Genomic DNA, 72,089 nt, shown 5'->3' on the forward strand with positions numbered 1-72,089 from the left:
GTAACAATATTGATTTTCAAAATTTGTTTAACTTTGTGACGATTTGTGCAAATGTGAGAAAGGAAATGAAGGCAAGAGAACTGCATGAAGCTGCAATTCAAGTGCAAAATGCAACCTCATGCTTCGGAAAGCTAACAAGCCAAAAAATGCAAATTACTAATCAAAAAAAGTATCTCCAGAATTGTCAAGGATGTAGACATTAATATGTAAACAGTTAGGGGGTGTATTTAAGATCTTGATTGTTGTTAAATCTATTGTTTTCTTGTAGTCTGGGGCATTGCTTCTGAGAACATTTTCCATTACATGTGAAAAAACAATTTTTTGCCACTTTTGCTGTGAGAAGGCAAGCGTCTAACATACGCTGAAGTAGTGTTTCCTGTAGAAAGGGAATGATGGCATGGGATTAGCCCTGGGCTTTCTGTACAAAACTGAGGAACAGAGATGTGTAGATATTCAAAACTGCTCGTTGCTCTTAGTCTTGTCTTCACTTATAATATCTTGTCATAGTGTAGAAGACCTAAGTGCATTCATGAAACCGCTATCAAAAATCTACATATTCCTGTACATTTTTATTATTTTGCTTAACTTAGAATAGTTAGGTTCAGTATTTCTTTAATAAGAGATAAGTAAGATATTTAGTTAGTTGTAGGTCAGTTTCTTCTTTACATTGTCTGTTTGTCTGTATATCAGTAGTTTTGATATTCCTTGGGCACTTTCTTACTCTTCTGCATATTTAATCTGTATCTGTAGTGTTTGACTTTGTTTAAGGAAAGTTTTATTCATTAACTTTTAAGACAATATTGTTGGTATACATTATTAATATATGTATTATTGCTTTTTATTACAAGAGAATGGATATTAAGCACTGTGGGGTACAAGCTATGACTTCCATAAGCATTTATATGGATCATGTGAGGATACAACCGGCGAAATATATTACTCTTTACATAGTTGTGTTTAGCTAAGTTGAGAGTAGTCTAGTAGCTTGGGTGTCTGCGTCTCTAGAATGGTAACATTGGAGAATTATACCTCCTTCCCTGGGATCATGTGTATGTGCTTAAATATGCAACATAATACATTGATAACTGCATACTGAACATAAAATGTAATCCATCAAGAGCATGTGTTATGGGAAGGGCTTACAAAACATAATAACCTATAACAGAGCTATTTGTAGCGATAAAATAGCTCAGAAAACGGGTGGTGATGTTTCACAAAATGTTTATTTAAAATACTATAAATGCAAATGCACATTGCTGATCGGCAAATCGAACATGTTTTCATTTCTAACACTGACTTGAAATCGTTGCTCGCCTAATTGTTAATATCAGTTCTGATGTTTATTGTTCAAGTAAAATGCACTACAATGAGAGAGCAAAGAAGATGTAACAGTCAAACTGTCATTTCCATTTCTTTTCTGCAAAACTATTTTCAGGCTAATTATCATTCTGTTTACTGGGGTAGGTATGTTTATTTGCTAAGTAATGTTGAATAGGTCATTTCTGTTTGCTTGTTTTTCTGCAGTGATTATCATGACCCGTCTTAAAATGAACATGTCTGCAGAGGACATCATATGACCTATTGTGGCTGTTAACAGCTAGCTGTCATTGCTCCATGTGTTATGATTTGTGTCCTAAAACTAAGAATAGTATTTTTGCCAAGGATACCAAGCAGTGATTTATGTAATTCAGTGCAATCAGAAATAATTATTTCTAACTTGAAATTCTCCCATTACTGATTTAGGTTAACATTTCTGCCTCTTTGTGGTACCTGACATGATAAAGTGGCATTATGTAAAAATATTTGATGTGTACTTTGATCATCTTCAGAAAGCTGCACTCAGTGAGTCTGAACTGATTTATGAACTAAGTTAAAATTCTTGAGCTATGTATAGCAAGAATGTGCAAGTACTGATAACAGATGGTACTGCATATAATGTTGTGCTTAATGACTATGACTGACTCCATTATTGCCAGCTTCTGGCGGCATTCTTATTTGCTGAAGAAAAAAATGTTACTCTTTTGTGAATGAAACTGACATCTGCTACAAGTGCTGACACGGTATTCTGAATCTGTGGAGAGTAACTTGATTCCAGGACATTGCAAAATGTCGCCATCAGAATGCAGTAGAAATATTTATTCTGGCAATGTCCCTGCAAGATGTTACACATGTCATACACGTCATTTGATCTGCTATACTTACACCAGTATGTAACCACTTTAATACTTAACTGAAGTTTTTCTCAGATACAAAAGTTTATTTATGTATTTATTTATTTATTTATTTATTTATTCATTCATTTATTTTTTATTATTCCTTTTTATTTAGATTTGTTAGCCAGGTAAAGTTGTAATGCTCTCCTGGGCTGCAAACCTAGTGACAACCTATGATCTAAAGGATATGATAAAATGTATCCCATTCACTGGATAACATAACACCACAAGGAAGTAAAATTAATTTTTTTCCTGGGATACACCATCTTATTGGGAGCACTATATGTGACTCAAACAGTACATCATTTACAAAATCCATACTCTTCTCTCGCTCATTTGCAGCCTTATAACTTAACTGCATACCTCGAATGTTTACTTTATTCATTTACATACTTTGGGCCACTATGTTTTCAGGAATAAAATTGGTGTCATTCAGTTTGGTTTTGCTTTTTGATTACTGGGAAAGCACTTTTGTGGTTTGAGAACCAATGACATACAGATGTGTTTCTCATGTTGATCTCACTGCCCTCTGTATTTTGTCAGTATTGTACTGGAGCTGTAGCTCCAGCAGAATAAACATGTATGATTTTTTTTTCTTTTAGGGTTGTGTTTCCACAAAAAATATTGTATGAAATCAATCTGTGTTCATGATGTTGTATCGTCTTTGTATGATGTCATACATATGCCTTTCTTGTAAATGTTATTTCCTTATCAGTGTGTTGCAAAATGAATGTTCCTTACTAAATCTTAATTTATTATTGCATGAAATGTAATCTCGGTCCATGATGTTTTAGCCTCTCTGTATGATGCTACACTTATGTCAGTCTTGTAAACATTATTTCCTCATCAGTGTGTCATGAAATTAATGTTCATTTCTATGCCACATTCTGTAGGTAAAACATTGACAAAATGCAGCATTTCTGCTCAAATTTTTAAAAAGAAAGTTCTAGAAGAAACATGCGCACCCCTCTCCCATCTCCAAAATCTCTTTTTTTTTCTCCACTTAGATTTTATATTAAAGCATAATAACCTTCTTTAAAAAATAAATTAAGTTAATTTGTATAATAAGCTGTCACAGTTTATTTATACATCCAATGACTCTTCAGAAAAGTTCACAATTTGAACTGTGACCAGGCGGAGCAAAACAGAAATGTACTTATTTGTGTTGTCTATCTACAGCATCTTAGAGGTTGCTGCCCTATGACAGAAACTCTGGTTTATACACCACATGAACAAATGCTGTCAAAAATGTTGGGACACTGTTAAATAATGTTTGTATGAAAAGAAGACTAGATTATATGTGCTGGATAATACATAAACCATGATGCTACACAGCACCAGGTATGCAAAACATATAAAACTATTCACAAGGTTTGTTTAAGCATACACTGTGCACCATGGTACATTTACTATGCTTAGAGTGTTGCAGTGGCAAACTGCCAGTTATAATCACAAGATACATGTTTTACGAGGATCTTCTCCTACAGTAGGAACCTAGCTATGCATATAGGGTGTGTCATGTTATATGTACAGATGGTAGCAATAAAAGTATCACACAAGACAAATTATAATAAAGGAGGAGATGTGGATGTATATTTTCCATGACACACCCCACATCTATACAGTTCTATAGGTTCATAGTTGAGTACCAGACTAGCTGCCCTTGTGGGCCATTTAAAGCCTAGCCAATTTCCCCTTCACCAAAACTATTATACCTTCTCCCTTTTTAAATCTCTCCAAGTCTTTTTTGTTTCTAATAACACTACATGAGTGGACCTATTCCTAAGTCAAAGTATGATTAAAATTCATGAAATTAGTATTGTTTAAATCTTTGATGTTAGCCAGAGTGCTCTTCACAGCACTCACAATGTGCCCAGTAATGACACTTCGACAATTCATATGGAGTTACATGTATCTGTAACGTATCTGAGTATGACTGAAATTCTTTTTTTATAAGATCCATTGCTCCTACTACTATTCGAACTGTCTAGTTATCCTTCTTTCAAATTGCCCTCTCATATTTTATGACTGTGTCTCTCTCTACATAAGACACTATAGTCACAGGATGTAGCAAATTCAATGATTAATGCTACTTTTGTATTCTTTTCATGGACTACTATATCTGGTTTTCTTGCATCCTTTTTTTGAACTGTTGATAATGGGTGATCCCATGTGATATAAACTTCATGATTTTCTATAATGCTCTGTGGCTCAATTTTCCAATGTTTTTTAGCTAGTTCAACATTATAATGTTTGCACAATCCCAAATATAACAGTCTTGCCACATTACTATGCCTTTTGGCATTCAGTCCTTTTGCCATTAGGATATCATAACCAGCAACAAGATGTGTCTTCTGTTTCCAGTTCTCTTTTATAAAACCTACATTTCTCTGTTTCTCCCATATGTTCAATGGACTTTGTAAACCAAAGTGTACATAGTCCACTATCTTGGGCCACCAATATTAACCTTTCATCTTTTGGTTTAAATTCACCTCTCCTTAACCATACCTGTGTTTGACACTGATCAACATGAGGTTGTTCCAAGAGTTTTCTAAACTTGCAACTATAGTTATGCATTTTCCACATTTCTTGCCTTCACATCTGATCCTTCACCTTATATTCTTTCTTTTGTTTTTTTGTCACAATCAATTGCTGCCTGATCTTTATCTACTTCTGGTTTAATTTCATTTCCTGCATTGTTTCTGCTAAACTATGCATGGATGTCATCTTAGACTTATTTTCCTCATATTTTAAAACTTTTACTACATTTGGGTCTTTTGATGTCAGCAGACATGTATGCTTTCCCTATGATTACAGATCTATACATGTAATCAATTTTGAGGAGGTCCATACCTCTTTCAGAATGGGGAATATATAGTCTTAGTATGCACTGATTTTATAAATCATTTGATAAGCATGAAGCATCCTTCTTGTTTTCCTCCCCAACTGATCCATCACCTTTTGGGACCAGTCAGTCACTACAAAACTTTAAGTTATGTCAGGATGTCAGGAAGAGCAAATTGGCTTATAGTTTGGACTTTGTTCCTAGATGTCAGTGCTGTTTTTAGCATTAATTTTAGTCTTCTAAAATATTCCTTACTAAGTTTTATTTGTATTTGTTCATGTTTTATTGTTGATCCTTCATCAATTCCCAAATATTTATATACTTGCTCAAGTCCTTTTATATTACATTCCTATCCCAGGCTAATGTTTTCATGGTGCTGCAGCTTTCCTGTTTTAAATGTTGCTTTTTCACATTTATCAAGACCAAATGACATTCTTATATGATCTGAAAACGTTTTGACTACTTGCAGTTTTGCTTTCAGCTCCTTAGTTGATGAACTATACAGTTTTATCATCCACAAAAAGAAAATCATAAGTCTTTACACTTTGTTGTTTTCTAGGAGCCAAATTGTAGCCATGACCTAAAATGTTAAATACACAGCTTAATGGGTAAAGGGCAAAACAAAAGAGCAGTGGTGCCAAAGAGTCACACTGGAATATCCCCCTTTGAATTTTTATCTCTGGAATAATAATTTGTACTTTATCATGGCTTAACTGCAATGTAGTTTGCCACTGTTTCTGTTCATGGTCGCTGTAATGTAATTGGTCAGTGTAGGGTGTATCCTGTACATTTTAAGCATTCTTTTATCCATGAATGAGGAATACTATCAAAGGCTGTTTTGTAGTCTATCCATGCCGTGCTTAGATTCCTACCCTTTTTATAATTTTCAATTTTGTCTTTCCCTGGGATTCAGCAAGCAGCCGTGCAAGAATAAGTTATTCCTGTATGGCAGAGACTGTTCCTATTCAGCATGGCAGCGCGCCATGCATATTTATGAAGGCGTGCTGCCATGCTCTAAAACGGACATGGTTCCATGTACGAGCACAGGGGGTGTGTCTGAGAGCAGAGCTCTCACAATACACACACCCCCTGCACTCCAGAATTACCTTTCAGCAATAAAAAATGAGCAAGAATGCTCGTAACATCCCCAACCCATCAGGATAACAAATCTGTGGTCAAAGGCATAAGGGACAATGTCCAGATTTTTGCCTCATATTTTTGGTGTGTTCCCCCCTAAAATCTGTACCTTTCTGGCAAATAGCTGAGGATTGAAGTCATTAAATGATGACAAACATTTGAGTTTAAGACTCCACATCCTTCAGAAAATTCATGCTAATGTAAAACCTATTATTCAATTAACTTTTTAAGTTTGCAAGCTACCAAGCCAAAAGCTGTTAGGATAACACAGGTAGCATAAGCACATAGTGCACACCTCCCAACCCATCAGAATAAGGAATGTAGACAAAGCCAAAAGGGACAATTGTCCCACAAAGCAGAAAGTTGATAAAATAACAGGTTCAGCATTAGCAGGGATATTCTGAAGGGTATAGATAAAATAACACACCAAAACTTTTTTTTTTTTATAAATGTTTTAATGTTTAAGCATAACTGAGCTGGTGTGTTTGTTGCTTAGCTACGCTTAGTCCAGCTTAAACAGCACAAGAAGTTAAACAGCAAGAGACATCCAACATAAGCAGTAGTGTAATAGTGTAGTGGTTGGTGTATATGCTTTGTAAGTAGTCATTCCTGGTTTGATCCCTCCAGTAACCAATTTGCATTTTACATGTGAAAGAAGTACATAAACATTTTTTTATTATTATTAGCTATTAAATAACATATATTTGTTAACTGGAGTACTGCATTAGGTCCAGATGTAAGGTACTAAACAGAGCTGGGGATCCCGAAAAGTACGCTGTAAAAGCCAGGTCCATAGAAAAGCTTTATTTAGTACACTTTTTTAAAAATATAAAACAAGAAAGTCAATGGATTAAGCACTTTCATCTCTGCTTATTCAGAGACTTCTACAGAATGCCATGCCAAACCATGCAAGTGTTTTTATATCATCATTGTTGAATAAAATACAAGCCCCCTAATCACTGCACCAGACCAACCAAAAAGCACAATCAATTATATATATATATATATATATATATATATATATATATATATATATATATATATACATGTACTAAATGCATCCCTCATAAATCTCATAAAACACATCAAATAAGATAATAGAGCATATAAATATCTCTTAAATAACATTTAAATATTTAAATATTTACAATTCCACGGCTTTACATATTAATCTAAAGGGCATATTTAAAACCATAAATAAAAGAGCTAATCTAGCAGCAAGACATAAAAGGACAATGACTAATACAGGAGATAAAATAAAATAAAAGACGTGATAAAATTTTGTGTTTTACCCTCATTTTTAAGAGTCCCAAACCTAGGGCCAATTTAGAGTGATCAATGCACCTGCAGCATGTCTTTGGGATGTGGGAGGAAACCGGAGCACCTGGAAACTCACTCGACCACAGGGAGGACATGCAGACTCCGCACAGAAGGCACCCCAGCCGAGGATTGAACCGGAGAACTTCTTGCTGTGAGATGATAATGCTAACCACTGCACCACCATGGCCACCCCAATGGCAAAGTTAAAACTATGGTCCACAAATTCAATACAATGTTTAGCTAATGCATTTTTATCATTTTTCTTTTTTATATCCCTCAGATGTTCATAAATACATTTTTTTAATTTCCTCTCTGTTTTTCTAATATAGAAACAGAGGCATTTTAAACAAAATACCCAGTATACTACTTTCTCAGTATTACACAAACATCTTTTGTTTAATTTTATATTAATGTTATTCACATTAAAAATACAGCCTTCCTTAATATAAGGACAATAATTACAGGCACCACACTTACTCATATTACCATTCATTGCCCCTTGGAGGTTGTTTCTAAAATATTTTTCAAACATTTACCCCTTCTATAAGCAATAATGGGTCTCTCACCTACAGATTCCCTAATTTTGTTATCACTTGTCATTACCATCCAGTTCTTTGAGAGTATACCCACAATACACTTGCTTGAACTATTAAATGTTGTAACAAATGCAGTATTAAAATTGTCTTGTCTCACGGGACACCCTCTGTCCAAATCACTAGGTCTGTCAGAATTCAAGCTATCAATATTACCTACAGCATCATAATTAGGGATAGTATCAGTATAATTTTCTTGCTGGTTCAGGAGGGGCAAAAAATTCCCCTTTCACATTTTACTACTTCAAGCATAACATCATTCACTAGATTAGAGGGATATCCCCTACTTAGAATCATTTCTTTCAGTGTCACACTCATTTAAGAATCTATCAAAGAATGTGACCATTCGTGTCACCCTCACAAACTGCCCTTTCACCACCTCTTTCTTCTGTTTATAGGGATGGGAACTCTCATAGTGTAAAAACTGTTGGAGTATGTGGCTTTCCTAACAATCTCTCATTTAAAAATGTTTTGTTGTCTGTCTTTTATTAATTTAACATCTAAATAAGAAATGTCCTCAATACCAATAGTATGTGTGAATTTTAAAAATGTGGTTGAATTGTTTACATACTCTAAAAACTCATGCATCATTTCAGTTGGTCCAGTCCAATAAATAAAAATGGCATCCAAAAACCACATTAACACTTACAATATGAAAAATAAGGTGATCCTAACAAGAACTTTTTCTCCCATTGGAGCATGACTACATTAGCATAGAGACCCCCACAGGCTGAGCCAATTGAGACCCCTTCCACTTGCAGATAGAACTCATTGTCAAATAAGATAAAGTTATTGTATAGAACAATTTCAAGTAAATGTTCATATACTTTAACCTCCCTTTGTTTTATCCCTTTATCATGCAGGTAATCACAAAACCATTCAATACCTAACTTATGTGGTATGATAGTGTATAAACCTTTAACTTCAATGGTTATAAATATCCCACTGTCAAAAAAAATCCAGTTTATTTATTCTTTTGTCAAAAAATCCCAGGAATCTTTACACAAGTAAATTTCATTTGTAGCAAACCTTTTCAATTTAATATCTAAGAATTTTGCGACTGGCTGTGTGATGGACCTTTGCCCATCCACAATGGGTCTCATTGGGAGTTTATTTAAATCTTTATGGATCTTGGGCTACCCAAACATAATTGGTATTTTAGGGTGAGTCACATTCATGTAATTAAATTCATAAATGTTTATACTTCCTTTGATAAATAAATCATTCAGTTCACCCCTAACTTTTCTGTATGTGCCATTTACCTCATTAAGTGAAACCTTTTGGTAAGTTGTACCATTCAATATCTTTTTCATTTTTTCATTATATAAATTTATGTCCATAATCACAATATCTCCACCTTTGTCAGGCTTGACAATTCTTACCTCTTCATTATTTTTCAACATCTATAGGCAATTATTCTCTTATTTAGATATATTATATACATTATTATTATTACACTTCTTTTTACCTAAATTACGAAAATTAATTTCACACAGATTTTTCAAAAAGCTGTAATAAAGAGTGGAGTGGGGGGTTATAGGCACTTGATATATACAGTGGATTACTTATATAGTGAACATTATGAAACAGAACATTTAAATTCAGTTTCCTAACAAGCTGTTTTAAATCCACTATGGTATTAGCCAAGTCCATTGATTTTGCTGGCACAAAAGACATACCTATTGCTAGTAAATCACAAATAGCCTGATCAATGCTCACACTAGAAAAATTAAATACTTTAAAGTCACCTTTAAAGTTCAAATGAATGGTGGGGTAGCAAGGTGGGGGTTCACATTCAATTACCTCCGGACTTGTGCATTGTAGCTCAGGCCCCTCTCATGTTCCCCTTCGAGTTGGGGTATTTGCCCCCTCTCCCCCATTGCATCTGTAAATCCATTGGTTGAATACTCTCCTGGCTGTTCCTTTGCCTGCGGCTTTCTGATCACCTCAGGGGTAGAAATTCCTCCAGGAAAGGTATGTGCCTAATATTAACTGGAATCTAGGAATATGTGTAGAAACAGTCAGGTAATGTTAACAAACATTCCCTCCACAGGTCTGTTAGATAAGAAAACTGTGCCTGCCAATAAAGATTTAAATCCTGGAGTGGTAGCGTTTACTCTGGTATAGTATGGCCTGACATGTAGCATTCAGTAACATCTGATATCAGAATAGTACTGTTGTGTCAACCACTCTTTCTCACACTGTGCTACATAAAAATATGTGTAGGAATGTCTGTATAAGATGGTTGTAATCACAAGGTCAGATTGTACAAACAAGAGAGACTAAGATAGAAAACACTGAACAGATAGACAGCAATATCCAAATAGCACACTCTGCTATGACTTTAATTGTTGTATTTTTAGCATACATAGCCATGGTTTGAATCCTGGGAGTGGTAGTAAGCAGTATGCATAATCATACCTCTCAACTGTACAGATTTTTCAGAATGTCCAGATAATTGGCTCATATTTTCTGCCTGTTTCTCTGTCCCCCTGGCAAATCAGAGGGATGATCTCCAAATTGTAGTTACAAAATAATGACATACATTTGATATTCAGACTTCAAAACCTTCAGAAAATGTATATTAAAACAAATCCTGTCACTCTAGAAGCTCTCCAAGTTTATGACAGCAATATTCAAAACATGTCCCTATTTGTACCCCCATGTTGTCAAGCTTTGCCCAGAGTGTGTGCATTAAGAGGTTGAGAGGTATGTGTATAATATTAATTTGGAATCTGGGAATATGTGTAGAAACAGACAGGTAGTGTTTCCAAACATTCCTGCCACAGGTCTACCAGGTAAGAGATGTAGAACTTAGCTATAAGACAGTTGAAGTATACACTGTGTACAAACATAACACTGCCCAAACCAAGGCCATAGGGTATTGTAATAATACCTGTACCTTAATGATTAGAGCAATGATCATTAAAGTTGTGAGTACTACAAGGATATATAAGTTGTTAATTGACATCTCTCTCTCCCCCACCATATCTGCAACAATAATCTAAGTATCCAAATCAATGGGTATGTTTACACCAAACCTACTGTTGGGACATATGTCCTAGTGTTCAATAAATATTGAAATGTGTTTCTATTAATGTTCCATGTTGAAATACTATCATTGGTGGCCTGTTGCTATCAATGTAACCCACATGCCATTGCAATGGCCACTGTGGTTCCATATATGCATGTGACTGTTTGCTATGCAACTGTTCCAAATCTGGTGTTTTGGGTTAATGGGAATATCTATGCATGCTGTTATAACTAATCCAGGATTGTGTTGCTTACTAACCCACATATGTTTTAAAACTGCAACACCATAACACGTATGGGAAGGCAGGTCTCAGCGGACCCACCTCTTCCACCTCAACTGGCCATGGTACCAGGCTGCAGCATGCCTGGGACCCACCCCAGGACCTCCTCATCTGCTGGACCTGCTCCACCTTCAGGTGGAACCACCTCAGGGTATGGGACTCATCCCCCCTGGGATCGGGCGCAGACAGGATCCTGTCACCCAAAGTCAGGTTCGGGGATTGGTGCGTAGCTAGCTCTGAAGGGAGTTTGTAGATTTGCTACACCATCTTGAGGGCCACGTGGTACATTTACAGAGTCAGCCTGCCCCTCCTGCTCAGCCCCAAGCACAAACAGCTTCGGGGCCATGAAGGTACAGTGGTGATTGCCCATGGTTGGGGACCTTAGTCCCACTGTTTCCATTTGTGTCTCATGGGCTTCTGATTTGCAAACACCCCTCCCCATCCAAGGTGTGTACCCCCACATGTGTCATATACCGCCAATGTATGCTGTCATGTCTGTCTTGTCTGTCTTCCTACCTAACCTGCCTCCCCAAATATACCTACTATCCTTCCACAACATCCCACTCTCACCTTAAAAAAAAGGGCAAGCTGTTCCCCCAAAAAAATACATAGCTGTCCATTTTGCACATGTGTCCACTGGACACATATAATCTGGTCTAATTGGCTTCACAACACATTATTGTTGTCCACACCCCTCTCTTAGGGGTTTGAGTGTTCAACTCTACCTCCAAATTCAGTACATATGCACAGCTGGTGCTGTAGAAGAAATAGACAGCTATGTACCTTCCCTACATCCATCCTGCACATCCCTAGCTACTTTCCCTATTGTTTTTCCCTCTGCATGCTCCCTTTTTTACCACTTTCCTATCACCCCTTTTTTCTTTTCTTTTAAAGAAATTAGCGTAGGGGTAAGCAGGAGTAAGCACTTTTAAGCAGTAGTAAGTGGGTTTAAGCCATTATCCCTTCCTCGACAGCTGAACTGATCTACCTCGAATTAACCAGCAATTGCAAGTCTTGAACCCAGGACCCTGCACAACATAGCCACAACAAGTTAACAGTAAGCCATCTCAGCTGTAAGATGTCAGGATGATTTCTTTAACATATCATGCAGAACAGTCAGTCTACCATAGGGAATGTACAATGTGAAAGCAGTATTTATTTATTATTTATTTATTTTACATTTATTAACCGGGAGAGTCCAACTGGATACATGTCCATTTTCAGCGGGCCGGGGAGGGGAAAAAAAAAACAGACATACATAACAGACATATGATGCAAAAAAGGAAAAAAAAAAGGAGTTCAGTTTCTAAATAAATACAATATAAAGATACATCAACAGAAAAATAAAAAAAAAAATATAACAGTAAACATTGATATGTATAAAAAGAGTATATACAGAGGGTGCACAGCATATCAGACAGCCATTATTCCTACAGTTGCCACCTTTCAAAAATTTCAGCGTTTGATTTTTTCCTACAAATGAGAATTATTGCATGAAACATATACTGACACACAATGCAAAGGACATGACACCACACACAAGTTTGCATATATAGAAACGTTTATTTGTGTACTATTTCAGTTGTTTATGCCATTTCTTATAGCAGTTAGGTGTTTGAAATACATAATAACTGATTTATGCAACTCTCAAACAAAACATATGAATCAGTAATCTGCAAAACATAACATACTTTGCTGTCTAGGCTAAAGCCTTCAAGTAGTACAACAGTAAAAAACACACTTGCCTTGAAGATAAGAATCAATCAACACATAATTACAGATGTAGTTCAGCAGCCTCCAATTACACTCTGTACTCAACCCCTAGGGGGAAAAGTATTAGTTGTCACTGTGTTTCTGTGTATCTGTTACATAATGCTTAACTTAAAATGTCACTATCACACTGACAAACAGAACTGTGTGTAAGACAGTAAGCTCTAGCTCACCACTGTTCCCATGGTGAAACCTATGAAAATGTGCAGCCATATACCTTAATGTTTCTTACTACTGATATCCAGCACATGTTGCAACAGCCTAGGTTAAAAACATTTAATACCCCTCCCCCATAAAATGTCTTACAAGGGCATATAACAGTGTTCTCCATACACTGACCTCTGGACTGTACAAGGTCATACATGTTTTGTCCAGCTGTAGCCCTCATATATATGGACCCTACCCCACAATTTGTGTGGGAGTACACAACATCACTGGAAGGATAGCAGGAATACCAGCACTAAATAATGATAGGCCATTACCTAACAACCTCATACTGCATGACATCTGGACAAAGCCTGGTATATAGGTAGAGGACAGAGGCTGAAACACTGGGCCATATTTGAAATATCGCTGTTATACACTGTGAACGTTGCTGGTGTTACAGGATTGGTTGCAACATACCCTTACTCAGGAATATGAAGTCAGAAACAAATGGATGTTGCCATGTACAGATAGCAATCAACGGCGAAAATGGAACTAATATGTCAGGGACAAGACCTGTGTGGTGAACAGATAAAACATAACAGCCAATCCTCTGGCCATGGTGTGGATAGGCCCACAGTTGAGATCTATGCAGACAGACTGCATTCCTTTGAAAAACTAGCATGTACGCACAAACCCTGTGAAACTAGCAGTATTCAATGCATATAACAGCAATACTCAAACACTGTCCCTAGGTCTGGAACCTTATATAAACATGTAGTTGGCCTGTGTTCACAAGTCCTGTTAAGAGGTATTGCTACCTGCTGTCTGTAACACTGCTGCCCATACACAGGAAGAATGTCTTCCATACAGGAAAGGTAAAGGGACAATGTCCACATGATGTAGTCATTTATATTACCGGTTGCTATGATATTGGCTATTCAAAGTACTACACAGCTGGCTGCATGCAATTAGCAAGTGGGGAACACCAATTCGTGCAGAGGCCACCACCTGATCATGAGCATCACTTACAAAAGCCATGCTGCAACCTAGTCAAACCAGCTGGATCCCTCCTGTAGTGGGGAGAAAGCGAGAGAGAGAGAGAGAGAGAGAGAGATAAATAAATAAAATAATACTAAAAAACAAAAACACTACAAAAAAAATAGCAAACCAAACAAGGAAGACATTCAAGTGGTACACAGAAGAGAGCACACTAATAAAACAGGTACGTGAAACATGTCAGCATGTAATTGAATGTAGTACTTGGCCTATAATAATGGGATAGATGATGTTGAAAGATTTATATGTGCCATCAAGACTTGCTGTAATGATGTCCTGCTTAACAACTGCTATGGACATAGCATCTGGCCCTGTGGGCAGTGGACCATACCTGTCAACTGTGCAGATCTGCACAGAATATCAACATTTAAGCCATCATAGTGTTTGTCCTGGTCCTCCAAACATGTAAATTAGTCTGACAAATAGCTGAAGGTGGAAGTAATAAAGTCATGATAGACACATGAGTTTCAGACCACCACCACCTTCAGAACTGTCATGGTAATGTGAAATGTATCATGCACAAACTTCATAGGTTTGTAATAGGCATATCTACGATTTGTTCCTATATATCCCCCCTAATGTTAGGCTGTGTCCACATGTGATGTTCTGTTTCATAGCAACTGAAAAATAACAAAAAAATAGGCAGGCAACAGTAATTCTTAAACATTTATGGTTAGCACTTTCATCAAGTATTCTTGCACTCAACTTCATCAGACACTAGTTAAAAGAATGGTAGCCATATTTAAAACCAGATTCGTAGTCACATGTTCAGTCACCTCACATGACACCATGTCACCCGATACAATTCTCATTTCTGCAACACATGTACATAAAAATTGTATAAACAATTGTGTAAAAAATGTATATACACTTTCCTATTGACTTAATACTCAAAATCATATGTACATATACAAAGAGCAAGCTAAAACATCCAAAAAATAATATTTGTTATTGTGTACATAAAAATTGTTATATGTCACTAATAAACCTGAATATATTTCAGTTGGATGTCATAAATGAGTGTACTTGTGCATAAGGGAGGGACAGAGAAGTTTGTATGTATATAACAAACACAAAGAGTGCCCCAAATTTTATGTCTATTCACCTATTAGCCTTGTGTTAACGTTTTAAACTCCTCAGTTTCAAGACACATGCCACAGAGCATACATCATTAAATCCTAGTGTCACATAGGCCCTGGTTTTAAGCTGCCAAATCAGCTCCTTCACCTCAAGTTTTAAGCCTAATGGACCGCCTCTGATGTCAATTTCAGTTTGGTCGATCACCCTGAATGTGAAGGAATGGCCAGGGTTTTCTACCACATGTTTTGCGAGAGTGTTGTCTGTTTTAGCTTTCATAATGTGGTAAATACATTTGTACACTCTTTCACTTAGTTTACGTTCAGTCTTGCCAATGTAAAAACCTGTACAAGACTGTCAGGAAGCAAGGTTAACAGCCATAGTGGAATTGCAATTAAATCTCTCCTTACAAGTGAATTTTTCATCCAAGATGTTAAACCGGTTACCTGTTTGCATAAACCTGCAATAAGAGCAGACTTTGCATTTGTACATACCTGGAATACATATCATCTTTGGGGGTGGCAGTTCAAAGAGGGTTTTCAAATTAATCCCCCTCCTGTGAACTACATTTGGTGCAGGTCCAAATTTAATAAACTCTTTGCCCATTTGGAAAATATTCCAATTCTTCTGCAAAATCTGTCTAATGTTGTCACCATCTGAACTAAACATAGTAATGGAAGGCATACCTATAATCAACCTTTAGGTTACTTTCACCTCCAACAGGTACCCTATCATCAATACTCATCCCCTGATTGCTGTTATCTAAAATGGCTTTAAAATGGCCATTTGGCCTTTTATTTTGAACTACCTCAAATAGGTTGCTCAACATGTCTACAGGGTACCCTCTGATCGTGAACATTTGCAATAACAATCTACACTCCTCCTCAAAGTCCATGACAGTAGTAAACATTCTTGCAGCCCTGACCAGTTGTCCCTTTACTATGGACCTTTTCTGATGTTGGGGGTGGGCACTACTGTAGTGGAGGAAGGAGTTACAATAAGTGTCCTTCCGATGTATTTTGGCTAAATACTGTTTGTTAGCATTATCCTTCATTAATTCAGTGTCAAGAAAAGCTATTCTTTCAGTATGAAATACGTGGGTGAACACCAGAAATTCCGTTGTGTTGTTGCCGTATATCATAAATTCCTTAAACATACTTTCTTCTCCCTTCAAGATCAAAGAAATATCATCCAAAAATCTGGTAGAGGAATAAATCTCACCCTTAAATCATTTTATGGTATTATGCACAAATTGGTCCTCCCAAAAGGCCATTACTAGGTTAGAAAAACTGCCCCACTGGGGACACCATTGCCACTCCACTGTTCTGTAAATAAAACTGGCCATTGAACAAAAAGAAATTGTTGGACAAAATTATGTCCAACAGTTCTGTTATTAGGCCAATTTCATATGCAGGTGCCCCTCTTTTTACTAATAGTAACTCCAGCCATTCAATACCCACATCACGTGGGATGACGGTGTGAAAATCTTTGACGTCAATTGTGGCAAAGTTAAAATCAGGGTGAAAGACCTGGTTGTTTATTGCTTCCAAAAAAGACCAGGAGTCCTTGCAAATAAAGGGTTCCCTTGATACGTATTTTTTCAACAAACTGTCCACAAATGTTGCCAATGGATATGTCATTGAATCCCTTCCATCCACAATTCGGGGCATGGGAGGGTCCATCAAGCATTTGTGGATTTTCGGAATCCCGAAAATCACAGGGGTTTTAGGGGAAACCATAGTTAAGTAATTTACCAAATTTAGATCAATCCTGTTCTCCATGACCAAGTTGTTAACAAACACCTTAATACGGCTGTATGCTTGGTTCACCTCGTTTAGAGAAACCTGTGTATATGTAGCCAAATTAAGCATATTCTCCATTCTCTGTATGTAGTTTTTATGATCAAACAACACCAAACCACCACCCTTGTCAGCCTTAACAATTCTTACATCAGCATTCCTCAAGGTGTCTATGAAAACCCATTCATCCCTTGACATGTTAAAGGCTTCACTCCCTAGATTATTCACATTGTTGAACCTATTCCTTTTGGTACCCAATAAACACCTAAGGTCAGTGTCACACATCCTTTCAAATATGTCCAACAATGGATGTAAGGGTGGGTTGTAAACACTGGGTACTTTAAGCTCTGCATTTACACTCAACTCATTATTGAACAACTGGTTTAAATTGAGTTTCCGTACGTACAACTTTAAGTCAATCAAAACACCACAAATGCCCATTCTTTTAGTTGGTACAAATGTCAAGCCTTTAGAAAGGACATTAACTAATTCTGGTTGAACAATATATTCCGAGTAGTTAAAAATCTTAAAGTCACCTCCAGAGTCAACTATTACATGTGGTAAATGTACCAACTCGGGCTGTCCTAAGTTGGGTTGCAAATTACAGTTGAAAACAGGATTTTGAAAATTAGTATTTGCTTCCAACACCATATTAGATGTTACCTTTTGCGGCCTCAACACTTGTTGTTGGTCATCCACCCATTGTGTCCACTGTTCTGGGTTGCCCGATCTTGCTTCTGTTCCTGGTGAAAATTTGGATAATAAGCTGCTGACCTCGCATTTGTGTTTGCCTGGGAGTGAACAGCTTCAGTTCAATTTTGAAGCCTTTCGCTTCTTCTTAGTTCCTGTGTATCCTGTAGGGTTATTCCTCCATTTCCCTCACTTGTACGAACCAAGTCCTGTTGGTCTAAGCAGGAGAAGCAGTTGTTTTTTCCTATATTTGATGGTTCATTGTCACTGTTAGCCCAGGTGTTCAGAAAATTATTTACTTCCGCTCCAGCGTTCCATTGTTTTGAGTGGGGAGGCTCCGGATAAGCCATCCCTCTTTTGTACTCTCCTCATCTCACTTCAATTTTTTGATTTTAAAAGATTTTAGTTTCTCCATTTGCTTGTTGATACTAGCAAAAACTTGCTGGTAATTGAATTGGTACCAGGGGAAATCATGGTCTGTCCTGGTAGCATTATCCACATCCTTGATCTCCTGCACTAGGGTGTCCACCATGAATTGGTAGTGCTTAACCAGCACCTCCAGAAATTTGAGCCCTTGTTGCTCAAACAGTTTCAAGAGCTCAATGTGGAAGGCTGAATTGGAAATCAATCCTGTCAGATAACGCCAGGTACAAAGCCCTTTCAGCACCTGGTGCCACTTGATGCATTCCTTGAAATAGATTTCAAGTTGTAACTTCTTTAGCTTGAAAGATTTATAATCCAAAGTCTTGAGGTTGTTCACAATGCTGATGCTGTTGTTGGAAAAGCTGGCACTAACATCAGCTTGATTAACCTCATTCTGCAAACCAATGCCTGGTTGCAGCCAGTCACTAAGTATTAAAGATGTTGAATTAGTAAGAGTAATAACATTTGGATTCCCAATATTCCTTTGAGGTGACATTGAAACTATTGAACTGGCTGGTGAGGTCAAATCAGCCCAGTTCAAAGTGTTACACTGTACTGTAACCTTCTCCCGGTTGTTGGGAGACAATCGCGGTTCACAAGGTCAGTCACATTATCCACTTTTTTAGTTAGGTTGTTGATAAAAAACATTAACCGACTTATTTCAGATCCTCCAGCCCCCTGGTCATTCTCCCTTTCTAAGGGGGACGATGAACCACAGGGGATTGTTGAAGACTCACCAGTTGCCATACCCAAAAAGAAACCAGCGTAGAGTCAAACTGCAAACAAACTACTGAAATACAACAAAAAATAGGCAGGCAACAGTAATTCTTAAACTTTTATGGTTAGCGCTTTCATCACATATTCTTACGCACATGCCATTGTAATAGCCACTGTGGTTCCATATATGCATGTGTTCTGTTTGCTATGCAACTGTTCCATATCTGGTGTTGTGGGTTAATGGGAATATCTGTGCATATTGTTATAACGAATCTTGGATTGTGTTGACTATTACTAACCCACATATGTTCTAAAACTGCAAAACAATAGCATGTTTGGGAAGGCTTTTCCCAGCAGAATCACCTCTCACCTCATCTGGCCATGGCACCAGGCCACAGCACAACTGGGACCCACCCTGGGACCTGTTCATCCGCTGGTCCTGCACTACATTACAATGGCATGCAGGTTACATTTATAGCAACAGGCCATCAATGATAGTGTTTCAACATGGAACATGAATAGAAACACATTTCAATATTTGATGCACAATAGGTTATATGTCTCAACAGTAGGTTTGGTGTAAACATAACCATTGATTTGTGTGTTCAGATTATTGTTGCAAATATGGTGGGGGGGAGCAATGTCAATTAACAACTATAATATCCTTGTAGTATGAGGTCCTCAGACCTTTTTTTCCTGTTTATGGATTCCAGGTACCATGTCCTGGGAGTGTCTCCCTGCTTATACTCCCCAGAAGAATGCCATAATAATAAACTTCCTTGTGCAACACCACAGAACCCTCTTTGGATGTATGGCCCATGATCTGCAGGAGAGGACTGCCTTGTGGAACGAGCTCATCCACAGGCTAAATGATGTCAGCCTGCATAACTGCAGTTATGAGCAGGTACGACATCATTGCACTGATCTCATCTGCCATGCCCATCAGTGTACTGCTGCAGTTAGGAGGGACCAGCTAGCTACAGGTGGGGTTCATACCATCCAGCCCCCACTGACACATGCTGAGGAGCTCCTCGCCAGCCTTGGGGCACCCGCCCACCAGCCAAGCCAGGAACCTGATGATAGCATTGTGGAGGTGGGTGCTACCCACACAATGGACGAAGAGCATGCAGGTAAGGCCACAGGGCATATTAGTAGACCACTGTGGCTTATCTATTTTTATCTGTAAAGTATTATCATGCATATATCAGATAACATAGTCTGTTGCTGCAATGTAGTGATGAACAGATGTGCATAATCTCTAGTATTGTGGGTTTGTACTGTTGATGTACTGAAATGCTGATCCCAGACTGTACCAATGCCACAGATGTGGCTACTGACATTATATCTCTCCCACAATTATGTAGGTCTCTCTGGTATACAACTGGGGCAGCAACCCATAGCTGGTGACTATGGAGTTGTTTTGTTCAGGTTTGCCAATACACTGGGCATGTTATGGCCATGGTAATTGCCATGCATGCATTTAACACACCTACCCATAATGCATGCTGTACATGTTCACTTATTGTTGCTGTTAACTGCACTGCATCACAATGGTCACCATGGTGGCATATCTGAAGGGTATGTAAGAGTCCTGCAGTATACCTAACAACCTGTCAGTGCAAGATGTGTGGATAGAGATGAAAATAATGGTGGCATAAATGGCCTACAGTATGGACATGTCTGCATGCAAAATCTGAAGGTAATGCTACTCAATGCTAGAAGTCTGAACCTCAAAATGCCCATTCGAGGCACTTGTAAAAATGGAGAACATCGATATCTGTGCAGTAACTGAGACCTGGTTCAAGGATCCAGAGAGCACCCCTGCAATACCAGGCTACAACTCTTACCACACTTTTCACCCACCAAACTACGACTGAAACACTAAAGGTGGAGGAGAGTCCATATTCACCAAGAATATTCACACCTCCAGGCTAGTTGCCCAGCACAATGCATCTGAAATTTTCCAGGTGCAACTAACACTAGCTAAGACTGCAATCCAAATTGTAGCTTGCTACAGATCCCCCACCATGCCCCAAGATTCTCACTACACCTTTCTAAACATACTGGAAAATATTAAGATAAAACCAAACACCCTAATACTGGGTGATTTCAACTACCCTGCCATTAATTGTGAAAACTACTTGGGTACCAACACCTTTTCCCAACGGTTCTTGGAATTCATAAATTGCAATGCCCTGGATCAAATAATCCATTGTCTCACCAGGGGCTCCAATATTTTAGACCTGGTCATTACCAACATGGGAGATAGATGCTCCACACCAGTGGTCACCCCCTCATTGGTCAGGTTTGACCATAAGCAAATCACCCTTGACATCCACATCCCACCCCCACCCCTCAGTAAGGAAACCTCCATAAAAAAAAACTTCTCCAAAGCCAAATTCATGCTACTCAAGTCAGAAGTGACAAACTTCATGACACCCATGCAGACGGGAGCTAAATGTTTGACTGCTGAGTCCTACACTAAGGCACCATATGAGCACATCCACACATGCTTGAATCGTGCCATCACAAATAGAACCAAGATGCTCTCCTCCAAAAAAGGAAGCCATTCTGCTGGTCTCCTGCCATAAATAAACTAGACAACAGAAGAAAGAAACTGTTGCAGAAAAGCAGAAAACACCAGGATGCAAAAATCTCCCTTACCAGCCTCAGTAAGAAGCTGAGATCTCTCATAAAATCCTCCAAAGCTAGTTACGAAAATAAAATTGCCAAATAGTCCAAAGACAACCACAAGGCATTCTATAGTTATGTCTAAATGGCAATGTTCAGATATGCTCTGAGCTACAACAGAATGGCATTAAATATACTGATCCCAAGGATATTGCCAATATCCTGGCAGATCGATTTAGTGCCAACTTCACCCCCCTTTCACCCCCTAAAGTGCCCATCTCAATAACAAAAGATTGTCAGATTCTGGTAATCACGGCCACACAGGAAGAAATTGCACTCTCCAAAGCTAAGAATACAGCATCCATGGGACCAGATGACATGTTGGGCTGTGTACTACATGAACTACAAAATGAACTGGCACCTCACCTACGTGTCATGTTTAATTATAGCCTCGCCTCAGGCTTCATGCCCACTGAGTGGTGTACAACTACAGTTATCCCACTCCACAAGGGGGGATCCACCTTGGATCTCGGGAACTACTGTCCCATCAGTCAGACAAGCCTGATATGCAAGGGTATGGAATGCATTCTCATGAAACTTATAAACAAAGACATTGGCAACCTTCAAACACTGGACCCTACCCAGTTTGGGTTCATGAAGGGCAGATCTTGTCTCCTGAACCTGATTGACTTCTTCAAATCAGTCTCCAGAGCTGTGTACGAGGGTAAGGTGGTCCACACAGCCTATCTGGACCTCACCAAGGCTTTGACAACATCCCCCACTATGGAATCATAGATAAACTTACTAAGCTGGGCATAAAGCCCTACGTCACTCGATGGGTTGCCAACTGGCTTACTGACAAAACCCAGACTGTAAAAGCAGCCAACTCCAAATCCAGCTCCAGACAAGTGACACGTGGAGTGCCTCAGGGTTCAGTCCTGGGACCGCTCTTGTTTGGCATCTACTTCTCTGAAGTACAGGCTAACACTAAGGGGCTCTGGCTAACAACGTTCACAGATGACTGCAAACTGGGAGCCATTATTGTAACCCCAAATGATGTGGATATTCTACCAAAGGGCCTTACAGAAACAGATGCTTGGTGCCAGAGCCATGGGCTCAAGCTTAATGCCAAGAAATGTATAGTTATCCCCTTTGGGAAAAAACATGTACCCATGAATTACCACATAGGTGGCAGTACACTAAACATCAAAAGTGTGATGAGAGACTTAGGGACACAGGTGGACAGTGGTCTCACCTTCGATAACCACATCACCACAACAGTCAGGAAATCCTTCTATGTGGCACACCTTATCACTAAGGGATTTTCATCCAGAAAAAAGGAGGTCATTGTCCCACTGTACTCATACCTCATTAGACCCAGTATAGAGTACAGCACCCTGTTTGGTATGTACCTCACAAGACAACTGCAACAACTGTAAAGGCCACAGAAATACCTCACTAATAGAATCACATGCCTAAAGCAGATACCCTATGTTGACCATCTAAAAAAATTCCAGCTATACTCTGTGGTATATCGTCTACTCAGAGGTGATCTCTGCTTAACATACAACTCCATGCCAAACTTTGAGCTGCTGGACATGCTCCACTTAAAGAAATCCCAATCCCTGAAAGCCACACGCTCCAGGGATCTAAACCTTGTCATCACAATGAACAAAACATGCTGCAGGGATAGGTTCCTGACCCAGAGACTCACCATACTCTGGAATAGGCTACCCATGCATGTCAAGCAGAGTGCCTCCTTGGCCCTCTGCAAAAAGAAACCAATACGAAAGATGTATGCAAGTCTAAAGAAGACCAAAACCAAAAAACAGGACTTGCAAGAGTGCCCAAATGAAGGTCAAAAACCAAACTTCTTAGATGAACACAAGCACTTTATTTCCTTAACGCTGCAACACAAAAGAATACGTTTTCGACAGAGAATCCAAGTCTTCATCAGAGATGAACAAATCACAGTAGACCTTACATCAATTTATACCATCCAACTAGAGATGCTACACTTGGAGGGCTTTCACAGTAAGCTTTGAAGGTTGTCAGTGTAATTGGATTTTATTGCTCATACATGCACTGCTGAAGATAAGATCTGCAAATCAGAAGTCAGGCATCCACTATTGACATCTGTCTTCATATCATCCCAGGTATGTGTCAAACAAACACATAGGGGCTGTGAGCAACAGATCAAACATAACTGCCACAAATATACACATTCAGCAATGATGTGTACACTTGTGAGGTATGGTGCACAGTACATGCCAGGGTGCTGAACAGGTGCTCACCAATACTGTGTACATGGGTGCAATGTGTTCCAGGGAAAGGAGCATCACCTACTAACATATCTCATGCATCACAGAGATGTATAATATTAGTAATAAGGAATGAGTATAGCTGCAGTGCATGCTGTTGAATGCCATATGTCATACGTGTTGACTGTTGGGTAATAAGAGGTCTGTGTAATATCTTTTTATCAAATCACCTGTAAGTGTGTGTGTGTGTGTGTGTGTGTGTGTGTGTGTGTGTGTGTGTGTGTGTGTGTGTGTGTGTGTGTGTGTGTGATGTGGGTCAGGGTCCATCTTGCAGGCAAACTGATGTTAGTGTCCATACAAATTCTGACAATGATGATATGAATAGTGAGGCACAGGCAGGGTTGCCAGGTGCTGAAGCTGTGCCATCGGTTGACATCCCACATTTTTTCACCCCATCCCTGCACACAGTCACAATGCCTATAGATACCCCATCACCAGTGGCCGTAGATGAGCGACAGTTGGCAGGTGGTGGCATGAGGCAGGACAGTGTGGTTACTATGGCAAGTGTGTCTGTATACAGCAGCCATAGCTGGATGACCGGTGAGGTACCAGACAGACAGATGTACAGGGGTGCCTGTAGGAGGGTTGCTGGCTATCATGCCCCTGGCAGAAGTGCCACAGCAGGTGTCAGGATACACATGTTTTGAGCCATCATCGAGGCACAGGCACATACGGAACATTATACCAGACTGAGTCTGAGGCTCCAGAGAGCTACTCATTCTGCTGTACTTGATAACATCCGTGATCTTGCAGGTGTCTACCGTTATTTTGCAGAGGTCCTGGATAGACGGTTGGGTGAGATGGTGGGAATCCTCGACCATGCAATGTCTGTGTTAGACCATATGGTGGGAGTAGGCTGACAGCCAAGTGAGTGTAGGTCATCACCACCAACAGGTGCAGGTCTACGTGGACATGCAACAAGTCACAGCCGCTCCCACAGTGGCAGTACCAGCACTGCAGGGGGAGGGTGGTGTCCACACCACAACACAGCAGGCCATGTGCATGTGGTCCTGGCCGGTCCCAACAGGGACCTGGATCCAGCGGACATTTGTCATCATCAGAGGAGAGTACCATATCTGGGCTTGTACCTGGTAGTGCCCGTGGAATCCCTGGCAGGCAAAGTTCTTGTGTCCATGGCCAGACACAGTGAACTGTTCACCCTACCATGTATGGACTGCAGCTGTCCAACAAACTCCTGTATAGGGCAGCCTCATGGCAGAACTGTGTGCATACACACACACACACACACACACACACACACACACACACACACACACACACACACACATCTAGGGCACCTCCATACCTACGCACACCACATCTGCACAGCCCAATTAATAACAAACCCCCCTAACACACACACAATGTCAACCAAATGGGTCAGCCTAGGTCTCTGGCAAACCCACATCACACCCTGTGCATATAATGATACCTGTGCCACATCCCTGTCATCCATAGCATTGATGCAGGGACATGCTAATATGGTTCTGATGCACAGGGTGAATGTACTAAGGATTAGCAATGTAATGCTGTGTGACATGTTTTCATCTGGAAAGTTTAATGCTTACATGTCAGGATGTGTAGCTGTCCAGCCATGATGCATTACAGCTGTTATTAACACTGACTGATTGTGGTCTCCATGATGTATTCAGTTTGAGTTGTAGGTGTCTATGTGTCAGCAGGATGTTGGTCTGCTGTTGTTTCCTACACGAGGTTTGACACTGTGGTGACACATTGACTGTGTCATATCCTGGGTGCAGCTAAACACAAGAAACAGGTCTATATAACAGTTACTGCATGTGCCACATGGCTGATAGGCCTGAGGTGTGAATACAGGTGAGTGCATGGTGACTGATGTCAGCAGCCCTTCTACAGTGGAAACTAGTAAGTGTACTGGATGACACACACCAAATGCTTGTGAATAACACACACACACACACAAAGGCATTGGTGTTGATGCAATACACAGAGAATACTGTACATTTGGATGTACTTAATTTTGCAGTGATCTCATTTTAGCCTATGTAATTCCACTAAGACAAAACAGGCAAAACATCACATCAGTAAATAATCATTCTGCCAGTTTAATGTCATTGACTATGGTAATGGCAGGGTATATGTCCTCTTCCCCAGTGTAGTGCAATCCTTGAGTTGGTAAACATAGGTGTGCTGGTGTGCATGGCAAAGCCCTCCACTTTGGAGGGTGTGGGTTGGCGTAGAATCACACATAGTGTGATTGACTACTAAATAACCTGTTAACATAAACTGTAGAGTATTAAGGCAGACTAAGCAGGGGGATACACACAACAATAACCCCAATGAGGGTGGCCGTGCCCAAAGCATCCATACCCAACTATATATGCCAACTCCAGTATCGCTGTACAGCTGTACAGTGGGGAAGAGGGCATTTACACATCTACTACTAGTTTTGATGCAATGAATTTCCACAAGATGATTCCTTTGAATTGTTAGCGTTTAACAGTCAGTTGTCGGACAGATGACCTCCTGGGACATGTATTTTCTGCAAACTGAAGTAGATCCTGCACATACACACACAATCTTACTTGGAAACACTGGGAGTAGAACCCCTACCTAGGTACTTATTGCTACTAATGTGTCTGGCCTTAATTGTACACACCACACAGCTTTTAGGATCAGGTGTTTCCAGAGTTTCTTGTTAAGTGAAGAACATCACCAGGCCTTGTAAGGTATGGTAATGGGGGATGTATTGGGTGTTAATGAACAATACATAGTATGACATACTATCAAATACACATTGACAAACACATAACAGTCATAGACACATCTGAGAGACCTGGGCTTATCAGTGCTAACTACCTTGTCAGTGAGTCCATTCTGTTACAGATAATTTGCACACAGCACATGCATCATTGGGCTGGATAGTGTAATCAGTTACCTGTATGGTTAATGGTGACAGTGGTCCTCATACAGTGGACCCTGGGACATGTACTAGGGGTACCATGGCGTAAGGACAGTATACCCAGCACCCACACCCGACATTATATATTTTACTCACTGAAACCCATGATAATGCTCTGATATACCCACAATCACACATTTACCAGGACAGAAATACAATCACTTGTCTGTCTAATCAGTGCTACTACAGGGATATGCATTTATTGCACATGCCACAGGGATAGTAGGGTGAGAGTTTGTCATGGCTGTCCTAATGTCATCAACATCACTTTCTCTTATAATGTATGGCAAGGTGTACTGTATTTGGTGAATGTGCCTCAGAATGCTGTATCCTACAAATATACACACCTGTACACACACACACACACTTGCCAGGATGAAGAGGGTAACCCATGCCTATCTACCCATATACTGGTACTGTGAGCTCCAGGTAGCCCATAGGGTGAGGAGTGTAACAAGGTACATTTAATGTCCATTACAGCAGCAGCCATTTCTAACTATGGCAATGTGGATGTAGTGGGTGAGAAGGCCCTCAGGGTGTTATCAACTACAAGTTTACAAACACACAGACACTGTTATTCTCAGTAATGCACACTGACACAATTGTTAGTACTGGGGTCCATAGGTGCAGGTGTTCATAGGTGTGTACAAGGATAATGTCCATGGAGAGATGAGAAGAGTAGGGGATGTGGGCACAGTGGTATCATGCCACCTGGCATTTGTCAGCAGGCCATCTATCAACTGATGCCACTTGAGTGATCCCCAGGGAGACAGTAAATCCAACATCCAGTCATCTGGTTTTCTCTTGCAGAGGGCTAATGAGGTGCTCCAATTGACATGTATGCAACATATGTTACATGATAGGGCCAGTGTCTGGGTTAGAGACTTGTACCCAAGCATGTTCTGTTGACAGTGGTAGTCTAGTTGAGGTATCCATGGCATGTGATGTATACAGGGTAGGTTTCCTTGCTGTGGCATTCATAACACAGTTGGGCAGACATGTCAGTATCAGTCACGCATAGAATGCCTGTAATCAGCCAAGATGGATACCTGACATCTGCACATTTGTACAGAGGACAGACAGAAATCAGTTAGCCAACAGGTTATGCATTAGGATGAATGTTTTGATAGACAGACATCTGACACTGATAGGTATGCCATTACTACATGACAGCAGCCCTCAATGACATGTCCTATACATAGGTTCATAGGTTCATAGGTATGTACTAGGCTATTGGCCCTGGGGCCTATACAATCCCAGCCAAAAAAGTACCCTGGCTTTTGCCACCCAAGAAAATTATTTTCCTGTGCCACTGTCGAGCAGAGCCACAGAGGTGATCCCCGGGGTGAATTTCCTATTTCCCATCCAATCATCAAGATTTTTCTTGAAGAGTGCTAATGAGGAGCTTTGTTTGATATAGATAAGTAGTTTATTCCACAATATGGGAAGTCTCTGGGACAGGAATCTATCCCTCCGGCATGTTCTGTTTATTGTAGTGACAAGGTTTAGGTCCCTAGAGCGTGTAGCTTGGAGGGTATTGGGATTTCTTTAAGTCCAACAGCTCTGGGTTTGACATAGCTTTGCATGTTAGGCAGAGATAACCTCTGAGAAGGCGATATGTGATGGAGTAAAGCTGGAGTTTTTTGAGATGGTCTGCATAGGGCATTTGTTTGAGGCCGGTAATCCTCTTTGTGAGGTATTTCTGTGGTCTTTCCAGTTGTTGTAGATGTCTTGTAAGGTACATACCAAAAGGGGCGTTGTACTCTATAATGGGTCTAATGAGTGATGAGTAGAGGGGAACAATGACCTCTTTTTTTTCTGGATGAGAAACCTTTTGTGATGAGGTGTGCCAAGTAGAAGGATTTCCTGACTACTGTGGCAGTGTGATTATCAAAGGAGAGACTACTGTCCACCTGTGTCCCAAGGTCTCTTATCACACTTTCAGTGTTAAGTATACTACTGTCTATGTTGTAGTTCATGGGTACACAGTTTTTACCAAAGGGGATGACAATGCACATTTTGGCATTGAGCTTGAGGCAATGACCTTGACACCAGCCATCTGTCTCAGTGAGGCCCTTTTGTAGGATGTCCACATCGTTAGGAGTTTCGATTATGGCTCCTAGTTTGCAGTCATCTGTGAATTTTGTTAGCCAAAGACCTTCTGTGTTAGCCTGTACTTCAGAGAAGTAGATACCAAACAGGAGAGGATCCAGGACTGAACCCTGTGGTACTCCACTTGTCACTGGTCTGAAGTCAGATTTGGAGTCTGCTACTTTCACAGTGTGGGTTCTATCAGTGAGCCAGTTGGCAACCCATCTTGTGCCATAGGGATTTATACCTAGTTTAGTGAGTTTATCTATAATTTCAGAGTGGGGGATGGTGTTGAAAGCCTTGGCAAGATCTAGATAGGCTGTGTGAACCACCTTACCCTTGTCTACAGATTTGGTGACTGCTTCAAAAAAGTCTATCAGGATTAGGAGACATGATCTACCCTTTACAAACCCGAACTTGGTGGGATCCAGAGTTTGGAGATTACCAATGTCTTTGTTTATAAGTTCCATGATGATACGTTCTATGACCTTGCAGACCAGGCTTGTCAGGCTAATGGGGCAATAGTTCCTGGGGTCCATGGTGGCTCCCCCCTTGTGCAGTGGGATAACCATTTCTGTGTGCCATTCAGCAGGCACAAAGCCTGAGGTGAGGCTATGATTGAGCATGGTACTTAGGTGGGGTGCCAGTTCATTCTGTAGTTCATGTAGAATGCAGCCTGGGATGGTGACTGGTCCCATGGATGCTGTGTTCTTGGCTTTGGAGAGTGTGTTTTTTACCTGTGCAGCCGTGATTACAGGAACTTTGCGTTCTTCCGGTTATAGAGATGGGCTCTTTAGGGGGTGAGAGGAGGGTAAAGTTAGCACTGAACCTATCTGCCAGAATGTTGGCAATATCAGTTGGGTTTGTATATTTAGTGTCATTGTGCTGTAACTCAGAGCAGATCTGAGTGTTGCCATTGAGATTATTGACATAGCTATAGAATGCTTTGTGGTTATCTTTAGAATCAGTGGCAATTTTGTTTTTGTAACTAGCTTTGGAGGATTTTATAAGGGATCACAGCTTCTTACTGAGGCTGACCAGGGAGCTCCTCCACTCATGGGATTTTACTCTCTTTTGCAAGAGTTTCTTCCTTCTGTTGTACAGTTTGTTTATGGCAGGGGACCACCAGATTGGCTTCCTTTTTTTGGAGGATAGCATCTTGGTTCTGTTTGGGATAGCAGGATCCATGCACTCATGTAAGTGCTTATAAAGTGCAATTGTGTAGGATTCAGTAGTCGTAACTGTATTGTCCATCTGCATGGGTGTTATGAAGTTCACCACTTCTGTCTTAAGAAGCATGAAGTTGGCTTTGGAGAAATTTTTTACCATGATTTCCTTAATGGGGGGTGGAGGCAGGATGTGGATATCTAGTGTAATTAGCTTATGGTTGGATCGGACCAATGAGGCATTGACTTCAGGTGTGGAACACCGGTCACTCATACTGGTAATGACTAGATCTAGGAGAGTGTTGCCCCTGGTGGGGGTGTGGATAAGTTGATCCAGGGCATTGGAGTTTTTGAATTTGAGCAAAGGAGTTGATACATGAGTGGTTTTCCCAGTTAATGGTGGGGTAGTTGAAATTGCCCATTATTAGGGTGTTTGGTTGAACCCTAATATTTTCCAGTACATCAAGAAAAAAGGAGTGTGAATCCTGGGGCATGGTGGGTGATACACATAGTAGTCTACAGTTAATATCCACATATCAGATCAATATCTAGTAGCAAATACTTTATGACACACATCTCACACACCAAGAACTTGATAGTCAGTACGCAGAGTCCAGCTTTGTATGCAGGGGTATTTGGTTCCAGTACTACAATCTGCTATCTACTCTTACTTTGGAAAGCACTGTTAACAGTAGTAATATAATGATACAATACATGCAAGTGTGACTGCATATAACCTGGGATACTACCCATGTATGAAACACATACAAAGAGAAAAGATTGTTGAACTAGCCATATATACTCAGGTCCCATACAGTATACTCAAATCCCTTGCTACAGTAATGACATCATATAGAAGCATGTTATATACATGGAATTAAATACACTTATTAAAGATGTCATTACTCTGCTATTTTATAAGTCTGGAATATGATCACTGGTTTCCAAGGCTAAGCTATGATTAGCAGGAGTAAGCACTGAATAAATGTAAATGCTAAGCAGATTTGCGCATTGGTAAGTGAAGCCTACACAGTGTAAGTGCCTTTTCATTTATCCGTATGTTAGCACTGCTTACTTTCGCGCAAACCCACACAAACCCACTTAACGCTGCTCAAAACTGCCTTAACCACTCTGTATCCAACAGTCCATGTTCTGCCTAGAAACAAAACAAACACACCTTGCAGGCCTTTAACCCAGGAACCTGTACACTATAGTCACAGCAGTTAACCACTAAACCATGTTTGCTACTTTTTTCAAATATCTCTGTCAGTACACATACTGAATGGCAGTGAACAACTGCTTTGACTTCTATAGTTGTTTAGTATTTGTTAGTGAAAATAGTGTTAAATCATTATATCTAAATATACATATATCAGATAAATTTGGTGGGATACATCTGAGAAGGTATATACAACACCCTTATTTACACATACGGATATGGATATATATATATATATATATATATATATATATATATATATATATATATATATATATATATATATATATATATATATATATATACATATGTAAATATATGTATACATGTACATACATATATAGTTATATATATATATATATATATATATATATATATATATATATATATATATATATATATACATATATATATATGTATATAAGTATATATATATATATATATATATATATATATATATATATATATATATGTATACCGCATTTCTATCTAAATAAGACCTAACCAGAGAATAAGGCCTAGCATGGATATTCCAGGGTGGTCATTATATAAGCCCTACCCCAAAAATAAGCCCCAGTTAATATCATCAAAAACATGACGGACTTGTTGAATTATAAAATATTATTTTTGACACCCATTGACTGAGGTTATCATACTCTGCTCTCCATTTTCAGACCATTCAGACACCCAACTTCATCTCTTTGCAGAAAGTCACAATACTCTTTCACTGGGAGTCCTCCACGATTCTTACTGTAACCCTAATCATCAATCACACTTGACGGTTAAGATCCTTGGCCCATAAACCCACGCAGGTGTACTTTGATCGGTCGAAGTACAGACAACACACGTAAAGCGTTCACTCATGATAATGAGCAGCTGTGGTAGTGTCTTCTTTTCATAACTGGCGCCATTTTGTGTTGTCACTCTGGTCGCGTAAGTCTTCAATTAACCCCCCCCAGACAAGATGAGTGCAAAAAGAAAGAGCTATTCAGTCGAGTACAAGAAAGGAATTGTGGAGGACTCTCAGGGAAAGAATCTGATGGCTTTCTGTAAAGAGAACAAGTAAGATCTCCGAATGGTCTGAAAATGGCAAGCAGCATACGTTAACCTCAGTCAATAGGCCGGCAAGGGAAACGCTAAGAAGTTTAAGTGTGGATCAAATTGGCAACCATTATTTCCTGTGCTTGAAGACATCATCTGTGAGTGAATTGCTAACAGGAGAGCAAAGGCTTTGGTTGTGCGCAGGGCTGATATTCAAGCATTTGCCCTTGCAATTGCACCACAGTTAGAAATATCCCCAGAAGAATTCAAAGCATCACAACATTGGCTGGATGGTTTCCTTCAGCGATATGAACTGTCTCTAAGAAGATGAACAACACTGTTTAAGCTGGAAGATACTGAAGTTATTAAATGTGCACTTGCGTTCAAGTCCTTTGTTGATGGCATTGACTTTTCTAAATGCCAACTCTCCAACATGATTGCTATGGATGAAACTGCAGTGTTTATGGGCCAAGGATCTCAAACAACAATTGATCAGAGGGGTGCCTCCTCAATCTACATTCCCTCCACTTGTTACGAGAGTACACGTGTTACCCGTATTTTGGCAATTAGTCTAGATGGAAAGAAAACCCCACCTCTAATCATTAGTAAGGGCAAGAAAGATAAGACTGAACATGTTTCAGGCATTTACATTCTTGAAACCAAAAAAGCCTGGTGCACACAAGCAGTTATAAGGAAGTGGGTCGATGTAATGCTGTCACTTGTTTCGTGAGGTGGTGAAAGCGGTCTGCTAGTCTAGGATTCAGCCAGCAATCACTGTGCTAAAAAATGAAGAAATTCCTAGCACAGAGGAGAATAGATCAAATAATGATTCCCGCAGGAATGACTGCCTATCTCCAGACTCATGATATTGCAATAAACAAGCCATTCAAGGACCATTTGCTCAGGGAACTCAATGACTACATTGAAAATAGAATGGAGAGAAATCAGCATGGAAACGTTGTGAAGCCTAGCCTGCAAGAGATCGTGACTTGGGTAAAAAATTCATGGGATAAAATCACTGACAGCTATGTTGCCAATGCACTATGAGAAGGCTACTTGGACAAACAGTGCTCATTTAAGGAGCTAGGCATGACAGATTGGGGCCATTAGTGCTACAGGAAATGGAATCGCAAGAAATTCAGGCAGCAATTCGGGGGTTGGACACTTATCACAATGTTCCAGAAGAAGATGACATGACTGTATTTGAATAACTGTGAAAACCAAAGTGCAGATATTCTGAAGTTGAAATGTTTGTTGCACTGTTTATCTGTTTATGTAGAATTCTCACACAACTGTCAACTTATTAGAACTGTTGTCCAATAATAGAAAATTACGGAATAAATGTCAATTTGTGTACATGAATAAATGTTGATTTTTGTATATGAATAAATGTCGATTTGTGTTCATTAATGAATGTCAATTTTTGTACATGAATAAATGAATAGAGGTAGATTGTTGTACGGTGCGGGTAAATAAGGCATCCCCTGATAATAAGCCCTAATGCATATTTCGGCTGGGGAAAGAATATAAGACCCAGTCTTATTTTCGAAATACAGTACATATATATATATATATATATATATATATATACATATATATATATATATATATATATATATATATATATATATATATATATATATATATATATACATATATATATATATATATTTATATATATATATATATATATATATATATATATGCATGTATATATATATGACAAAAGTATTCAAGGCAAAAACCTGGGTTTTGCCCCCCTCCCCACTGTTGTGCGACTGTGGAGTTGTTATATATACTTGGCGCTGTGTCGGGGGCACAGTCCCCCTCATTGGCGGGGTGGGGGTGCAGCCCCCCACCTAGAGTGTTTGTCAATGAAATGAGCTGTCAACGAAATGGGTTTCAGTGAAATGGGCTGTCAGCGAATAGAAGTAGACCCATATATATATATATATATATATATATATATATATATATATATATATATATATATATATATATATAGTTTATATATATATATATATATATATATATATATATATATATATATATATATATATCTAGAGCAGAGCAACCATTTTAGCATTGTTTAAATAAATTATTTTGAGCTGTTTATTTAAATTACCAACCCAGTTCTAAAAATGTATCCCAGTATGTCGACCACATTCTCAACCCAATTGTTCAAAGCAGCAAATACTACACTAAGGACTCTTGGGCATTCTTGAATGATACCTCGAAACTCAGACTGGTCAGTGGGGAATATTTGTTGGTCACCTTGAATGTCAAAGCTCTCTACATGAATATCCCCGACACCAGAGGACTTACCCTCACCAGACAGTACCTGACCAGACACTCCAACCTGAGTGAGACTAAGATTAATACTGTATGCAGACTCACAAAAGCTGTACTAAAGAATAACTTATTTCAGTTCAACGGGAAAATTTACCACCAGCAGAAAGGGGGTAGCCATGGGGTCCAAGATGGCCCCTGCCTATGCAAACTTAGTCCTCACCACCTGGGAAATGGATAAGGTTGAGACGCTTCCAGGTTTCAACAACACCATAATGTATAGACATTATATTGATGATGACTTTTTTGCCTAGAGGGGAGACAGATCTTCGCTTAACAGCTTCCTGGAATCTGTCTTCCTCAGTCTGGATTCCCTGACCCGCACAATAGAACATATTGGTACGTCAACCCAGTTTCTTGACATCCACCTTACAGTGGACCCACAGAGTGGTAGTTTCGACTCCAATATACACTGCAAGCCCACCTTCAGAAATAATTATCTGGAGTACGGCAGTCAGCATCTACAATTCATGAAAAAGAATATTGTGAAGGGACAATTTATCTGGTTATCCAGACTCATCTAGAACAACAAAGTTTTCTTAACAAAAGGATTTTACCTCAGTGATTGCCACAACACTGACCCACATTTCCTATGGGGGAATACACATGTACTTGCAAATATAGAAGGCACTACAGGCATGTAATAGCATGGAGTAACAGACACCAGTGGTAATGTGCATACCCACAACCAATCAATCTGAACACAGTCACAGTCACATTATGTAAGCCTAATTAATAGTACAGTATATGGACTGTGTGAACACAACCATCCTCATATGTGCCACTCACACATATACTCGGCCAATACACAGTGTAGTATGATGCCTGACTGTGGTATGGGACATGTGTCAATCTGGCCCTACAAACATGTACGCTGATAGGATACCATAAACTGGAGCAGCATGCATCATCAAATAGAACAGGACCAAGAACAATGCCATCTACCACAGTCTGTACACAGGCCAAGTAACATATTCACAATACACCCTCTGTCAACAATCACCATAAGTACACATATCTCACTACTGTACAGACTACAACAGAATGTCCAGGTTTTGTCCTCAAATATAAGGCCTACTATACATAACATGTCTAGCAGTCTGATATCTCACTGGCTTGTTATCAGGTATGATGTCAGTAAATAATGATGTACTGTACATATACACCTCTTACTGCATGACATATGGACAAAGGGTGACAGACTTGGGGGATGGAGGCACAAACACAGGGCCAATATTGACTTATTGCTGTGATAAACTGAGAAATTTCCTGGTGTAACAGGGTTTGTTGTGACATATCTCTTCTGAGTGATATGAAGTCAGTAACTGACATGGATGTCACCATATACTGACTGCAATCATCAAGAGTATGCTACTGCCTTTCTAAAGATAGGAAATGTGTGAGTAACACACCACATGTAAGACTCAAAACTCTGGCCAGTCTGCAGCTAGCCCTACAGGTGAGTTTCCTTAACCACATAACACTGTCATGCCAGACATGTAGAACAGCCATATCCACACAAACCCTGTTAATCCAACATTACTTCAAATGTAGAACAACAGTACTTACATTCTGTCCCCATGTCTGGAACATCCCCCTCCTGTTTGTTGGCCTATCTCCACAGTGTATGTTGTAAGAGTTTTTCCAACTACCCTCTGTGATGCTGTTTGTCAATCACCCACATGAAGTCCTGCTCACAGTGAAGGAAAAGGGCTAACACCCACATGAAGTGCTTAGTTATAGGAGTGTGTTTCCACGCAATTGGCTATAGGAATGATACCATAACTGTTCCGCATGCAATTAGCAAGTGGGGGACTGCAATTTGTGCACAGGCCATCAGCTGATCATGAACATTACTTACAAAACTCAAGCTGCTGCCTATGAAAAACAGATGTACTTTTCCACATGCACCAGAGAGGGAGAGGGAGAGAGAGAGAGAGAGAGAGACAGAGAGAGACAGAGAGAGACAAAGTAAGAAAGGAAGGGAGTAAGAGAGTAAGAGCCAAGTGTGTTTGTGTATGATCCATGGGTGTAGAGTGGTATCTGGGTATTATAACAGTTGCCTATCATGTTTACTAATCCATACAGTCACATAGGTTCATAGGTTCATACTAGGCTCTCTGCCCTAGGGCATTTATAAGCCTAGCCAGAGTGTGTTTGGCTTTCGCCACCCATTTTAAATTAATTTTGCTATGCCCTTTTTCGAGGTTAGTATATTGTGCCTCTGTCTAACAGTGACACAGAAGTGATACCCAGGGTAAACCTATGATCTCTCATCCACTCATCAAGATTCCTCTTGAAGAGAGTCAATGAGGGACTCTGCCTAACCTGGACTGGGATTTTATTCCAGAGTGAAGGAAGCCTCTGGGTTATGAATCTGTCCCTCCAGCATGTCCTATTTATTTCAGTGCTGAGGTTCAAGTCTCTCGAGCCTGTAAGCCTGTAGCTCAATGGGATTTGGATTTTCTGAAGTGCAGCATGTCCATTAATTCCGGGTTGGACATGGCTTTATACGTCAGGCACAGATCGCCTCTGAGCAGGTGGTATGCCACTGAGTAGAGCTGGAGTTTCTTTAACCGGGCAGCATATGGCATCTGTTTGAGCCCTTTGATCCTCTTGGTGAGGTACTTTTGGAGTCTTTTCAGCTGCTGCAGGTGTCTGGTAAGGTACATCCCAAAAGGGGCATTGTACTCAATTATGGGCCTGATGAGGGATGAGTAAAGAGGCACGATGATCTCCCCTGATCTAGATGTGAATCCCTTCATGATTAGGTGGGCTATATAAAATGTTTTTCTAACCACTTTAGCCACGTGGTTGTCAAATGAGAGATTGCTATCAACTTGGGTCCCCAGGTCCCTAATTACTTCTTCTGTACTTAATGGATTACCACCTATGTGGTAATTTGTGGGCACTGTTTTTGCCAAAGGGATGACTATACACTTTTGGCATTTAGCTTGAGGCCATGGCTCTGGCACCAGTTGTCTGTTTCTATGAGGCCCTTTTGGAGGATGCTTGTGTCGGCTGTAGAGTCAATTATGGCGCCCAGTTTGCAGTCATCTGCGAACTTGGTCAGCCACAGTCCTTCTGTGTTGGCGTGTACCTCCAAGAAATATATACCGAACAAGAGAGGTCCCAGGACTGAGCCTTGTGGGATGCCACTTGTAACTGGTTTGGAGTCTGACATGGCTCCAGCAATTCTAACCATGTGGGTTCTGTCCTTGAGCCAGTTTGCAACCCATCTAGTGACATAGGGGTTTATATTTAAGCTGGTGAGCTTATCTATAATGCCAGAGTGGGGTATTGTATCGAAGGCTTTTTCGAGGTCCAGGTAGGCTGTGTGGACCATCTTCCTCTCGTCAATGGCCTTGGTGACTGTTTCAAAGAAATCAACCAGGTTTAAGAGGCAGGATCTGCCCTTAACAAAGCTGAACTGGGTAGGATCCAGTGTCTGTAGTTCCCTAATATCTTTATTTATAAGGTCCATGATGATCCTTTCCATAGCTTTGCAGACCAAGCTAGTCAGGCTTATGGGGCGATAGTTTCCAGGATCCGTTGAGGCACCACCTTTGTGGAGAGGGACCACTGTTGCTGTACGCCACTCTTTGGGTACATATCCTGTAGTAAGGCTGAGATTGAACAGTAGTTTTATGTTTGGGTTTAGCTCTTCTTGGAGTTCGGGACACCGTCTGGTCCCATTGATGCTGTGTTTTTTGCTTTGGAGAGGGCAGCTCTTACCTGAGCATCTGAGATGTCAGGGAGGCAGCACTCTGCTGAGATAGATATTTGCCCTTTTGGTAGGGATGGGGGGGGGGGGTTTGCGCTGAACCTGTCAGCTAGGATGTTGGCAATGTCTGTGGGTACGGTGTATTTTTTCTCATTTTGAGAATGAGCATATCTGGCAATTCCCACCCAGGTTCCTAACATAACTAAAGAAAGCCTTGTAATTATCCTTAGTGTCCTGTGCAATTTTTCTCTCAAAGCTGACCTTAGACGATTTTATGAATGCCCGTAGTTTTTTGCTAATACTGATCAGAGATGCCTTCCCTTTTTGGGATTTCGCTCTATCATGTAGTAGCTTCCTCCTTCTATTGTATAGTTTGTTTATGGCTGGGGTCCACCAGACAGGACATCTGCCTTTGGAGGATTGTGACTTGGTTTTATTTGGGATTGCATGATCCATGCATTCCTGAAGGTGTTCATAGAATGCATTTATAAAGGATTCTGCGGTCTGGACCGTATTTTCCACAGGCCCGGGGGCTTTGAAGGATTCCACCTCGGTTTTGAGGAGTGTGAAATTTGCATTAGAGAAGTTTTTCACTGTGGTTTTCAGGGCAGGGGGTGGAGTTGGGATGTGAATATCCAGTGAGATTAGTTTATGGTCTGATCTTACCAATGAGGGATACACTTCTGGTCTGGAGCATAGAGTCCCCATTTTGGTGATGATCAGGTCCAGTATGTTTTCCCCTCTTGTGGGATTGGTAACAAGTTGTTCCATAGCATTTGAGTTTATAAATTCTTGGAACCTCTGGGCTAGGGTGTTGGAGCTAGAGTAATGCTCCCAGTCTATGTTTGGGTAGTTGAAGTCGCCCAATATAATGGTGTTTGGAGAGACCTGGTAGTGCTGGGGTGCTCTCGGGAGCCTTGAACCAGGTTTATGTTACTGCACAGAAATCGATGTTCTCCATGCTAAGGAGAGTTTCGAGTGTGTGCATCTTGAGGTTTAGACTTCTGGCATTGAGTAGCATTACTCTTAGTTTCTTGTCCCTTGTGATACGTATGGAGGTGGGTTTGTCTTTTGAGACTTGCCTAAAAAAGGCACTATCAGGGTAGCAAGAGCCTTTGCCAATATCCGAAAGCCCAGGGGTAACAGGTGCAAGCCGTCCCTAGCGAAGCATCGTGGCTTGTCAAGCATGTCATCCCAGGCTGACAGGCATTGGATCCCCTTTGAATGACACCAATACTTAAGCCAATTGTTAAAATTGATCATCTTGTCTTCATATTGTGGCATCATTCTTGGTGAGGGTAAGATGCTACAAAAGGTCAGAGTCATACCGGCCTGGGCTACATGCTCAGAGAGCTCCTCTATGTCTCTTTTCATGTAGTCCAGGGAGGTACATCTCAGGTCATTCACACCAGCATGGACAATGACTGAGTCATATTTGCACTTGCCTTGGAGTGACCTGAGTGCTTGTGTTATGTGGCGGATCCTAGCGCCTGACAGACAGCTCACCATGACCTTCTCCTTGTTCAGCCTGGTGAGCGGGACGTCTGACGATAGAGTCACCTATTACAAGTGTATCAGGTGTGTTGTTTAGTCTTAAGGGCTGTGATTGTTCAGCACACTGGCTTTGTGAGCTATGTGTTGCACGTGTTTTGTTTTGGGGTAGCAGTTGCTTGGGTGTCTGCTTTGGAGGTCTCTGCCGCTTAGGCAGATTTTTATTTAGAGCCTCCGAGTATGTTTTTGTGTGATTATGTTTTTGGTTTGCTGTTGTGGTAGGTCTATGTGAGACTGGAATTGTAGTGAGTGTGGTTTCCTTCTTCTCCTGACTGGTTTCAGCAGTACTGAGTTAAGAGAGCTTAGCCTCCAGTATGGCTATATGGTTGCATCTCTCACATGTGTTGGAATTTGTTGGGAGGAGGAGAGGGTTGTCTGTGTACATGAGTCAGTTGTAACATTGCCAGATTCACCAGCTGGACCGGAGAGGAGATTGACAACTGACCTTTGGACATGCTAGAATAGTATTGGGAATTCCTTTATAATTGAAAAAAAAGGGCTAATGGGGAACAAGGTACTCAAGGAGAGTTTGTGAGGGTGTAGTGCTTTTAATTTTTTACTGCTGACTTATATAATTGCTTTAGTGAGCAAGTGCCAGGTAACTTAAATGCAATATGTTACAGGTAACTTAAATGCAAAAATGACAAACAGTAACTTTCTTTCAAGTGAAACTAGGAAATAAGTACAGTAAGCAATGCAGATATCACTAGGGATCCACAGAAGCACTGAAAAGCTGCATTTTAGGTGGAATTAGTGTTTCAGGGAAATAACAAGCAAACAAACAACAAGCATACAAACAAAGCTAGATTCAGCAGACCTGGATCTAGTCTATGCTACAGCAAACAAGGTGTACCAATTTCAGTAAGAAACAGTTCAAATATGCAGGCACTATAAGCCTTTAACCAGAAATTCCCAGCTCAGAAGGGCAGAGTCCAGCCTCTCCTCCCACAAGAGTGCAGACCACGAACCTTCTTAATGTAAAATAACTGGCCTGAAGCCCAAGTGCTTAAACCAGAACTAATATACTTTTAGAATAACAGACACTGAGCCCTCAATCAGCAGTTCCCAACTTAGAAGGATGTAAGCTACCTGTCCTGCCACCACAGTGCAGGCCACAAACCTTCCTAATGTAAAACAACTGGTCTGAAGCCCAAGTGCTTAAACTAAAAGGCTTAGAATGAGATACACCAAGCAGTAATAAATACAATTGAGTACTTTTAAGATGACACAAAAGCAAAATAAAGTAGGAAGAAACACAAATTCAGTAAAAGCAGATAATTTTTTTTCAGAAAAGTAGCTAAAACAGTAGTAAAAACAATTCATATGCAGTGTAGTAATTGCACATGCCTGTACACATTTATGACTGAGGATTGTCTACAACCTCTACAGTGTTTGAAAACTGTTGGCCTTGTAATGTGGACAATGGGACATATAGTCCTCAATATAATGATGTAGGAAAACCCACACTGCAATGGATCCTGTCATTACACACTCACCCCAACACACACACAGGATACTGATGACGGACACACACTTACTAGTACTGAGTTTCAAACCCCTACCTGACAAAGTATTGTTATTCCAATGCTACACAGTTATTGCACATGCTATGGAGCTTACATATTGGAGCACTCACCAAAGGTATCTTTGAAGGTGAGTGACATCAAAAACAGTGCTAAATGATGGGTAAGGGAAGTGTAGTAAGTGTGAATGTCTACAAAAGCAGGTGTCAATGAAAACACACACGCTCTCTCAGGGAAACACACACATTATCACAGTTGGCAGGCTCATGATTAGAACTCCTACATAACTAGTTTTCTACAATACAGTATTATGCAGTTATTACAACTGCCACAGAGCTTATATGGCTGAAACATGACCACCATGACCAAAGGGTTATTTCAAGGTGAATGACATCAGCAGGTGTGCTAAAGTAGGGCAAAGGGAGGTGTAGTAAATGTGAATGGCTTCAAAATCATTAATCTCCACACACACACACACACACACACACACACACACACACACACACACACACACACACACACACACACACACACACTTGCCAGTACTGAGATGTATAGGTTCATTGCTTTACAGGTATGTAGTGGGTGAATGGCCCTGAAGGCTGTGCAAGGCTAGACAAAGGGAATACCTTGGCATCAGATCACATGACAATAGTCTTTAGTGTGGAGCAGGGGTTTAGTCCATGGAGTGGTCCCCACAAGTGGGTATTGTATCCACCATCCACTTATCTGGGTTTCTATTGTGGGTGGCCAGTGATGTGCACTGCTTCCCATGTATGTGATCTATATTCCATAACATGGACAGTGTCTGGGTTGTGCACATGTCCCACACATGTTCTTTGATGTGTGGAAGTGTACGTTTAGTTTCTGGGGCATGTTGTGTGGACAGATTGTTATCTTCTGATATAGCGTTCATAACCTTATTTGGTGAGACCTGGCTATGGAACTGATGTTGTGCTTACACCTACATTGACAGCATGATACAGGTAGTCAGTGGACTTAGTGGTGTCTGTCCATACAGGGCATGTGTATAAGGCATGTTATTCCCTTTGTGGGTTACCTTTGCAGACTCTACAGTCATTGCAGATGTCCAGTGGGGAACATAGCAAAAGGGCCACCGTAAGCATTTATTTGCCTACTGCTCGGATGGAACAGGGTGCCATGTCCTTTTACTTGCTGGATAACACACACTCAGTCAGGAGATGTAACACATCACAGTACTTTCTGATGTCAGTGGCACTTTTGTGGTCAACAGACATGTAGTCCAATGCAATTACACCTTGGATACTATCTGTGAGGCAATATGCAGGGAACTACCAATATAGTGGTTGTTTCCTAGCCAATTGTGTTTGTGTATGATACTTGGATGGAGAGTGTTCTCTGAGTAATAGAAGGGTTGCCTATATTGTTCATCAATCCATAATGTCACATGTAGGGCTAGGGATTGTCTACACCAGTCTCTCTGGTGTTTGACATCTGTTGTCCTTGTAAGGTGGGCATTGTGACAAATACTAGGTCCTCAGCATAATAATTTAGCAAAACTCACACCACAATACATCCTGTCATTACACAATTACAGCAACCTCCACACAGGATACTGATAACAGACAAACACACTTGCCAGTACTGAAATTCAGACCCCCTATCTAGCTATGCATTGCAACTACCATGTACCGCATTTATCACATGTGCCATGGAGCTTATAGGATGGATGCTGCCCCAAGGTATTTCTACGGTGAGGAACATCACCAACCCTTATAAATACTTGCATTGGGTGATGTAGTGGGTGAGAGATTCCAAAAATAATTTTACCCTAAACACACATTTACATTTGCCAGGGGTGAGGTTCAAACTTCTATCTAACAATCTTTACGGACCATTATGTGACACATTTACCACATGCACCACTGACCTGACATGGTTTAGCTTTTGCAACAGGCACTTCTAAGGTGGAGGATATCTGGAGACCTGCTAAAGTCAGGCTCTGATATGTGTACTGGGTGTAAATAGGGCCAAAATCTTTGAGGCACACACACACATATGTACACACACACAAACACTTGCCACAGATGAGATTCAGACCCATACCTGTGTATTTACTGCTACTACATTGTTCTACATTTCTGGAATGCTCCATGGAGCTTACATGCTGGAGAGCTCTCCGTAGGTATCTTTGAAGGTGACTAACATCAGCAGCAGTGCTAAAGGAGGTATAAGGGGAGAGTACTAAGTGTGAATGTCCATAATGCCAGGTATTACCAAGGACACACACACTCTCTTTCACACACACACACACACACACACACACACACACACACACACACACACACACACACACACACACTTGCCATGTCTGGGATTAGAACTCATACCTAACTAGTATGTTACAGTATACATTACAAAGTTATTGCACATGCCACAGAGCTTATAGGGCTGGCCCTTATCCAAAGGGCTATTTCAAGGTGGCTGACATGAGCAGGCTTGCAAAGTAGGGCAATGGGAGGTGTAGTGACTGTGAATTGCCTCAGCATCATTAATCTCTACACAAACAGACACACACACACACACACACACACACACACACACACACACACACACACACACACACACACACACACACACACACATAGTTTCACAGTTGCCATATTTGGGATTAGAACTCCTACCTACTTAGTATGTTATACTATAGCATTATACTATAGCATTATACAGTTATCGCAAGCTCCACAGAGGTTATGGGCTGAGACTTGACCAGAGGGTTATTTCAAGGTCACTGACATCAGCATGGGCAATGGGAAGTGGATTGTGTGTGAATGGGCCATAAACCATTCCTCTGAAAACACATACACAACACTCAATTACACACAACTTTACATTTGACAGGACTGTGTATAAAAATGCTAGATAAATACTGATTTGTACTGTCATGTTACACAGGTATCACAAGCACCACAGACACTATAGGGCTGAGGGATACCAAAAGCAAATGTCTACAATGATTGACATCGGCTCATCGTGTGATATTGGCCAATTGGATGTGTGGTGGGTGGGACAGGCCACATGATGAAAATCTCTCTGTCACTGTCTGTCTCTCTCTTCCCCACATCTCTGTGTGTGTATGTTTGACCTATTATAGTGTGTTGGCCTTGGATATATCTGAGTATTCCTATCCAATGTGTGTGCAAAGCATGAATGGTGTGCAATGTGATGTGTGTGCACAGACATCTGCGACTGACAGATATGTATAGTTCACTGTTATTGTCAGACATGGGCTTCATTTAAGTGTAGGAGTATGCCCAGTATGACCTTCTGCATTGAGTGTGTGAATCCATTCCAGGTAGGTTGTACTCCAGTACAGGAGTTTGTGTTCTACACCTAGAGCTAGCAACCTGTTTATACAGGATATGTGTAAATAAGTTGACAATATGGAGTCACAATGGGCGAAAGTGGGATACTGTAACTATTGTGTCTGTGCTGCTTGTGTTACATTGTTGGTGTTAGCAGGGATATTCAGACATGTACTGTTTTATACTGTGATGTATTATGTCATCAACTACTGACAGATATACTTATTTGCTCACAGTTATTTCGTGGAAAATACAAGATGAAAGAATCTGTGTCCAGTATTGTGGTCTGCAGCCTACATATTCTTGCACACTCATGCCATTCTGGAGGTGTAGCTGCAGACACTTGCTGATGGGTCTGTGTAAATGGTCCAGCACTTTGGTACTGTGTTGGCTGAGGATCACCTGCTTGTACATCTATTGACATAACAGAATTGGCCATATCCTACTGTGACCATACAACTCAGCTGTACAGATTCACCCAGGTTACCCAGAGAGAGGGCTCATATATGTGGTCAGTTCCTCTTCACATTGGTGGTTTACAAGCAGGTTCCTTGCCACCCATTACTGGGTTTGCAGGGAGGGGTAGTATGGGCACACATCAGAGTTTCAGACTTCATACACTCCATGGCGTCCATGCTTCTACACCCCCTACTCTGTTATTCTGTCCTCTTCCTAACATTATGTGAGTGATATCAGAGAAGTATCTCTATAGTTGTCCCTTCATCCCAGCAGTATTTAGGGATTGGTCCACAGTTCATGCAGTAGGACATGGTGGGCATGCTACTGGGATGTGTCGACATGACCTTGCATTTGTGTTCTGTGGACTGTGTTATGTTGATAGTTGGGACCCCATGAGATAACATACACTGGCAGTACGGATGAGGCAGAGGCCTTTCACAGAGGACAGTAGGGCATTTGGTAGTGATGCAGACCATCTGTAGCAGGCCAATGCATTCTGTCACTCCTACAGTCCAGGCTGCGAGCCACTGGATTCTCCTGGGGTGACAGGATAAGTATGCATGGTGTTAATTTCAATAGTTCCTGTCCATATTAATCCATTGTTCTGGTTGCTGGCAGGGTGCTGCTTACAGCTAGGGACACACCTGCATGGGACACCTTTTCAGCATGCTGCATTCTGTGGGTATTCCCATACAGAAGTGGGTCATACTGTACTCATTCCCAACAGCAGGGATATGACTTGTGATAAACCTGTGGTTGATGGTGTGGTGAGCTGAGTGCATGTGTGATATGGAAACTTCTTGCAGCTGACTCACAGATATACCTGGGACATTCCCCTTATGCTGCCTTCTGTGGGGACATAGGCAGTCTCTTATTACTTCATAACTGTGCTTTTTGTGGTCTGCCACTGACTGGCCAGACTACATCAGTATTCCATACTACACAGACAATTAATGTGGTGCTAACCTGTATATACAATTCCAAAGTGTGTGCAGTTGATAGTTAAATTTTATGTACTCTGTCTTACAGTACTTCCACCTGTGTATTGTGTGTATGTTGGGGTCCACATTCATGGCAGGTCCGTCTTTCAGATGATGACAGATATTGACATCTGAACAGTGAGTATGGATGACTGCTGAATTTGGTCTTGCTGGGATGCACTGTGCTTGGCACTACAATTGCCAGAACATGGCCCTGTCATCAACAGTACTGGCCATAGGCCACCGAGACACAACCCTCCATGCCTACATGCTGACCACTTCCACACAATATACAATACACAACAACCTAACACACAGACCCCTGCATATTGTACACATGCAACAATCTATCCTGTAAATTGGGCCAGCTCAGGTAATCTGTGCTCCACTGTTATTAAACCCACATGTACATGTCACTGCATTTCTACATAGCTTTGTGGGGGGAGGGCACACCTGACAACTGTAAACATTTGCTATGACTGTACTGGTATTTCAGGTAATCTGTTGGCTTCCATTTCATTTTGTATTCTCACCTATCACACAGACTAGAGGCATATCAGTAGAGTACAGCTCTTAGGCTTTATTGACCTACATTTGAGTTTCAGACTTCTTACCCTTCAGAACTAACATACAACTGCCAGACCTGTTGTAGTGTATCTGAGTAGATCTGCAGAGGGGCTGTTCTCCATTGCCATCAATTGGAGACCTTAGCACAGCCTTTCCTTATGGTCATCTACACCTGTCCTGCTGGCTGAGGCTGTTGTTGGGTATATGAGCCTCACTGACATGCATGTGTGTGTCCTATGGACACACATTTGGGCCACCACATATACTGCAGTGGGATTTGTCACCTTGTCTACTACTGCCTACTTTGTTCACACCAGTATTTCTTATGGCTTTCATGCTGCCCAAATAGGTGTCCACTATCTGCTGCCATCCCATTCAGCCACCTATTCCCTTGCATGCTCACATCCATACCATAGATGCAACTAGCAGAACATACTACTTCATTAAGCAATTGATAGGAAGAGTGACTTACCTTGTGGCTGTGCCACTACTGAGGATGGTGCTGGAGGGCTGACTATGTCAGATGCATATAGTACACTCCCTATACATGGTAAAGCACAAGTAGTGTCATGTTTGGCATCCCTTTTACTGTATGTGCGAGTCAGAGAGAGGTGTCATTCTCTGAGTCCCTACCATGTCATGTTCCTCCTCCGAGTCACTCTGTGCCTGTGCTGGTCTTGGAAATGGTGGGGTGCTGTGTGGCTCTGCCCCGTGCTGTTCCTGCTGCAGCTGTTTCCACAAGATCATATTATGTAGCATGGCACATACAATGAAAATTTGTGTACATGTAGCTAGAGAGTACTGCAAGGCTCCACCAGATATGTCCAGGCACCAGAACCATGACTTGAGCATCCCAAACACATGCTGTATTAGGATTTTGATTTGTGTGTGTGCCGCATTATGGAGTTCTTGTTTGGGTGTCTGCGCATTTCTGATGGATGTCATCAGTCACTGCTACAGTGCATAACCAGCATTGCCCACTAGGTGGCCATATGGGATGTCCCCACTGGCACAGCTGTGTCATATGCCAGATGTGGGAGTCGTGATAGCTTCCAGTGGCTGCCAACACACACATTCATGATAATGCCCTGGGCATTGCATACGACCGGTCAGTTGATGGAGGGGAAGCCCTTGCAGTTTATGTAGACCCTACCCTGCTCACCAGGTGGTGCTTTTATGTATATGTGCATGCAGGCTATAGCACCCTCTACCTCAGGGTATTCTGCTATTTGGTTGAAGAGACACATATTGCTGGTCAACACCTCACGGTTGTTGAGGAAATATATGTGCTCACCGGCATTTGCTGACATGGCATCTAGGAACTGGTAGAGTACCCCGGATGCTGATGCCTGTGAGATCCCCATGATATCCCCAGTTGGCCTATGGAAGATACCTGTGGCTAGTATTTTTAAGCCTACACATACCTTGGTATCCACTGGGATGGGTTCTACTCTGTTGGTTCTGTGTGTGAGGCGTGATCGGCATAGCTCAACAATTTGCTGTAGGATGTCCCTGTCCACCCTATAGCATTCCACTATCTCCTGATCATGTAGCCCCTGGTAGGTTACCCTGGGTCTGTACGCTCTTCTCCTTCTCCTCACTGTGGGTTGGTCATCATCATTCTCGTCCTCATCACCCTCAGCCTCTTCCACATAATGATGTATGAGATCGACAGCAGCCCCTATCATTTTGCTAGTTTTGTCAGGTAAAATTTCCATGTTTGTGTACACCAGTGGTGTAGAGTTTGTGGGAAAAACCAGAGTGAAAGGTGTGCATAGTTTATAGTAGTGTGCTGGGCTGGACTGCTGCCTGTGTAATTGGCTGATTCTGTTACATTTCACCTGCCAGCTATGCTAGTTCTCCTTGATTACGTTTCTACTGCTGTTTTCCCTTCCCATTGCCTTCCCGTTTAAGCCCCAAGGTGCACCATGCATACCCAGTGCTCAGATGTGAACAGAGCTGCTATTTCCTGTGTTTTTTTTGTTTAAAACCCAGTAAGCAGTGCACACACCTGTTTAGGCAATGTAAACACTGCTAGGCAGCCTCAGACACCCCCCTTCCTTAGCTGTGCTTAGCTAAGGGCAAACATGGGCCACAGAGCTCCAATAAGCTTACAGCATGACACTACCCCTTATGAGGTCATCTACCTCTTATGCTTATACCATTGTGTTGCTGCACCTACATGGTTGGATGCAAGCTAACACTGAGGGGGAATCTGTGATTCAGTATCATTTCCCTCATTTGAATAAAACTGACTGCTAATGCATGGTTACAAAACTGACACTCAGCCTTCCCCCTTAGCAACCACTATTCCATGGTATTGTTGTCTTATGCATGCCATTAACTATTGTGGCAGAAGACTGATTTTGGTTTAAAAGCTTATTTCCAACTTTTTTCATTATTTTTGGGCCGATCCCGTTTGCGCACTGCTGCCCTAAGCTTAAACGGCCGAAATCGGCCAAACAAAATGAAAGTTATATTTATAATTTTGCAACTATTTCCCATGCCAATGGCCATATATTTGGCAATAGGCATGCCTACTACATTGAATACATGCTTTCTTTGGAGCTGTCATGTCTCCGTTTTGTAATTTGAAAAAATGTATTCGGTTAGTAGTCGAATACATTTCTGCAGATTACACTATTCCTGCACAGATGCCTGTCTGCTTCCTGGATCACTAATTCACCTCATTTGCATGGTTTTCACCAGCAAATGGGGTAATTAGCAAACAGGAGCTGTATCCGTGCAGGAATAGTGTACGACCACTCGTGCACGTCCCCAGAACTTGTTCCTCGATCGCTCATTGACTATATTGCGTGCAGCAGCTCTTGCACTATTCCTACACGCCATGCAGAGCTTGCTGAATCTTGGGGTTTATTTAACAACAAATAATCTTTTGTTACCCTTTTTTTCTATTGCCATGATTAAGTTTTCTTCTAAATGACTATAAACTCCATTGGCGTCAATTCCAGTGTATAGTTCATACATCGCTGGAAGGCAAGTTATTGGTCTATAGTTTTTAGTATAGTTTGCTCTTAAGTAGAAGTATTGTTTTTCTTGCTGTTAACCAGTTTGGTGTCTAGGATGTGCATATAAATAGTACTTACTCACGGCTAAATCTTCATGTAAAGATGTTAATACTTTCAGCCAGAAATTAGGTACTGCATCTGAGCATGGGGTTTTCCAGTTAACTTTATTTCAATATCTCTGGCCATTACTTCACCCTATTTCATATCTTACACATTTGAAATTTTTATTCTTTCTTTTACTTCTTCTATCCATTAAGCATCTTTGTTATGTTCCACAGGAGCTGCATAGATATTTCTTAAAATGTATTTATTCCTTCTTTTTTGGTGGTGTTTCAATTCCTTTACCTTGTTTCCCAAGTCTCTATAAAACATTTTTGGGACATCAATATATTCATTATTTTGAACTTTTCCTTTATATTTATCTAATTATCTTCTACATTTTTCTTTCTGTGCTGATGGTTTATTATTTGCTAAGTGCACAATACATCCTGATCTGTTTTGTACTGTGCATTGCTTTGATCAGGTCTATCTTTCTGAGTATTTTTGTTGATATGTTCCCTTGTCTATATTCTTCCAACAGCGACACATTTTGTCTTAATTTCTTTATAGTTTTCTCATTTTGATACTTCCATGATGTCATTTAATTTATCCCCTTCCTTTCCCTTACTGCCCTGTGTTTTTGTTGTAAGACTTTATCTGTTATTAATTTAGCCGCATAGTAATATATCCTATTTACTTCTGTTATATCACATGAATGTCTATAAACATAGTTAATTACTATGTTCATTTGCTTTATCAAAGTTCTGTCTTAATGGGTTTTATTGACTTTCTGTAGCCCAGTTCTTTCATTGATCTTAATGTCTGTAAATTTCTATTAAATCAAGCAACTCTTCTCTTAGATCATTTTCTTATAAACCAAGGGCACATTCTCTGCTCTTTATTTCCTGCTGGCATTCTTCAGAAGGTTCCAGTGCATCTTCCTGTGCCACATTCTCTTCAGTTGCATCCTGTGTCTTCCATTGCTCTTTCAAATGGGAACTCACTGGCCTATCACTCCACAACACTGACTGTGTAAGAGTAGCCACAATTTCTTTTTCCTTCCCTTGCTGTGCAACTTCAAATTAACTTTTTTCCAGGTTTCCTACGGAAGCTTCCAAAGTATCTTCTTAGGGCAAATGATCAAATGTTTCCTGCTACACAGTTTTCTTCTTAATTTGGGGATCATTTACTCTTTCCTGCTGTGGTGTTATCAGAGTTAGATTTTCTACACTAAATCCTTCATTTTGGAGGTAATCCATAACCTAATTTTCTATTTCTTTAACTTCTCCATTAATAAAACTCTTCTCTACTTTTTCCTTTTATTTTCTTATTTTTTGTATTGTAAAATTTTCAGTATCACAATACCTCTGCCTATAGTTCTCTTTAAATATCTTTTGTGCTGCTGTTTTGATATTGATTAGTTTAGCTTTCTCCTTTGCAAAATATTGCACCATATTAAGTGTATTTTTCTTTCCCATTTTCATATTTCTTCTTCAGATTTCTCCTGCTCCTCCTGTTTTTCCTTACTTGGGGGACTCATTCCATCATGTTGCGATTTAACCTGTTGTGACATCACTGCTCTGGGCCAGTAATCAAGAAGCCTCAATCCTCACCACTGACACCAGTGAGGGGCATTCACTTGGAACAAAGATATATATATATATATATATATATATATATATATATATATATATATATATATATATATATATATACACACACACAGCATTTCCAGATGCAGCTCTCTGGATCAAGCACAATTTCCCTTAAGAGGACACAAGTAATGCACTCCTATCCTGGGGTTGGGTTTCTCTCTCTCTTCAGGCCCCAAATAAGACTCCCCACTGACACAGCTGAAGAGTTGAGTCCTCAATCGAGTGTTCCAAGCCAAATCCTCCACCACCCTCTCTGAGAAACCAGTGCTCTGTGCACCTGTTCTAAGTAGCTGACACACACACACACACACACACTCTTTGAGATTTGATTTTCACATACACATACATACCTGGGAAAGGCTGGCACAGATTTAACAGCTATACCCCCTCTGCCCAGACTATAAGGTAGATACTGCCACCAAAACACTCCAAGGCCAGCTACTCAAAGGGTCTTACCAGGTTATCCAATTATATTGAGTACAATTAATACTAATACAAATGGTAGTGTTTGACCCATACAGCAAGGCTTTCAAGAGTGGCCACAGTGTCACCAAATAAATATAAATACTCTCAAATGATAAAATAATCTCTAAAAGACCAGCCAGAATGAAAAATTTAAATATATTTAATAATAAATAATAAAAAAAATGAAAATACTAAATATCTATTTACAATAAACATCAGAGTTTCAGACACAGGAAATATTAAAATAACACAGATGAACAGATTCACTCAGATACAGAAAACCAGTACTTTCTTAATCTCATTATATTTTTTCTGACTGGTCTAAAGAATTACTATTCCCTGTTTACTTACTAAAGTAAGGAACATAAAGTGGGTCAGTGGTCCTTCTTTGTCAGGCTTCACAGACAGACTACCCTAAGACTTCTGTCTTATCTAGTATTAAAACATCATTTCAGTGCTGGGTTATAAAATGACATGACATACATCTGGTCACTTGACTTGTGATTCCCACACTACCCCCTTTAATAGAAACTGAGCCAGAATCTTGCACATATGTGCTACCATACACACACACATAGAGACTTGCTAAGATGTGTTATAGCATCTGAAAGCTATAAAACTTTTTCAAAAAATTCTTCCATTTCAGGGTAGCACTTAGTTCTCCCATAAGGACAATACATTAGGATTCCTAGCCCTGGATTTCAAAGACATTTGTTCTGACTGCAATCAGAACTGTAAGAAACAATTGTTATGGCCTAAACCAGGTAATTTAATTTCAGACTAATTTTCAAAGTTAACTGGACTGAGATTAGCCTCTTCTCTTCCAGTATCCTCTGTTACAATATATTCATTTCAACAGTTACAATACAGTCTGACATAGAAGTATATTTATTTTCTGTCCATCAGAACCCACTCTTGGTACATTTTCAACACAAGCAGCTTTACAAATATATTGTCAATGCAAGCACCTGTACAAATCAGCTTGATATACAAATGACATCTAATTCTTTACAAAACTCTGGCTAGCTATGCTGGCATATGTTACACATATTCTGCCCTACTTCTCCTGGTATAGCTGGCAATACCTCACAACCTCACATCATCACACCTGTGTTAGAAGTTCTACAATAAATGCTTCACTTCACAGGTATTCCATAACTTCAGCTTTTTATTAATCTTACTTTAAAATTAATTTAAAATTAATTTACTAATCTTCTGTTATACGTTCCCTCTATGTGATCTTATTGTTTATAGTGTAAAATTTTCTATATCTGGATGCCTTTGCCTGTATTTCTCATTGAATATCTTTGGGGCTGCTTTTTTGTATTGATTAATTTGCCTTTCTCCATTGCATAAATATTGCACCATATCAGATCTCTCTTTCTTTCCCCACATCCATATTTCATTTTTATACCTTAAAAAAATCTCTAGATTTTGTTCTTTATATTTTTGCACTTCCTCAGTCACTTCTTTTTCCAAACTGCCCAAGGTGTCTTGGTCTATATAATGTTTTTCATAAATCTGTTCTATTAATAAACACATTTTTTTTATTTGAAGCTTCTGACAGTTTTTCTTCTGCAAGTATAGTTTTTCTTGTGAAAGTAGTTTTTTTTTCCTCTAATTTCTCTCTTAATCTATTTGTATATCTTCTGCCTAGAAATTCTGGGCTTTTTGCATAATAGTAACAATGCATAATTTCCTTCTTATCCTCAATAGTCCACTCTATCATCTTTATGGCCTATCAGTTTTTGCAATTTGTGTATATTACTTTGTTCTATAACACGGGGGCCATCCTCCCCCTGAGCCTGGCCTAGCCACATTGTAGGAATGTTTCCATGATTTGAATATTCTACACTGTCATTTTTTTCCAGTCCTGGCATCAGTGTGCCCATCAGGATTGGGCACTTTTTATCCTGGGTCCAGTGCACCCAGCTATCTTTTTTTGTTTTTTAACTTAGTTCTGTCCATGATATATGCTATATAAAATGCAGTCTATATATCAGTGTCATTTTGGTGAGATTTTGTGAAAAACAGGGTCCACCTTATGAAGGTATTCACAAAGATTTGAGGATGAATTCAGTTCCATCAATACTACTCTCTTTTGCCTGCTGAATGAATATCTTATACATGAGACACAGCCCACACACACACATAACAAGAGGTATCCATAAATAAATACATGTTGTTTTTGTATTTCTCTGTTTCGGTGTGTTACATAAATAAGCAAAGTATTTTATGGATTTATAGTTACTTGAAAAATAAAAAAATCACTAAGGTGTAAACTTTCTTATTCTTACTTCAAAATAGCTAGATTTGTCACCCAGTCACCATGAAAATGTACATGGTGAGAGCAGAAGTGATGTATGCAAATAATGTTATGTGTATGTCTTTCAAATGGACCAACATAGTGAAGCCAATGGTTGCACATTAGTAAGAATTCCAAGAACTGAGATTTTTCTCAAAGGTAGCTAGACAGATGCAATAAAGAATAATAGCTATCCACATGCATGATAACAAGGGGGTACTAGAGAAGCTAAATTTTGTGATGAGATGAATAGCAGACAGAAAATTCAGCTGTCAGACACATGAAAGAGATGCATGCATAGATGCAACACAACAAAGATCAACATGAACAGGAAGTATGACTATCTGTACCATAGGCATAAATGCAAGATTTGTAAGAGGTAAGATCCCTTGCAACCTTGGCTATGGATGATGATGATGATGATGCCAATGTAAAAGCAGTGGGATATAACACATACATAAACCATAAGTAATTAAGTGTGCCAGACCAGCCACTACTGCCAGAGGTCAGCATATGCCTGATCAGTGTCAAACCCCAGTGTATAACAACAACAATTACAGTAATGCATACTATAACAAGGTCCAAGCTCAAGCAGGATCGAACATATGTTGCCACAGATGGCTGTAGGCTGAAGGGACATAAATAGCAAGACATATACTCTTTTGTATCAGCATAAGAGGAAAGTACTGCTATGCATAGCTTTCTTTAGACACAAGCAAAATAGCACCATTAGCTTTATCACTTGGTATCCTTCACTGCACATGTACTCGAATTACTGGCACTGGTGATATTGAGTAAGATGCAGTTGGGTATATGAGCAGGCTCTTTTTTTATTATATATAATAGAAGGGTTTTCACTGATATGGTACTAAATATAGCTGAGTAATTGCTGTGACCAAGCACTTCACACTATACACAGATCCTAAGAATTCTCATTATATACACAAAGCTGCATGTAATAGTTTGGCTACCATAACAATGGCTACCATATAATGTAAACAATGTCCAAGTATTTGAACTGAAAATGCACATTTCTGGATACAAACTGAGGAGCTGTTGTTAGGCATCTGTATCATAATGCATTATCTTAGCAAAAAGGGTGGCCAAAGTTAAAGTGGTTTAACTAGTTTGTGATGGCTACAGCAGCAACAATACTGCATCCTGTGTAGGGTAGAAATCCACAGCATAGTCATTTATCCCCATTACGTGTAAAATCACACACGCACACACACACACACACACACACACACACACACACACACACACACACACACACACACACACACACACACACACACACACATATGCACACTCAAGAAGTAGTCACCTTGCTCATTGTGAGGCAGTCCTAATTTTCCAAAAGGCTAGGATAATTTTGTTAGATTACCTCTAGATATGCAAAATAATAGTACTGTAATGAATGTACAAGTAAGGCATATGTGCTGTAAATGTCAATATGTTACACAAATTTAGTAACAGATGCATTCTCATGGATACCACTGAGTGTACAACAGTTGTATGTAAAAAAAGTTACATGACTACCGTAATGAAAAAATACTCTGGGATGGCACCGAGTGTGAAAATGCTGTACATGTTATGTGAGTGTAGTAATGGATACATATCCAAGGACCACACTAGGTGTATAACTGTTGTACAAGTCAATATGCCAGATAAGTGTAGTAATGGATCCATATGCAGTGGCACTAAATATATAATACGTATATCTGTAATACATCTCACATGACTGTAGTACACTGCGAAAATGTTATGTGACTGTAGGAACTTTATACATACTCGATGATAGCAGTGAATGTATAAATGTTGAACATGTGATAATATTACATGACTGTAATAACAGGTACTCATTCATGGCACTACATGTATAAGTGTTGCAAACATGAAAATCTTATGTTACTGTAACAATGGATACACACTCGGGATAGCAATGAGTGTATAAACGGTGTACTTGTAAAAATGCTACATAATATTAGTAAAGTGTAAACAGTAAAGGACAGCACAGAGTGTACATAATATGCCTGTGAAAATGATATATGACTGCAATAATGGATACATTCTCAGTGATAATACTGAGTATATAAATAGTTCAGATGTGAAAATCTTACATTATTGTAGTAATGGATGCCATTTCTTAAAGATGGTGTAATGTGTATGAATGTTGCACATTTGAAAATGTTACAGGACTGCTGTAATGGACAAATACTTAGGGAATGGCACTGAGTGCATACATCCTGTACATGTGAAAATGTCACATTGCTGTAGCAATAGATAAATATTGAGAGATCACATACTGAGTGTATAAATGCTGTACATGTGAGTATGTTACTTGATTGTAACAATGGATAGACACTCAAGGTGTGTAAATGTTGTACATGTTGTACATGTGAACATGTTACATGGTTCTAGCAGTGGATATATGCTCATGAATGGCACTGAGTGTGTACATTTTGTACAAATGAACATGCTGAACAATTATAATAATGCATATGCAGTCAGGGATGGCACTAAGTGGGAAATGTACACATGAACATTTTACATTACTACAGCAACAGATATATACTTGGAAAGCAATGAATTGATAGTTATTTTACCCTCAGGGAAAGAGCTAAATTTATAGCAGTTATACATGTATACATGTACATGTATGGTGTGAAATTTGGTTCTAGGTGATTTGGCTGTTTACCAAATTTAAGTGGGTTGAGGACCTGGTCTTCTCCAACCTGTGCCAGCAACACAGACAAATGATGAGAGGGGTGTGCCTGTACTGGCCAGTGTGTGTCCATTATAAAGCCATCAGCCCTGTGTCAATAAGCTACTGGCTGGCTAGTGTTCAGTTACCCAGCTTTGTTTAGCTGAGATAGCTCTGTTGAGCAAAAACTAGATGTAAAACAAATTAACCTGCCAAACATTAGCTAACAATTGCTACACTCAATATAGGTACACTGTCAGGATGGAGTTTGGAAGTGGATGACATGATGGTAAAGAGGAAGCTTGACATTGTACGTATCCAGGACACAAGATGGAAGGACAGTACAGTAAAGCTACTTGGCTTAGGATCTGGAGTCTTCTACATAGCAGAAGGACAGGCTAGAAATGTGTGGGAATTGTACTGAGGAACAAACTTCAGAAGACAGTGAGGGATATCATCAGAATTACTGACAGACTCATGGCAATCAGACATTAGTGTAATAATAGAAAACATTCATAATCTCAGCCTATGCTTCACAGCAGGGTTGTGATAGTAAGAAAAATAGTGCTTTCAGACAGCAGTTGAAAGACGTACTATTTAAAGCAAGACAACATGAATTAGTGTTGATAATGGGTGACTTGAATACACATACAGGAAAAGATAGAAAATTATATGAGGAATGCCAAGGTCCACATGGGTTGGGTGACTGGAATAAAGGAGAGGCCATTCTAGACTTTTTTCTAGAAAATGGCTTGACGGTGATGAACACATGGGTCAACAAGAGAGAGAGTCATAAGATCACGCGCAAGAGTGGCCAACATGCAACTCAGGTAGACTTCCTTTTAGTAAGGAAGGGGCAGTGGGTTAGACTCAGTAATTGTAAAGTCATCCCCAGTGAAACAGTTAGCCTACAGCAAAAACCACTGGTTGCCATATTCAGCTAAAAGCAATGGTCAGTGAAGGCTTTAAGGCAACAGAGACCGGCTGAAAACACAACAGTTCAATGAATTACTCAGTACTCCAGCCCCCTCAAGAAGAAGAGGAAATAAGTTGAGTTGAAGAAAAATGGCAGTGCCTCAAAACAACATGTGTGAGAACTATAGAACAGATATGCTGCTTGGGTACATAAGAGTTATGAAAATAAGGTACATAAGGAAAGGTGGTGGTGGAATGCAGAAGTCCAGGAAGTCATCAAAAGAAAGAGTACAGGAAAAAATGAGAGATAGAAAAGATGGACCAAGCTTGAACTAAATACTGGTTGGCTAACAAAGAGGCTAAGAGAGAAGTTGTAAAAGCAAAGAACAAGGTATCAGAGGCACTCTACCAAGTTCTTAAAAGTGACTCAGTAGACAACACAAAAAAACTATATTAGGTTGCAAGACAAAGATGGAAAGTTTAAAGAAGATTGTAAGTCATCTTTCATAAGGGATGCCAGCAAAAACCTGCTCTTCAGTCTACAGGACATTAAAGGCAGATGGAAGGAATACTTCTGGTAACTTCTGAATGAAGAAATCCCCAGAGAAGCTGTACAGCTCTAATGACAGCCTACAGTGAAAGAAGAGAAAGAGACCACTATAGAGGAAGTAAGAACAGCACTAAGGAAATGAAGTCAGCGTAAACAGAAGGCTCAGATGAAGTCACAACTGATATGATAAAGATGTTGGCTGTGATAGGGGAGAAATGGCTCCTGAGGGTACTCATAGAAGTATGAATAGAAAGGTGTATCCCAGAGGTCAGGTGAATAGACATACTACTGCCAGTGTTCAAGAACAAAGAGAACATTCACAACTGTAGGCAGTATACAGGTATCAAGTTCTTATCACACTGCATGAAAATTCTGGAGAGGGGACATTGATAAATGAATATACAGAGCAGTAAAATGTAAGATTGAAATTAGCAGTGCAGATTTAGATCAAGATGCAGCACAACTGAACTGATATTTGCAGTGAGACAGATACTTGGAAGAAGCTAGTGTTGAGGAAAGAGTCCAATCTGGCATTCCTAGACTTGGAAAAAACATATAACAAGGTCGCAAGAAAGCTGATTTGGGCAGTCCTGCATTGGTTTGAAGTCCCACAGTGGTAGAATTAATTCAGGATATGTACAGGGATCCAAAGACCCAATTATAAACAGTGTTCAGTCTCACAGAGGGGTTCTGTGTAGGAGTGATTAAGCATAGGGTTCACCTCTGAGCCCACTGCTGTTCATACTGGTGGTGGGTTACATTAGCATACAGGTCAGAGGGGGCAGATCAACAAAGTTGCTGCATGCACATAAGATGCCATTGCAGGCAGACTCTGAGCAAGAACTTCAGCAATGGATAGTGGGAAAGAATGCAAAATTGAAGGCCCTCAGGATGAAAATGAGTACGGATAAGACAATTGCAATGGCAGCAAATAGGTGAAATTAGAAGAAGCTAAGAATTGAGATAGAAAGGAAAATAGTGAAACAGGTTAACAACCTCAAGTATTTTTGAGGGGCAGTTAAGGAGAGGGAACATCAAAAATGCAATTGTTCAAAACACTAAAGTCGACCTTTAATGATCGAACAATTACATTTTCGAATGCACCGAAAAATATATAAAAAAAAAAAAAGTAAAGTAAAGGGTGCAGCCCCACACTCCCCGCTACTTAAATATACCAACTCCGAGATTGTGCGACAGCGTAGGAAAGGGAAACCCTCCCTTTCCTGCACTTAACTCCGTTAAAGTGCAATCTCGGAGTTGGTATATTTAAGTAGGGGGGTGTGGAGGTGCAGGGGGGCTTGCTCAAAGCAGTTACTTTTGTATCTTTTGTTTTTTTGTTTTTTTAATTACATTTTCGAAGTTTTAGTACTTTGGTCATATGGTGTCGACCATATGGTATTCGAAGTACTGAAACTTCGATAATGTAATATGTAACCATGTTGACTATCTCCTTCCATTTTGACAGACATTGCACCCACTTAGAATGACACCAGAAGCTAAGCCAATTATTAAAGTAAATCATTTCCTGTTTATATTGTGGCATCATCCTTGGTGAAGGTAAAATGTTACTCAGTGCTAGGCTCATACCAGTCTCGGGTACATTCCAAGAGCTCTGTGATGTCACTCTTCATATAGTCTAGGGAGGTACGTCTTAGGTTGTATACTCCCATATGGACTATGACTGAGTCATAATGGTAGTTGTGAGCTGATGAGTGCATGCATAATGCTCAATCCTGGCCCCTGATAAGCAACTGACAGTAACTTTCTTCTTCCTCATCCTGTTGAGAGGGACATCAATATGTGTTACAATGGAATCTCCAATGACCAGAATGTTGGATTATGTGGTGGCTTTCCTTATGGGCATAGAAGTAGAGGATCCATGAGATATTGCTGTATGTGCTGATGTGTTGTTTTGAAAGAGTGCATTTGGGGCTGATGAGGTATTTGGTATGTGTACTTCATCTAGGAGGTCTTTGTAGTTTAGGAAGTTTGCATTTAAGTGTCTCAACATATGTGGGTCTATGTGTCTGCTTTGAACTGTGTGTGATGGGTGCAACGTGTGTACTACTTACAACATGATTGACATTAGGAGTGCTTTGATGTGAGAGCTTTACCTCCAGTGACATTGTGTAATCACAGCCCTCACATACCATATCAGTTTGCTTGAGAATTAACTGGTTGTCAGTAAACATGAGGCAATTTCTACATTGCATCAGGATGCCCATGTCCACCAAGCTGGCAATGGAGATAGTGGGAAAGTTCATACCCAGAGCAAAAGGTCTTTTTTATCGATTAGATGGTTGGAGTGAGAATATAAAGTAATGTCAGGAGTACCTGGTTTGCAACTCTGGGAGCAGTGCTTGTTACTACAAACTAGTTTTCCTGTGTGCAGCTAGGTACTGGTGAATCTTCAAGAGTGCTTTTACAAGAAAAAATGTCAAAGTGTCTATAGAGAGCACTGACAAACACTTGAGTGGAAACTAATACGTAGACCCTGATAATTTATGGATGAAGTATTCAGGGAGATATTCTGAAGTTAGGTTAGACAGTAGCAAAACAATCAATACTTACTTAAAAGAAAGAATTAGCTTTGTCAAGAATGATGAAAGGAGGGGATACTCCTGAATGGCTACTGCCTGGCTACTAACATTTTGCCAAGATAGTAAGAAAGTCATTCTATGTTAGCCAACTTATAAATAAGGGCATGGCATCCAGGTCCAGGGAAGTTATAGCGCCACTTTATTTGGCCCTTATCAGACCAAGCATTGAGTACAAAGCTCCCTTTGGCATGTAATTTACCAAGCATTTACAGCAGTTGAGATGTCCACAGAAGTTGCACACCAAGAGAATCCAGGGTATTAACACACCCTCCTACACAGTTCACCTTATGGCCCTGTCTTTATGCTCACTATCCTATAGGTTACTGAGGGACAATCTATGCATGGCATATAAAAAAGGCATCCTCAGTCCCTGCCTGATGGATGATTTGCACATCCACAAAATGAACACCACCAGAAACACCAAGGGTTTAAACTTTGCCTTTGACATAAATAGAACATGCTGGCAAGACCAATATGTGTTTCAAAGGTACCAAATGCTATAGAATAGGCTCCCCATCCATGTGAAGCAGAGCTCATCCCTGACCCTATTCACCCTGGTCTACCCCCCACCGTGTGCCTGTTAGACAGAGACCGACAGTAAGTAAAATATTTCCTAACTAACCTACACCCCCCCATAAGTCCTTAGCAACCTCTTATATTAACATACTACTATTAAACATGCAATGTACATGGGTACACACGTGGGTTTGGTTGCACAGCTTAGCTTATAAAGGCCCTGGTGGTCATTAACCTAGTATATACCTCTGAACCTAAAACTAGCACTACAGAACTGAAAGGGAACACAGCAAAACTGGTGCTGTAGGCAGGGATCTTTAAAGAGCACGTGAACTACTAAAAGAAATAGGACTCCAGTCTTGCTTGCAAAAACTTTCTATTAATGTGTTTTTTGTCTTTGAAAATATGCACTAGTTTAACAATGTTTTGTATATAGGAAACTATGCATGGTGGAAGTTCCCATGTGACTATGGGCCATGCTGTGCAAAAAACTAGTAAAAACAGAGAAACAGCTGAGATGTTATTGGACACTTTTCCACGTTTTGAAAGGCAATGGTATTAACTAGGCATGCTTTGCTTATTTCATGGAATACATCCCCATACCAGGCATATGCAAGGGAAGACCAATGAATCTGCACTGCAGCTATCTATAAATATTAACAAAATGTCAACACTGGTCAGTTGCATTACTCCATAACTGTTATGGTAATGCAGATTATTTTTAGATTATTTTCACTCAATGCTGTAACACTACAGCAAGGTTAAATACCAAAACTGAGTAGCAGGTGTTTCTGAAACACAGAATAATTATGCATGTTAAACTTAATGCTGATTTTTCTTTTTTAATTGATAAAACCTTGTGTAATTCATGTAGCTACCAAATGCATATCTAATGATTTCCATGGTAATGTTTTAGAATTGTACCATCAATTTAACTGTTCAAATCAGACTTTTTGAGAAAGCACCTGAATTATTCAAGCATTCTTTAAATAAAATTCTCCTTCACACACATATTCTTTTCTGTTAATTTCTGACATTTATATTTGTTTGCTGTCTAATCAAGGTCAAATCATATGACACTCTGATGGCCAAGAAACCAGATATAAACATTTTAAAGCAGAGGTTCTTATCATTCCACAGTGTACTGTGATAGGAATGCACAAATAAAGCCAGCACTACCTAGATGGGAATTACTTAAGTTATCATAAAAGCCTTGAGTTGCAAATCAGCTTTAACAAGGCCTTGGGTGCTTTGCATACCGACTATGCTTTCCCACGTGAATGTTTGGTTACTACATTGTTTATAATGGCTGCTAAAACAGCAGATGAAGATAAACAAGCAAACATTTGTAATACTCACACGTGCATGACACCTGGTTTACGCAGACCTTTTCCTTGACAATGGAGATGTTAATGCATATTTAAATCCATGATTAACATTTTTTTCTGCAGTAAAATGAAATGCTACAGGCACCCACTGACATAGTCTGAAAAACAGTAAAAATTCACATCCCTTTGTAAAAAAGAAGTGATTTAATCATCACCACCGCACTTTGACTGTGTTGACATGATTTATGCAAATACTTCAGTGTGTCATCCACTAATTGGATGTTTCTTATGTTAAAGTCAAGTGATTCATCTTAGTGTTTAAGTGTACGCCTTAGCAGTGTGCACGGCAATGTATGAATAGCTGATGCTGTCATAAAGGCAGATCTGATATAGTACACTCTATTTCTTTTGAAGACATTGCCAGTCTCATAGCCCCGCCCTCCTCCATAACCACATTCCAGAAACAATTCTGTCAACCCTCTATCTTTTTATAATAATACAAGCAACCATTCAGCTCCACAGAAAGAATATCTCTACCAGATTTATTCTCATAAAAATTCTGCAAACGGTTTTACTTACCTTTTTTACCTTGTAAAACAAATGTTTCATTTTTCAGTACTGCTGTGTGAATACCCATGTTTTTAAATGCAGGCTTTTTTATGGCAACATTTGAATACATTAAAGGTTAATGTCTTTGTTTAATTATTTATAAAAATAGACCTTTCTTCAGCAAAATACATTATTGATAAGGACTAGGTACTTAATGTGAACTTTTTCTCCCTGTACTTTGTGATAAGGAAAATGTAATGCAGTTGTGGAGTACTGATCCCAAATGCAGTTATTCAGTATTGTTCCCAAACTGCATGTGTTGTTTGATATTCTACTGCATATGATGTAGACCATGCTCTCAGATTAGAGTCAGATAACAGGCAAAAGTCATTCTTATCAAGGTCTATATAAAATAAAATTTAAAAAAATGCATTTTCTCTATTTAAAATGTATCTGTGTAGCTTACAAAAGTTAGCCTGGACCATATATCAAGGAAAGACAAGTAATGTGCATTTAAAGCAGAAAATAGCAGTTTACTGGTATGTAACTATTTATCTTTAATATCAGATTTAGTGGCTTGCAAGATGAATGCAAACTTACTTTGTTGATTTTTATTCTGTAAATGTGCAAGGGGTTACATTTTAACACTGTTGGTCCTATAAATAATAGCAGCTGATAGCGCTTGAAAACTTTTCCCATTCATTGCATTCATTCTGCAATATCCATTTTTTCCAGATCATGGTTATGGGAAGCTGAAGCCTATCCCTGTACTCGCAAGGTTCAGGGCAGAGAAATTAATCCTAGCTAGAAAGCCAATCAGTACCAGAATGTGCCTGCACTCAGTCATACATAGCATGCAAACCTGTGTGCAATTGGGAGGCCCACTGGTTCAGCTATTGGCATTTTTGGGATTTTGTAGGAAAAAGACTTCCTATTTAAAAAAAAAATGGGCACTGAGCATATGCAGACTTCATACAGGTATCGCACTATAAAGGAACCAAAGAGAGGAACCGAGAGCACTTGGGGGGCAACAGTAATAACAGATGTGCTAGTATGGCACCCACTTGTGAAGCACATCAGGATGTTAATGAAGTGAACATATGGAAGACGTATTGAGGGGAATATGTTGCTATGGAGCTAATTATCAAAACCTAGACATAAACAAAACATTAGAATATAATTGTGTTCCTTTACAAACAGCCACTGCTAGATTAAAACACCTGTGTATCCTAGTGTCTACAATATTCATTGTCCAAGCATTAACTAAATAACCACATCATTATTAATTTGAATACTTTGCATTTAGAAACAAAGTTTGACATTATATAATTTTGATGATGATTTATGGAAATTATGCAACACTCAGACATTTATTTTCATTTTACATTATGCAAGCCTATATGATGTCACAGATTCAGTGGCCTGGTTCTGCCCCTTCTATGTTTTTCTGTCAGCACTGTGTCCACTAATAAGCTTGTCAGCTGTAATCAAACCAGTGGGGTCCTCTACCCTTCTTAAACTGTTATATCCTACCACTATTGGGTTTATGTCAGATGAATTACTTTTTGGAAACTCGAAAAAAATATCAAAGAGACTATATGATTGAGTTTACGAAAACTGAAACATCAAAACAGCAACAAAAAATCACAGAAATCTACCTTTTTTACATTTATGCAGGGGACAAGCCCCCCTTTGTACTCCACACCCTCTGCAAATTATATCTACTAACTTGGAGATTGCACTACAGTGAGGAAAAAGGTAAATTTCCTGATCCTCACTGTTCTGCAATCTCCATTCAAAAGCTTTGAATTTTCGCAACTTGATCATATAGTCTCGACCATATGGAGTTCGAGTTTCTAAAAATTCGATCAACTGATAGGGACCCCTTTTATGTTAATATGTATCTAGTGACAGAAATTCCATAGAAAGCCATATAAACAAAGTACTAGGGTGTGAGTTTAGTAAATGCATCTAACAACTGATAAATTCTTTTTTCTGGACCCAGCTGGATTATTATTTATTGTCTTTTGTTACTTTAGATAAAATGGATCTCTTATGATAGTGGGGGTCTATATCAGTTAATCAAGTTTTCCGAAACTCAAACTCCATACAGTTGATACCATATGATCAAGTTTTTGAAAACTCAAAGCTTTTGAATGGAGATCACAGTTCAGAGAGGATCAGGAAATTTACCCTTTTCCTCAATGTAGTGTGATCTTGGAGTTGGTAAATATAATTTGCAGAGAGAGTGAAGGTGAAGGAGGCTTGCCCCCTACAAAAATGTAAAAAAATGGTAGATTTACGTGTATTTTTTTTTTTTTGAAGTGTGAGTTTTCAAAAACTCGATCATATGGTCTCGTCAATATTTTTTTTTGAGTTTTGGAAAAGTTGATCATCTGACATAGACCCCATAGAAGACTTTTTCAATGCAAGATGGAGGCTTTCCTGTGTAAACCCCTCTACATCTCTTCCTGGCAGCTAATAGGTAGGATGCAAAATCCTTAGTCATACAGTTATCTCAAAAGGACTGGAACCTTTTGCTCTTCACTTTTTCACTACCAAACAGTCTCAACCTGCTGACACTTCATGTCTTCCTGTGATATTATGCTCTCTGATCTGAGGTTTTCTTTCTCTGCTGTTGCCTATTTACCTCAACCCTTTTGATTTCCATGTCATGAGAAATGATCTTATGGTTTGTTAGGAAAATATTCTTGTTGTGGTTGCCATTACTGGTTTGAATGACTTATTGGAATGTAACACGGCTAGACATTACAGAATTTCTATGATTTTATTTAGCTGCTGTATTTAACATGGAAACAGATACTATCATTCTAAAGTTCATTCATAGACTAATTGATTATTCCAGATCCTACCTAACCTTATCGGGTCACCCACCTTTGTACCACAAACCACTGAAGAACCCATCAGCTCTATTTTCTACAGTTGAATGGGTGGTCTTGTTAACACTTTAGCACTTTCACCATCTCCAGAAGAAGGAAAAGCCTGTGTTGTCCCGATATGATACATTTATCCATCACCTTAACCTACTGGCAAAGCTATTTGATTTAAATTTAACACTTCTTATTAATTACCGCATTGATCTTATACATTTGTGTCACATCTATATTTTCTTTTTTGCAATACTGATTAGTATATTTGTAACAGCTCATATTCAATTATCCTTTATCCATATTTCATCTTCCACATGATCATATATTTCTAGCCCAGCCTATTATCCCCCCTCGCTTCTTAACCAAAAGGAAGTTATTTACTTAGCTTGTCTTGTTATACTCTACATCTATATGGGCCAGTATGGAATCTGTCACCTTCTGCCCCTTCTGTAGCCAGTCCTATAGCCCTAAGTATTTAGGGTCAGTGTAATCAATGCCTCATGCTTACCAAGAAATCTTCATTGCTACCTTAACAATGATTCAATATGTGAGACATGCAAAAATTTACTTAACTTGGAGGCTGCCTTCTTACCTTAGAACACATTTGGTAAGCACAAGGTACATGCATACGCATCACAGAGCACTTCTCCTGAGGTTGTTAAGACAACACTATCTATCACTCCCAGGTTAAAGGTTAACAAACCTCAGACATTAGTTTACACAGCAACAAACCCATCTTCAACCTTCATATCCTGAGCCAGGACACATAACTCTAAGAGTCACCAGTATGTGCACTCAAAGCCCTTACAACCCACTGAGACTGCATCTAATTATGATAAAGTTTACATAACAATTGATTCTGTTGTCAGGCATATGAATACCACCTTCACTAGACTGGATTAAGAATTGAGCGATGGTTAGCTGTCTTTCTGGTGCCAGGATTCAGGATATAACAAGGGCACTTATATCCCTCCTTCTTGACAAACATGGTTACGACCTGTTACTGATCCATGTAGGGGTGAATGACCATAGGCATTCTATTCAGAGAGATATGCAAATGGATATGATTGAACTTGCTATGCATGTGTTTGTGGCATTAAAGACACTGGTCTTAAGTGGTATTTTGACATCACCTGGAATAATTGTAAAATTCAAAGACAAGCTAAAGTGCTTTGATTATTGGCTATGTAGCTGGTGTCATAGGTTCATAGGTTCATAGGAGTTTACTAGGCTAATTGTCCTAGGGCTCTTACAAGCTTAGCCAGGTTCAACCCTTGTTCCCTTAAGGGTCTAGAGATATGGTCTATGTTATAAGCAGATCTAAATCAACACAAAAGGCCAATATCCAAGAGAGACACAGGTGAAGCCCCTGGGGTGAATTTGCAGATTCCCATCCAATTGCCAAGTTACACTTAAAAAGGGTTAATGAGGGGCTCTGTTTAACCAGTATTCAAAGTTTATTCCAGAGGAGAGGCAACCTCTGGGAGACATATATGTCTCTCCCAGCAAGTCCTGTTGATGTCACATGCTAGGTAAAGGTCCCTAGAGTGAGTGCATCGTGTACCATTTGGCTTAGGAATGTGCAGCATTTCCATTAAGGCAGGATCAGAGGTTGCTCTGTATGCAAGTCCCAAGTCACCTCTGAGTAGTCTATATGATACATAGTATAATGACAGTGATTTCAGTCTGTCCACGTAAGACATGTGCTGAAGACCCTGAATTTTCTTTGTGAAGAACCTTTGAGGTCTGTCCAGTTACTGCATGTGCCTGTTTAGGTGCATACCAAAGGGAGCACTGTACACTATTATTGGCCTGATGAGGGAAGAGTACAGGGGGATTATAACCTATTTTGTTCTAGAAGCTATGTCCTTGCTTATGAAGTGAGCAACATACAAGTCCTTCCTTACCACCATTGAGAGATGATCAAACATACGATTGCTGTCAACCTGTGTGCCCAAATCTGTCACCACTGATTTCGACCTTAGGGTGCTGCTATAAATATTGTCATCTGCAATGACATCGCCTTTGCCAAAGGGGATGATAATGAATTTTTTTGCATTGAGCTTAAGACCATGACTTTGGCACCAGTCATTGGTTTGTGTAAGTCCTTCTTGTAGAATGTTGACATGATTTGGGGACACAGTGACTGCTCCCAGTTTGCAGTAATCAGCAAACTTTGTCAGCCACAGACCTTTTGTTTTTGCCTATACTTTTGAGAAGTAGATTCCAAACAATAGGGGCCCCAGCACTGATCCCTGTGGAGCACCACTGGTAACAGGTTTGTTGATGGAGGTGGCGTCCCCTATTTTGACTGCATGTATTCTGTTGGTGAGACAGTTTGCAATCCACCTGACAGTATATGAGTTGATCTCCAACTGGGTGAGATTTTCAATGATGCCTTAGTGGGGGATTGTGTCAAAGGCCTTGGCCATTTCTAGGTAGGTCATATGCACAGATTTGACTTCGTCCAGGGCTTTGGTGACAGTCTCGAAGAAGTCCACCATGTTCAACAGGCAGGATCTCTCTTTAACAAAACCAAAATGGGTTGGGTCAAGTGTTTGAAGGTCTTCTACTGCATATCCTTGTTGATAAGGTCCATGATGATACTCTATGGCCTTGCAGATAAGGCTGGTTAGGCTAATGCATCTATAGTTGCCAGGATCAGTGGATGCACCCCCCCTTGTGCAAGGGGATGACAGTAGCTGTTTTCCATTCGGTAGGGACAAAACCAATGCTTAGGCTGTGGATGAAAAGAGTACCCAATGGTATTTCTAACTCCTGTTTTAAACCATTGAGAATGCAGCCTGGGATGTTATCAGGTCCCATAGAGGCTGTGTTTTTGGCCTTGGAGAGAGTGGTTAAGACCTGCTCTTTAGAGATACTAGGTAGAGAGTAGATGGCAGGAAGGTTTTGGGGTATATGTGGGGGGACAGGGGAAGAAGTTTTCACTGAACCTGTCTGCTAGCAGGTTGGCTATTTCCACTGGTTCAGTATATGTGGTACCATTCACTACCAGTTTGGTGCAAATCTTGGCTTTTCCATTTAGGTTTTGGATGTAGATAAAGAATGCCTTACAGTTATCCTTAGCTAGGGATGGTAATCTAGATTTGCAGTTAGCTTTAAAGGACTTTACAAGATATATTATTTAAAAACACAAACGGAACACCACTGCAGCCAGAACGATGTGAAAAAAAAATTATTTTTTAAAAGAAAAAAAAACTTCACTTCAACCAGAGAGAGAAGATATATTATTTGGTTGTTCAAGCTGAGAAGGGTGTGCTTCCAATTCTGAAATTGTTCCTTCTTGCTCTTAGACAGCAATTTCTTCCTCTTATTATGAAACTTGTTTATAGTGGACATCCACCAGGCCTGCTTGTTTTTTTCTTAAGGATCTTGCTTTGGTCCTATCAGGAACAGCTGAGCCAACATAATTCTATAGATGGTTATACAATGCATTGGTGTATATACTGGTATAGGTGTCCTTGCTGTCAGTGGGGACAGGAACTTTGAAGCTATTAATGCCTTCTCTTAAGAGGCTGTAGTTGGCTTTACCAAAGTTTTTTAGCTTAATTTCTCCTGAGGGGGGTCTGCTGATATTGTTACTCTCAAAGAGCCTGATTTATGATCAGCCATCACGAGGAAGGGTCACGCACTTGTGGTGGTGCACCATTCTACCATGTTGGTGAGTATCAAGTCTAGAATGTTTGGGCCCCGTTTGGGGGTTCCATCTATCTGCTCCAAGACATTTGAGTTAATAAAGTCCAAGAATATTTGGACAAATGCATTTGTACATGTATAATTTACACTATCTATGGACAGGTAGTTAAAATCACCCATAACCAGGGTGTTTGGTTGTATTTTGAGTGACTCAAATAGGTCCACGTAGACAGTATGGATATCATGGTTCATGGAGGGGGATCTATAGCTGGCAATAGCTTGGAGAGGGGGTTTTCCTATAGTTATTTGCACATGGAGTAACTCTAGGGAATCATTCTGTTTAACAAATCTGGAGGTGTATTTATTTTTTATGAATATTGATGCTCCTCCTCCTTTAATTTTTACACATTCATTTTGTGGTCTGAAAGTATGGAAGGCATTATATCCTAGTATGGCCAGGGTGCTCTCCGTGGCCTTAAACCAGGTATCTGTGACTGCACAGATATCCGCATCTTCCAAGGTGAGGAGTGCTTCCAGTGAGTGCAGTTTCAGATTTAGACAGCTAGTGTTTAGCAGTATAAGCTTAAGGTTGTTTTTTGAGGATATAATTACATCGGGAATTTTGTTTTGGTGACATTGCCTAAAAAAGGCACTATGAGGGAGGCAAGACCCCTAGTCAGTAGCCAAAAGCCCAGAGGTGACAGGTTGAGACCATCTCTGGCAAAGCATCATGGTCTATCAACCATATCATCCCAGGCTGACAGGTACTGGATCCCCTTAGAATGACACCAGAAACTAAGCCAATTGTTGAATTCAAGCATTTTTTGTCTGCATTGAGTTATCATCTTAGGTGAAGGTAGAATGTTGCTTAAGGACATACCCACCTGGGATACATAATGAGAGAGCTAAGTCATGTCTCTGTTCACATAGTCCAGTGAAGTATGTCTGAAGTCATTCACACCAACATAGACTATGATAGAGTCATAACAATGGCTACTGTTGAGAGACTTTAGTGCATGTGTGATGTGGAAAATCCAGACACCCGACAGAAAGCTGACTGTGACCTTTTCCTAATCCAGCCTGGTGAGTGGGACATCTGTATGTCTCACAATGGAGTACCTATGACTAAAACATTTGGTTTTGTGTTTTGCCTTAGGGACATGTTTGATGAGGCACTGGTGTGTGCATTTGTATGTGTACTGTGATTTGTTGGGAATGTATTAAGTGATGTGGGTTTATGTTTGGGAGGTCTCTGATTTTTAGACAGGCTTCTAGTGAGAACCTCTGCAGATGTAGGTTTAGGTGTTGTATGCGTGGCTGGTGCAGGAGGTGAAGTGTGTGAGCTGACAACCAGCTTAGTATCTGATATACTGATTTATGAGACACAATATATTCTAGATTCTTAATATTGCTGCATTTCTCATATATTGACTTTGTGTGAATTAGGAGACGTGGGTTGTCAGTGTACATGAGGCAATTTCTACATTGCCTCATGATGCCCATGTTGATCAGGTAGGTTGGGGAAATGGTGGGAAATTGTTCATTCATGATGTTGAGGGAAGTACTGCAGTCAGTAACAAGGAGGGAACTAGAAGGATCAGGTATGGCTAAGGGAGAAGAAAAAGTTCTAAACTGTGAGGAGCTTTATGGGTAAGACTTGTGGAAGAACCTCAGTGGCTCAGCTGAGTGTCTAACTGGACAGTGAAGCAGAACAGTGAGAAACCTATGATGGAACACAAGCAGTTGACTAAGGGAACGTTCTCTTATCTAAGAGTTTGCATATATAACAGCCAATGGTATCCTCCTCTGCATGATAATCTGCAGTTATGCAGGTGATGTGGAACACACAAACCCAAGCTAACGCAAGCAACA

This window comes from Protopterus annectens, chromosome 8.part0, assembly GCF_019279795.1.
Source record: "Protopterus annectens isolate FY-2018-M chromosome 8.part0, PAN1.0, whole genome shotgun sequence".
NCBI classification, from domain to species: domain Eukaryota; kingdom Metazoa; phylum Chordata; order Ceratodontiformes; family Protopteridae; genus Protopterus; species Protopterus annectens.